This window comes from Prionailurus viverrinus, chromosome A1, assembly GCF_022837055.1.
Source record: "Prionailurus viverrinus isolate Anna chromosome A1, UM_Priviv_1.0, whole genome shotgun sequence".
NCBI lineage: Eukaryota > Metazoa > Chordata > Mammalia > Carnivora > Felidae > Prionailurus > Prionailurus viverrinus.
This window is the reverse complement of record NC_062561.1, coordinates 191,751,604-191,823,692: the sequence shown is the minus strand read 5'-3', so window position 1 is coordinate 191,823,692 and position 72,089 is coordinate 191,751,604. Positions and strand designations below refer to the sequence as shown.

General features: G+C 39.4%; 2 protein-coding genes across 10 annotated transcripts in view; both read right to left on the bottom strand.

Moving 5' to 3' along the window:
• TIMD4 (T cell immunoglobulin and mucin domain containing 4) overlaps positions 1-24,187 on the bottom strand; it is a 38,750-nt gene extending 14,563 nt beyond the window's left edge. For 2 of the 5 annotated variants that reach the window (XM_047868821.1, XM_047871960.1), the window contains exons 1-5: positions 16,329-16,432; positions 11,805-12,143; positions 9,240-9,467; positions 7,791-7,874; positions 6,382-6,465 (exon numbers count right to left, since the gene is read on the bottom strand). In XM_047868821.1, the coding sequence (XP_047724777.1) occupies positions 6,382-6,465; positions 7,791-7,874; positions 9,240-9,467; positions 11,805-12,143; positions 16,329-16,386 (793 nt within the window). In that variant the 5' untranslated portion in view covers positions 16,387-16,432. Of the gene's footprint in view, positions 1-6,381; positions 6,466-7,790; positions 7,875-9,239; positions 9,468-11,804; positions 12,144-16,328; positions 16,433-23,546; positions 23,641-24,004 lie in introns of those variants that run through there. The other 3 variants (XM_047869506.1, XM_047870344.1, XM_047871176.1) reach the window with 3 other exon arrangements.
• A 22,278-nt stretch (positions 24,188-46,465) lies between these two features.
• Positions 46,466-69,172, bottom strand: HAVCR1 (hepatitis A virus cellular receptor 1). Of its 5 annotated transcripts, XM_047871321.1 has the most exons (9): positions 68,945-69,172; positions 68,521-68,578; positions 65,008-65,346; positions 61,933-62,016; positions 58,784-58,888; positions 56,170-56,225; positions 52,569-52,680; positions 51,379-51,415; positions 46,466-49,162 (listed from the first exon to the last, which is right to left on the bottom strand). In XM_047871321.1, the coding sequence occupies exons 2-9, from the start codon at positions 68,564-68,566 to the stop codon at positions 49,048-49,050; spliced, it is 894 nt and encodes a 297-aa protein (XP_047727277.1). In that variant the 5' UTR covers positions 68,567-68,578; positions 68,945-69,172; the 3' UTR covers positions 46,466-49,047. The 5 variants fall into 5 exon arrangements, with proteins under 5 accessions (XP_047727277.1, XP_047727288.1, XP_047727269.1 ...); XM_047871332.1 differs by lacking the exon at positions 68,945-69,172 and having other exon boundaries at positions 58,784-58,870; positions 68,521-68,700; XM_047871313.1 differs by lacking the exon at positions 68,945-69,172 and having other exon boundaries at positions 68,521-68,698.
• Between the last annotated feature and the right edge of the window lie 2,917 nt (positions 69,173-72,089).

The following is a 72,089-nucleotide window of genomic DNA, read 5'->3' as shown; positions in this document are numbered from 1 at the left end:
CCTCTCTCATTTTTGACTGATCCCCTTCTGCTACACCAGGACCAACCTTGCTCCATTCACTATCTCCTCTAAATATCCATCCTCAAACTTCTTGGAAGAACACCGAATATTCACTCTCTAACAATTGCTTGTCTTGGACTTCAGAGCATCCACCCAGAGAGCTAACACTGTTCACCTAATGGTTCACAGCCACCTAAGGGCCTCATCCTTCTTGACCAGCATTCTGAATTTCCCAGTATTTGACTATACCCTCCATAACTTTTGTCAGCTCAGCCCTCTCTGCACTCATGCTCTGCTGGATCCCTTCCTACTTTTTCTATATTCATCCCTGCCTCCTCTTCCAATGTAGTTGTCCCTTTATGGGGTTGTACCTTTTCATTTCTCCCTCCATCTCACACAATATCTTTAGGTGATTTCACAGGAGCTTTCCATTATCCCTCTCCTAATGAGAAAATATAATAAAGTGCTTAAGAGCTGAGTTTCAAGAGCCAAGAGACCCAGGGTTCAAACTCTGGCAAATTTAACTTCTCCAAACCTCAGTTTCTTTTCCTTTATAATGGAAGTAATGATAGCATCTTTCTCACAGATGCAGACAATGCCTCACAATGAGACACTGTGCCCAAGCCTGGTATATAAAAAGCATTTGGTAAGTGTCATTTATTATCAGTGATTCCCCAAATCGTATCTAGAGCCCTGAACTGTCCCTTTTGAGATAATATGTATTAAATTATTGGTGTATTTTTAAGTCCCTGTTCAGCAATTGTAACCTGAATCATGGTAATTATTATTTGATCAGAGGTAGGTGCCAATCATCAAAGACACCCATTCTCACCCAGGCATCCGTAAGTCAACCCAGCCCCATATTCCCAACTGCCCATTAGACATTCCTCAGGGGCCCTCCAAACTCCAGCTCTCCCAAACAAATTCACCCTTTTTCCTGGGGTTCCTTACTAGTTAACCTGTCACATCAATCTAACCTCCCAAGTACAGAGAATGAGTCATCCTTCATTCTTACTCTGGTCACTGTCCTCCCAATCCTAACTCCTAAGTGGCTTTGACTCTGTCCCCTCTCTGTAGTTACTGCTGCCATTATTCTACTCTAGACATTCATCTCTGGTATGAATTAGTACAAAAGGCTCCTGGGTAGCCTCTCTGTCCCCAGGCTTGCTCCTTCTCATACATCTCCCACACTCTTACCAGAGCAATGTTTCCTAAAACAGAACTGGAAATATCATTCCCTACCCAGAAAACATGAATGGTTTCTCATGACCCTGGAATAAAATCTAAATTCTTCAGCCTATCAATCAAGTCCTTTAAGAACCTAGACCATTCCCAGCTTCTTGTCTCTATTAGATTAAACTAGACTATTAGACAAGCTCCAAAGATTTCATACTCTTATCAAGTTCCCTTCTTTTTGTTCATGCTCTTCTTCCTGCCTGTTCACCCTTCCCTGCACAATGAAATGTTCTCATCCTTGAAGAACCAATTCAAAGATTATTAAGTTAAATTATGCTGGTCATCCTTTCCAGGATAGAATCCATCTTTCCCTTCTTTGGGCCCCCAGGAAAACTTTCCATACTTCTATCCCAAAACTAAACCCACTGGATGATTGTTTGCTATACATAGCCTGTCTATCTTACTAAAGTGTGACCCCTTTTAGGACAGATGTCATGACTTATTTATTCCCATGCCATGTATAGAAAATCAATTCAATAAACCATGTTTAAGTAATGACGGATTTGAAACGCCTTTACCAAAAAATCATATTACCTATTTCCAAGTACCCAAAACAAATTCCAAGATAAAGAGAAAAGTCTCATCTCCAACCACTTTGTCCTCTGAGAATCCTTTGGCTCCTTGGAAAGGCCAGCTTGCTCTGGACCATGAAGCTTTGGATGACTTTGTCAAACAGAAAGACACGGTAATAGAGCAGCTGTTTCTAAAAGCATTCCCTCCCATTTTCTGGGCCCCAGTTTCTAATCTTCTCAGTTTCCCAGATTTCCATAGACAACACTCCTCCCTGGGAGTTAATGAACACAAGTTTAAACCCCCTGAAACCTGGGTGTGAGTCTCAGATCTCTCTCTGTCTAGCTGTGTGATCTCGGGCAAGTCACTTCACATCTCTGAGCTCCATTTCTAGGCAGCCTTAGAGTGGAGGCAAGGATTTGCCACCCTAGGTAGGCCTTTTCACATGATGTCTACAGCAAATGCCTTAAAAGTAGAGGGAGCACTGAAGCAGGAGATAACCTACTTGGAGTTGTCCTATGAAATGAATAACATGAATCTGGAAGTTCTTGCTTGGCACACTCAACCACAGCTCTTTTTCAGGCATGACTTGAATTCCACGCCTACATTGTAGAGTGGAGCCGCTACAGACTGAGCAGTATGAGAAGGACAAAACAATTCAGAGGCAGCAGGAGATGAAATGGGTCCATAAGCAGGAATAAAACCAATGATTAAGAATTCTGTAGAGCCACCTAAAAGGGAGTCAGTGAAGAGCTTTCAGAATCTCAGATTTACTCCAGTAACAAGTAGAGAATTACTACCGTGAGATTTTAAAAGCTCTTGTAACTTTCCCAGGTTTGTAATTTTGTCACTCATTGGCTGTTTCCCTGGTGCAATTAACAGATTTAAAAAAATCATAAAACCAAAAGTGTCTGTGTGTTTATAAGGAACAGCAAGTCAGTTGGGAGCTGGTGAAAGTGGCCTCTTGTTACCCTGCCAGAGAGACCTAAAAATGAAGGTGTGTGAGTAGGAATAATAGATGTGTGAAGAAGAAAGGAAATGGGGATAGGGCATAAGGACTATCGTTTACTAGCCAGTAATTAGGTACCAGGTATTTTTCTTATGCATTTCCTCACTTAACAGTCCTATGAAATAAGTACTAATATCATCATCACTGTACGTTTTGGGGAAACTGAGATTTAGAGAAGAACAGAACAAATAACTCACCTGAGGATCTAAAAGAAAACAGAAATACAAAAATGGCAGAGCTGGGTATAAGCCTGAGCCTTCAGACTCCCCAGTGAGCTTTTTCAACCCCCACCCAGAGCTACCCTGGAGGCTGTGAGGATAAAAGACTAGAAAGAAAGGATCTGAGATGTTACTGAGGCAGTAAAAAAACGGAAGGCATAATCAATGGCAGACTTAATCCCAGGCCATCGGATTATGACTTCAGAGTCCCTCCCCAGTAGAGGGAACAAATTGGAACAAATTTGAGGGAGGGAACAAATTTGTCTTGAGGGAACAAATTGGAACCATTTCACAAATTCCTGCTGCCATGCAAGAAATGAAATGAACCCTCAGGCTGGATGGAATGCTTTGAGTTCCTAGGTACCTGGAGGGGTCAGAGTTTGCATTCTTCAAACAGACTCTTTAGCTCCGGGGTGGGGGGAGGGGAGAAACCTATGCAAGTTTTTATTGTTGTTTGTTTGTTTGTGTTTGAATGATGGTTCCAAACCACTTGGAGCTTTGCAGAATTCTTGGAGAATCTAAAGATATGTCCTAGACTTTTCCCTCAGAAAAATGCATGTGCACATATGCACACATAATTATATATGTAATTTCAGGGGGTTCATACCACCCCCAGCCCGTACACAGACAACTCCACCCAGGAGACCACAGACATTTAAAATTTAAAATCTCCGAGGCCTGGTGTGAGTCCCAGCTCTCCCTCTGCCCAGCTCTATGATCTTGGGTAAGTCACTCCACATCTCTGAACTCCATTCTAGGGAGCCATGGAGTGGGGGCGAAGAACTATCACTCTGGGTAATGCTGACTTTAGGGAATAATAATTTTGACCAGATCTTCTTGAAGAATTGAAACCAGCTCTCATCCACGGAAGGCTTGCCATCCAAAATTACATGAAGAAATGAGGAAGGAAGCAGGGATATTTGGCCAGGGAAAGAAACCCCACAGAGTCACGTGAGCTCTCTGAAAGGAGTTGAAAGCACTTTCATGTGAATGAAGAAGTAGCACTTATCCTGACTTATTCTGTAAATGGCTCCAGACTGGGGAGTGAGGGGTGGGGAGAAGCAACACAGTATGACGTCAGAATGGCAGCAGAGTTGAACAGACATGGGTTAAACCCGTGTCATCATTTACCAGATAAGTTATATAACCTTCATGAACTCTAAAATGGAGGTGATAATGGTATCTATCTCATAGGATTTTGTGAGAAGCCAGATGAAATAATGCGCTTAACGTGATCACTATTGAAACAAAGAGAGACTTCAGTAGATGTCAGCTACTCTAATAAACTCTCTGAGCCTCCATTTCTTTATCTCTAAAATAGGTATAATATCTGTACCCGATCAGAAGGTCACTATGAGATTTAAATAAGAAAATACACATTAAATACCCTTAATACAGCACCTAACACATAATTAAGTCTTCGGCAATAGAAAGTGCAATTATTGTTACAAATGTTTCATTACAACCAGTGGGATGAGAGGACAGTAAATGGAAAGAACACCACCATTTATTTCAGACAGGAAGACAAAACAAAATAAAATAAAATAATATCTAAGAGCTTGGACTCAGAGCTAGACTTCCTGCATCAGGAACCTGAGAGCAGTGTGGCCTTGGGAAAGTTGCACAAAATAGGGGTATGAGCATCTGCTAAAAAGGAATTGAATGAAGTGGCCCATGAGAACAGCTTCGCACTGCACCACATATAATATGCATTCAATAAGTCCTGGTTTCTTCCATAATGAGTAAAGGTTACACAGAGATAGACCTTCTTACAGCAAGCTCCTTCTCAGCAATGCAGCCTCTAGATGTTGCTGCAAATATTCTCTCTCCTCCAGGATTTATCAAGGAGGAGTGAAATAACAATTATCTGGGGTATTACAGAAGAGGGTGAAACATCAAGATGACCTCTTGTTTCCTTGCAGTTGAATGTAAAATAGCCTGAGATTTAAATGGAATGAATGATAACATTTTGAGAACTCCTTGCCCACTCTCCATCATTTTTCTCGTTGCTACCTTCTCTTCTGCCAGGAAACAGCCCCCGCTTTTACCCCACGCCACAGACAAAGAAGGTTTGGATCTTTGGCATCTAGCTTCACCTAAGTTAACAACAACTAGTCCAAATTTCCCGTCTTCCCGCTGAATGAGGTAGCGCCAAAAAAAAAAAAAAAAAAAAAAAAAAAAAGCCAAAACTTTTCAACATTAGGTCACCCTTGCATTTCACCTTGATTTATAGTCTTCCTTCAAAATGTATCCTCTTTCCACTTACTCTTGCCCATCCTCTCCAATTCTCTTTGCTGAGCCTTTGTGAGTGATGTTACACTGCCTCCTTCACAGAGTTACGGGACCATTGTTTGGCTAATAAACATATGGAAAGACACTCAAATGCCTTGTTAATCAACAAAAAATGAGACAACAAAAAATCAACAACAAAAAAATGGGACAGAATTTTCTTCTCAGGAGATTGAAAAAAATTTAAATAAATGGTCATATCAAGTATAGGGGAGATGTAGGAAAGCAGACACTGTGGGTGGGAAAATAAATTGGCAAAGCCTTTCCAGAAGACAATTTTGTAATGGTTAGTAAACTTAAAGTGTACATTTCTTTCAGCCTAGGATTTCTCCTTCTTAGTCACCACCCTAGACCATTAGACATAGACACTTAAGGAAGCTCTCACATACAAGGATGCCCCTGCAAACTACTTATGGTAATGAAATATTAGGACACCTCAATGTCCCTTCGTGGGCATTGGATATTATAAGTATCCACAGTATAAAATTCTATACAGCAATTTAACATAATGATATATATCTACATGGACTGGAAAGGAAAGTAGTCCAGTATATAATGCTAGGTAAATAAACAAAATACAGAAGGCTGCATACAGTATAATAGAATTTTTTTTAATTCACACAAAAGAACAAAACTGCATATTTCTATACACACACATAAGGAAATAGAAAAAGATCTAGGAATGGTCCTCTTTAACTAATAGCAGTGATTATATCACAGGAAGGGCTGGGATTAAAGACAGGGAGTCAAAGAGATTTTTTTCCTACTTTTTATGTATCCCTAACAAAAATACATTAGTGTAATATTTGTGTAATTTACAATAAATTACTAATTTTTTTTAAATGAATGGATGATTTTCTGGCAATTCTAGCTTCAAGACAGAAACAACTAAGGAAGAAGGGGAATCCCAACACAGGGGTTTCAGAAAAGAGGCAGAAGAGGGAAGAAGCAAACATGGCTGCTATTAGCTGGTTTCACTTTCCCAGCTTGTGGGAAGATGTAGGATGTGACCACAGTGGAACCAAAATAGCCAAATCCCAAGACAAACAGGCAGATGGCAGATGACAGATTGTTCCCACGGTCAAAGACAAAATCACCCTCACGAGCACAGCCCCTTACCTCTTGGCTGAGGAAAAGTCACTGACTCACTCATTTCCCACATTGATGTCTGGGATGTTGACTGGAGACCCCAACCTTCAGATTCTGAAAAAAACAAAACAAAACAAAACAAAAGAAAAACAAAAACAAAACAAAAACAAAACAAAACAAAGGAAAAGAGAAAACAAACTTAGGTAAAAACTTGTCTTTTTTATTTTTGGTGCCCCACTGTCCCCTAAACTAACTTCTGTCATAAAAAAAATAAAAGTAGAATGGGGTGCCTGGGTGGCTCAGTTGGTTGAGCATCTGACACCTCAGAGCTTGGAGCCTGCTTCAGATTCTGTGTCTCCCTCTCTCTCTGCCCCTCCCCCACTCATGCTCTGTCTCTCTCTCTGTCAAAAATAAATAAACGTTAAAAAAATATCTTTTTTAAATAAAAAATAATAATAAAAGAAGAAGAAGAGCTAATGTTTACAGAGCATTCATTTCATGCTGTTCTAAGTGATCTACAAGTATCCTCTCATTTAATCTTCAGAAAGAGACACAGGATAGGTGTTATTATTATTCCCATTTTATCAATGAGGAAGCCAAGACCCAAAGAGGTTAAATAACTTTCCCAGAGTCATACAACAGTTAAGAAGTGGGTCTTGTACCCAGGCAGTGTAACACCAGAGCACACACCCTGTGCCATACTGCCTCCCTATATTGTACTAACACAAGAACAGATTCATTTATTTACCCCATAGATATCTGTTTTCTTCTACTTGACTATAAGCCCCATTAAGTAAAATCTGCCATTTGAGCACTTACTAACATGCCAGGCACTCACCTAAGGCCATTATATCCATGAAGTTATTCAACTCTCCAACTCACCTGGGAAATCAGCCGAGGCCAGAAACCCCTGGCAAAAAGGAATAAAACAGAGAGCCCAGCCTGGGCACTTCTCTCTAGCACCCCCCATGGATGTAAATCGTGCCTTATTTTAGGGTATTCCCTGCCCTTGGACCCCTATTAAATACCTAAAGAAGTCTTGATTGATGAAAGGTCACATGAATGAATTTCTCTCTCTACTATAGAAAGCCAATGATCAAGTGAGGACGTCCCTCAAGGAAGTCAACAAAGATCATTGTACTGGGAATTAGGATGAGATGGCTAAGCACTGCCTCACCTGGAATGGAAAGGCAAATATTCCAGAAATGTGCTACCATGAGGAATTGCTTAAACAAATCAAGGTCAGTCTCTCTCCCCACCCCCCTTTCTCTCTCAAAGCCACAAGAATGAATGAACCACAAATGTGGTCCAATTTGTCCTAGATAGGGTTCATGGCACACAGGACCCAAAATTCATCTTCAATTATCTCATTCAATAGCATTTTACTCTCCTCAACCTAAGAAATGAGGAAAAGAAAGAGAAAGAAAGTGTCCTCATACCTCTGGATGTAAGCAAGGCAATGTTTCCAGAGGTCACCTCGGTGCTTCTCTCAGAGTCACTGGAGAGAAAGAAACTTTCTGATTCTGGAATATAAAAAAAGTTTGATGAAAGAGAGCTGCAAAAATAAGTGTTTGTGCCAAGTGGTGGGATCCAGGGCTATTTTTATACTTGTCTTTGCGCCTTTTTATATATTTCAGGTTTTCTTCAAGGATTGCGAGTAATTTTTTAGGATCAAGAAAACTACAAATGTCATAGTTTAAGGTGATTATTTTAAACACCAAAAACAATTAAAAATACATACAAAAATTGGCTGGTTTATGGTTCATGAACTTTAGGTGACAACCCAGAGTATAACAGAATTAGCTGATTCAATATTATAAAGCTATTTAAATTATCCAGGCCTTACTGAGGCAGCTGAGACAGCTAAGAAAGCCTTCACACTATCTCTTAATGAGTTTCCAATAGCATTACCTTGGTATCAGAGGTTGAAACATGGTGGGCACTTTGATAAGCCCTATAAGTAATGAAGCTAGTAAGTCAGTGAGGGTCCAAGATGGAGGATCAAAAACGACTTGGGGGGGGAGGGGCAGGAAGGAAAGAAAAAGAAAAGAATGGAAGGGAGGGAGGAAGGGATTGAGAGAAGAAGGGAAGGAAAGAGGAAGGAAGAAACAAAGGTAGAACTAGTTCATCATCAAGGGATATTTTAAGGCATCTGGAGGCCTTTCCTCAACCAATCTCTAATGCCAAGGCAGAGACTTAACCCCTAGAAGAATAAAACTGGGGTCTGACCCCAGGTGACATATCCTAGCTGTTGCATAAATATCTCTAAGATTCCTGGAAGGTCAACTGGAGAACCAAAAAATCTGACTTTCAAAAAACAGAAAAAATAGGGGGCAAAAAAGGAAACCATAAAACAAAGAAAGGAACAGATTGATGAAACCACAACCTCACTCACACACACACACGCACATACATACAGTTATAAACTGAACTACATTCCCCAAAATTCATATGTTGAAATTCTAACCCCCAATACAGGAAATTGTGCCCTTATTTGGAGAAAGAAATAATTAAGTAAAATGAAGTTATATGGATGGACCCTAATTCAATATGACTGGTGTCCTTATGAGAAGATAAGATTAGGACAGAGACACAGAGGGAAGACCATGTGAAGACACAGAAAGAAGGTAGCCATTTATAAGCCAAGAAATCAGTCGTACTGACACCTTTGTCTCATACTTCTAGCCTCCAGAATTATGAGAAAATAAATTTCTGTTGTTTAAGCACCCTGCTCTGTGGCCTTTGTTATGACAACCCTAGCAAACCAGAATGCACACACACAAGGGCAAGTCTCTGAACTGCCCCATTCAGTAAAAGAACCCTGTTGCAAGGGACCCAAGATACATCTGACCAGCAGAAGGGAAAGAATGGCCAAATGTACCATGTACCTGTAGTGAAGGTGGGTGCTCCCATTGAAGGCTCAGTGGTCTCAAGAACTGGGGTTGCTTCAGGAAGAAAGGTTGATATTGTTGGGGGGCATGTGGTTGCCACAGCTGTGAGGGTAGTCTGAAGTGGTGTTCTGGTTGTGAGTTCAGGTGTAGTCACAGCTGTTGTTGGAAGCACAGCTATGGTTGTTGTCATGGCAGTAGTGGTTATTGGGCGCTTGGTTGTTGGAGCTGTAACCGATATAAGATACATTGTACAAATATATGTGAGATCTGTCCATTTCTCTGTTTCTGCTGCCCTCACCTGGTCCACTGGCCTGGACCACTGGAATGCCCATGAAAGTTGGGTTTCTTGCCCCTACTCTTGACCTTTCCAATATGCTTTTTACACATTGGCTAGAACAATCTTTTAAAATGACAAATAATTATGTTGGTCCCCTGCTTAAAAGATTTTACTGGGTCCTCCTTGCCCTTGAGATAAAGGACCCAACCCCAAAGTTGGCCCACAAAAATTCCACTTGATTTGGCTCTTTCTTTACAATCTCAGGTCTCCACTTTACTCCTCTCACTTGTCTCCAGCCCACTGGCTTTTCTTCACCTCTCTAAACAGTGACCTCACACTGGAGGGACTTTGTACCTGTTGCTTCTGAGCCTCTCTCTTCATTAGGCTGACTCCTACTGAACCCTCATGTCTCAGCTAAAAGGACACTGTTGTAAGGAGGTCACACATATTCTGCAATCAATTAGGTTTCTGGGTTTTGCACTCTATACTTTACCTTCACTTTTATTTTATGATTATGGTTTAACACCTGCTTCTCCCACCAGACTGTAAGCTCCATAAGGGAAAATCTGCTATTTATTTTGTTCTCTGCTACAAATCTAATACCTACCACAATGTTCGGCACATGGTAGATATTCCAAAAAGATTGCATAAGTGAGCAAATGAACAATTGCATCAAAAGTGAGCCCAAACATGAAATTTTAGTCAAGCAAGATGAAGAAGCTCAAGTTCTGTTGTACAACTCATACCTAAAGTTAACAATAATAAGTTGTATACTTGAAAATTTGTTAAGTGAGCAGAACTCACCATAGGTGCTCTTTCCACAATGAAATAAAATTAAAATCTGTAATAAAAATGAATCCAAGGTGTTCAACATGGGATGAGAATGTAGTCTCTTTCATATATTAATGACAAGTTCATGCCGACACCACTCACCCCCTAACATTTGAGTTTGGGTTCATCAGCCACAGTTATTCTACATATGCTACCATCTCTTAAATATGTCAAATTTTGATTAACTCTAACAGATTTCAGTGAGCTTGGAAATGACCCATAGATATTGAGTTCAACAAGTATTTTATAAAATAATAGCTGGTTATATCAGGCTTGAAAATAGAAGACTTGGATTAGCCTCATTTAACTTTAATAAAACTTCAGTAAATCAGAAAAATACCTTTTCTATCACAAAGTCGCTTTTAAAGAAAAATATACTAAAGTATATGAAAGTTCTGAAATAAGAAGCATCCACATAAGTCGTTCCCAAATTTTAGAGTGCATTGGTGTCACCTGAGAATTCTGTTAAACATGTGGCTATAAGCATATGATCCTGCCTTCCAAGATGCCTACCCAGTCAGGAACAAAGCACAAGAATCCCCCATCTTTTTTTTTTTAAGTTTATTTATTTATTTTGAGAGAGACGGAGAGAGCGTGAGTGGGGGAGGGGCAGAGAGAGAGAGAGAGAGAGAGAGAGAGAGAGAGAATCCCAAGCAGGCTCCATCCTGGAAGTGCAGAGCTGATGTAGGGTTTGAACTCACAAAACCATGAGATCATGACCTGAGCCAAAACCAAGAGTTGGACGCTCAGCTGACTGAGCCACTGAGGTGCCCCGATAACCCTCCATCTTTGATGCAGTTTGAACATAGAGCTTACTCTGAGAGACACCATTCCCAACAAGCAGGAAAGGTGATTACTGTTAGCATAATTCAACCAGAGGCTGCCTTCTATGCAGCTCAAATCTTTAAGAATCCCACCATATTCCAGTTTCATCAAAAGCAACTGACAGTAACAGACGGAAAGGCCACCTGAAAACTGCTATGATTGTCTCCAAGTCTCATGCCCTTTCCCCTTTGCTGGAAGTTGCAAACTTTGGCTTATGGGCTGAAGCTCACCCATGGACACATTTTATTTAATTTATATGGTATTTTTTAAAAAATCTTTGCCAACATATAAAAATCAATGTCATACACGTAAAAATTGCGAAATCTGAAAACACTGTGCACAAAGCAACAATCTCATAATAAGAAGCAGATGTCTTTTGCAGACTGACCCTCCAATTCACTGGTTCCCTTCCCATGCACCCCCCCACCCATTCATTGCTGTGGTCTTCTTGGCCCCCATGGGTATTTGCTCCATACTGTGCCTCCTCTAGTCATAGCAACACATCTTAAAATTAATCTGCCCCCTCGTGCTTAAGCACCTACAGCCTCCCCAACACCACCCAGTACATCCATTCCCCATTAACTGTTGAATCTATCCTTCCACAGACACAAGCCCCTTCATGTACACACCTCTCCTCAGCTGCAGGCGAATGTTCTTTTTCACGTCATTGAACCAGCCAGGGACCTCTATGCGGCAGCAGTATACACTGTTGTCACCTTCGTTGGTGTTCAAGATGGTCAAGGAGACATCGCCTTGTCGGATATTGCCCTGAAGTTCATATTTTGATGACTTCCTGGACAACACCGTCATCCCATCAGTGTGGAGAAGCTCATTGTTGCACTTGGATTTGGGACACGGGCCCTTGCCCCAGCACATGCTGTTGCTGTTTTCAGACCAGGATGAGTACTTACAGGGCAAGGTCACCGACTGACCCAAAAACCCTCTCACAGTCTCTGGTGCAGCTGGAACTGTGAGGAAAGATGAGAAAAATTAAGGCTGTGCAGTACTAAAATCTCTCAAATATACTGCATGATGTTTGTGCAGCTAGATGCTTCCAGAAAGATGAGAAGAGTCATTATATATATTTTTTAGCCTAAATTCTGATGTGCCCTTAGCCACTGCTGAGTCCCTAACTCCACACCCTTTTGTCTCCCAGTTACAGATAGCTGACCCACCTCATGGTCTGAACTCATCTCCAAAACAAGCCCTTTTTGCTGATTTAAAAACTCTGTTCTTGAGTACCATTTCAATAAGCCAAAAACTTTTCCAATGAAAAATCCAACTCTTTAATTCCACTAACTCATGTAAACACATCCAGAACTAGCACTCGACCCAGTGTATCCTCAATAAACAGTGGCCATGTACTGCTGACCTGACTGCTTGGGACTCCCTCCATTTTCAAACCCAGAGAATGCTGTGGCAGTAAGATAGGCTGTTGAACTACGTTCCATTGTCCTTCTCTCCTTTCAGTACTGGATCTAGAAATTGATTGCTCTGGACCATTTATTTGTTGCTAGAGAACATGAAGTTAGGTAGAGTTTGAATACTTTTTTAATGTTAAAACTGGAAAGAACCACAAGAATTAGAAAGAATGGCACCTATGCATAGAAAAATGCCAAGGGTTAGTTTTACTATATTAGTTGTGTGAGATGGAAGGTATCGCTATTTCTGAAATGAAGCAGTCCTATTTCCCAGCTTTGCCTGCTCATCAGCATGACCTGGGGAAGGTGTTGAAAGTGCAAATTTTATTGCCCAACCCTGAATCAGAATGTTTGAAGCCAAGGCCCATGGAAATTCTCCAGGTCATTCTGATATCACTTGCTAGTCACCCAGGATTTGAGAACCAGTGGACAAGCTCTTCTAAGATTACTTCCATCGCTAAGAATCTGTGAAACATTTTCACTACTGCAAATGTTAAGCCCACTGGGTTAATTGAGCATCAACAATTGTTCTAACGATTGCTGGTTCTAACCCTCCACTCCCAAAAAATGCTACTGAAGACAGGCTGAAGCTCCAGATCATCAGGACTCCACCTGCTTTCTCTAGGGTACGTAGGTCCTGCTTTGTTTTCTCCAAGGTACCTTCCTGTGAGATTCTACATTCACTGACTTTGTTGGCCCATTGGGCTAAGTTGTATAGCACATGCCCAAAAGTACCAGGTTCTTCTCTGACCCAGGTATCAGGAATGTCCCCATAACCCTCTCTAAAATAAGGTAAGCACAAACCAAATTCAGACACACCCTGAAATTTCAGACCCTGAAATCACAGTTTATTCATTTCATTGTAGTAGGAATGTTTCAGTGACCATAAATGCTCTAGAAGCATTGAAACCATGAAACAAGGAAAAATAAATACATAAGAAATTCATTGTCATCACCTTCAGCTCTATTACCAACAGAACATATGCACCTAAAACTAGCAACTTTCTCAATATGAGCTTATTCCTATGAATGTTTGGAAAATTAATTAAAAATATATGCAGGAATTATTTCTGCTGGAGATTAAACAGTTTGTTTTTCCAGTATCATACTATAGAAAGAGGCATCCTACTACTCAGTAAGAAAACACCCAATATAAACATTGACAGAAGACATAACAGGCATAGATAAAGAAATACAAGAAGCCAGTAAATTTTATCTGTAATACTGGCAAAAATTTAGAATGCCAATAATATCAAAGTTGGCCAGACAGGGACTCAGGAAATGACATAGACTATTGGAGTACACTGGAATGAAATGGGAGTTTAATTGGTATAGCCACACTGTGAGGCAATTTAGCAGTTTCCATTAATATTGAGTATGCGTGTATCCTAGCTAAGCCTTAGCAATTCCGTGCTTTGTTATCTACCCTACAAAAAGACATGTGCACAGGGAAATCTGTTTGCAAAAGTTTGCTGCAGCTTTCATATATATGTGAATGAAGTGAACAATGTATGTGGGGAACAGCAAAACTATGGCATATGCATTCCCTGGAAACATAATGAATTATTCATTCCATGCAATCATTCCAAGGTTATTAGAAGTAAATCTTTATCAGTTGACATGAAAACTCCAAGCCTTATTAATGTATGAAAAGGACAAATTCAAAACAACACATAAAATACAAAACCATCTTATAAAACAAATAAAACAGTTTGCATTTTTTTTTTGTCTGTGGGCACAGACATATGAAGGTATATGCATAGAAAAGTGTCTGGTGGGATATACACCCAACTCACTGTTCCAGTCACCTTTGCCATCAGAGGAAAGGAACTGGAGAAGGAGGGAGTAGTCAAAGGGATTTTAGCTTTATGATGCTGTTATTTTTTTCACCTGGGGTGTTTCTGTATTACTGACTGGATTAAAAATTAATATTTAAAAAAAGGAAGCAGGCACTTTGGTGTGGCAGAAAAACACCCATTAGGCTACAGCGTAAACTTCATTCTGCTAGTTACTGCTTTTGTGTTCTTGGGGGAAAGCCACAATAATCCTGACCTCATTATCATTGAAAGCAAGGGGGATATGTAATACTTGCTTCAGAAGTATTTTGGAGGTTTATATGCAATGAAGTATCAAATGCCACATGAAATTAATAAAGTATTAGTACAAGTAACCAAGCATTTCAGAATTTAGAAATAGGACAAGAAGCTCTTCCCTGCTGGTACAAAAGTATCTTGGAACAGAAGAATCACTGATAATCAAATTCCCTTTTTGGGAATTACCTAGGACGGTAGGTACAACCTAGGTTCTGTTGCCAGCTTTGTTCCTTCTCCAGGTGGTGACCTCAGGAAAGGCCCCTTCCCCAGTCAGGGTCCCATTTTCACTATTTACTGAGGAAAGGGTTTCATTCTGCATCTTTTAAGAGCATATCCAGTCCTGATTGATCCTTGCTGATTCTGAGCAATCACTCTCTTCTAAATTGGTCATTTTAGAAAAAGTACAAATGAAAAATGAACAAAAGACAGTTCTCTAGGTGCTGCTTCCTTCACATAGGATTGGAGAAGCCTACCCCATCAGTGTCCAGCCAGGAGCCGGAACATAGACTCCAGCAACCTTCAACACAAGGTAAACCTCCACACCTCAACTACTCAGAACAAGATAAAGACCACTGAAAACACTGATAAAGAAAGTGACAGGGATTGCCTTCATTCCATTAATTCCTACAGAGTATCTAGGAAGAGAGGCAGTTAAATGATCAATTACTACAGGGTGACAAGTTCTCTGATGGATGACTTCATGGAAGATAGGAATTCATAGCAGAAACACCTCACCCCGTCCAGAGGCTCAGAGTGCTCAGGAAAAGCCTGACTTGGGTGGAGACCTGATAATGCATGTAGTTACTGAGAAAAGAAAGGCAGGATGAAAAACAGCATGGCAAAGGTTTGAAGGGTAGAGAGAACACATTTGTTTTCCTTGGAATGGAAGTGCTTTTGCGGGCAGCACACTTGAGAGATCATTTGCAAATAGCTACTAACTTTGAAAACTGCTAGGGATATTAGATACTGTCTAGTTCTAGAATCATGGATTGTTCAAACTGGTCTTATCTGGCTCCCTCATTTCATACATAGAAGAGCCAGAGCAATTTAGACATGTTTCCATTGTTAATGACTAGTGACTGAGACCACTGCAGCTCAGTGAGGAGCATTTTGCCCAAGGCTGCCAGGACACAGAAGTCTAAACTGGCCCAGAATGAGTGTGTACACTTGCATCACCCAAAACTTGGACACAACAAACCTCACCTTCTGGTGAGGGATGAAGCGTCATACCCAGCAAAAGAAGACAAACAAAAAGCAAACCAAAACCACTGAAAATAAAGAGAAAAATACAAATTATAATAAGAGCTCTGCAGAAGAATTCCCGTGGCTCCAACTATGCTAATAACACCTGCAGAGGAAATTTCTTTTCCCCATTTCATCTGACCCTTTATTTTGTGTTTCTTCTTAAGTTGTCATTTCTGATTTGAATACAAATTAGCCCACTGTAAAACTCTAAAACCAGTCTCAGGATAAAACCCTATATAACTAGAAAGGCAGAGACCCTCCAAAGAAGAAAATCTGGAAGGAATCAAGAATGAAGCAGGCTTCTGCTCTACTGAGGCCTGATCGGCTGTGAAAATCTATCACAGGATGCCAAGCTCTCCAGGGACTCCTGCATGGAAGGATTCAGAACACTTACTCAGAGAAAGCCGCCCAAGTTCAATCAGCAGCCAGAGAATAAGAGGCCCTTTGGACATTTTGACTGTTGGCAGGCCCCAGGAGTCAGTCTGTCTGTCCAAAGTCCATTTCTTATACTCTGGTTAGTGCTGACAGGGCAGGACCTTTTAGTTTCATTTCTCTTTCTGCCTCATAACCTTCCCTTTCCTCCCTCCTGAATAGTCTCCCTCAAGAGATGTATGATAAAATGTGCTGAGCTCTTTCTCCTGACCACCAGTGTATGTGGAAATGTGTGGACTGATAGTGAGGTTGCACCTGTATTCCTTTGTCCATACGTATCAAAGGATTTCCTACCCTGTGTGTTAGCATCCATGCATGTGCTTGTGTGTATGTGCATGTGTAAGCTGTGAATGAGCTACAGTCCTTCGCACTCCTGTGCAGCTTGTAGTAAAATGCAATGAACTCACCTCATTGGCTGCTATTTAAACATGGACTCCTCATAGGGGCCAAAGGAAAGTTAGACTGGAAATGGGCTCTGCTCCCTTTACCTGGTTCACCTGGTTCTCCATCACCTGGAACTTTGGCCCCTTTACTCTGATAACTGACAAACAAAAGCAATCAACCATCACATAAGACAAAATCACCATTAGAATTTACTAGACAAGGAAAGAAGAGTTCAATAGAGGAAGCATACTGTGGCCATTACAGGACATGCTCAGGTAACAAACAAGCCCAAGGTCAAGACCCAATTCTACCAGTTTTTAGTGAAGTCTTCATCACCTAATGATGAAGAGCATAAAAAATAGCTCATGAACCAGACTATAAGGCTTGGGTGAGATGATAGCCCTCTGGATTCTATAGCTTCAGTGATCTATCCAAGACCACAGAACCAGTTAGAGGAGGAATCAAATCAAACAGATATGTTTTCTAACATAGATTTAGGTCATCGTCATTGGTTACTGAATGTTTAGTTATATTCCAGGCACTCTACTACATGATACAGATGTATTATTTAATTCTCACAACACTAAGAAATAGGTATTTTTTCCCATTTAACAGACGAGGGAATGGAGGCTTAAGGGGGCTACATAAATGACATTGACAGTCAAGAAGGTGAAAACATGACTCAAGCCCAAGTGTCCCTGATCCCAAAATCCATGCTCTTGATCATGACACCCTCCTTCAACCTGTGGTCCTTAGGGAACCACAGCTATGAGACACACCATACCAGTGGCCGGCCAAATTACACCCAGCTCCAGAGAGGGAATTTAAGGATGCACAAATGCTCTAGATTTAAGAAAAAAATCCTCATTTGATTGTAACCAGCCAAATGAGTCTCAGACCTTCAACATTGCTCATAGTAAAAGTATTGGTGAAAATACAATACTGAATAAGTCTCTGCACTCAGAGAATCTAGTAAAACAGGGGGAAGGGATGAAAATAGAAGGATTCAGAGAAAATGTTCCCACTGACTACCGACTGAACTGTGGGATCCTCTTCCTAGGAAGCTGGGAGAGTTAGTTTCCAGACAAATTGGATAGCCCTAATAAAACACTTACAGATATTGATTATTTAGGTGCTCCCCGTTAATACCAACACAATTCCCTTTCAATAAAGCTACCAGTTCATGAGCCTCAGTCATGTATGCAGCATTCCTAATTAGTTTTTAGTGTGTCTTTTAAATATGAATAGGCAACTAAGGATCAGAGACATTTGGGGAAAATATTCAATATGAAAAAGATACAAAGACAACACCCAAGATGACTTTGTACTCACATGTCTAGGAAATTGATGGGATGACTAGAAGACCTAGTGGCTGGACAGGTACCCCTGTGCCTCCACATGGCCTTTCCACAAGACATCTTGGGCTTCCTTCAGTATAGCAGTCTCAAAGTAAATGAGTTTCTTACCTAGTATATGGTTTTCTCAAAAGTGAGCATTCCTCAGGGCTCCTGGGTGGCTCAGTCAGTTGAGTGTTTGACTTCAGCTCAGGTCATGATCTCACACTCCGTGAGTTCGAGCCCCATGTCAGGCTCTGTGCTGACAGCTCAGAGCCTGGAGCTTGCTTCAGATTCTGTGTCTCCCTCTCTCTGACCCTCCCCCATTCATGCTCTGTCTCTCTCTGTCTCAAAAATAAATAAAAACATTAAAAAAAAAAAGTGAGCATTCCGACAGACTCAGGAAGAACGGGCAAAGGTTATTACCTAAACTGACATGTGATTCAGTATTATTTCCACTGCATTCTATTGGTCAAGAAGAAGGCCATCCCAGGGGCGCCTGGGTGGCTTGGTTGGTTAAGCATCCAACTCTTGATTTCAGCTCAGGTCATGATGTGAGATTGAGCCCTGCGTAGGGCCCTGTGCTGAAAGTTCAGAATCTGGTTGGGATTCTCTCTCTCTATCCCTACCCCTCCCCTGCTCCTCCACTCACATGAACTCTCTATCAAATAAATAAACATTTAAAAAAAATAGAAGGCTATCCTGGATTCAAGTAGAAGGAACAATACAAGGGTGCGAATAGCAGGAAGTTCACTGGAGGTGAAGGGGAAGCATCTTTGCAGACTTGTTACCACAACAAGCAAACCAGGCTGGAGCAGAAGGACAGAGGAGTAAGGCTGGCGGTGGTAGTGGTGAGTGTAACTGATAGATCATCTCATGCATTTAGGTATTTTGAAAATAGATCAAGTCAGTCTTTGATAGAAAGGGCTTGAATCATTTAAGATGAATTTTGATAAACACTTGGGAAATTAAGAAAAGGAAAACAGTAGACAATTATTACAATCAGGAAACACTAAATATTGTACATGAAAGAATATGAAATTACAGTACATTTGCTCAATTGGAAAGATAGTTGTACAGTCATGATAATGTAAACTCTAGCTACTAGTTTAACACAAAATTGTGATAGGAGTACATTGGGAAGATGGGCAGAGAGGAAGGGGAATGGGGGTACTCACCCTTCAGGAGGTCAATAGACGGTAATCAAAATGGTCAATCAAACAGTAACAGTAAAAGCACATTATTAGTAATATGGAAGGAAAAAAAACAGAAGAAAAAAACTCAAAAGAATTTACATTTTATGGGAAGGAATAGGAAAGGTATTGGCTGTTTTTTTAGTTATAAGCCTTTTATAATAATTTTACTTTAAAAAATGTGTATATTGAGCACATCTCACATCCAGATCTTAGTTTCTAAATACCACTCACCAATAAAAGGAACCAGGTTCCTTGGAGAAATGTCTGGCTCTAGGACTGGGGCAGGAAATACTTAAAATGAGTCTGGAGCATCTTGTGCTAGAAAGTCTGAAAGTGCTCAAAAAGTAAATAAAAAGTAAAATCCACAATGATGTGATTGTTAAATGGACACAGGAGGCAACCAAAAAGCTACCCATGACCAAAGCAGGAACAACCCAAGTAACAATATAAACTAGAACTGGATTATAGCCCAAAGTATAAAATAAATGTTGATACTAATACAGTGATCAAATCAATAAATAAGCGAGAAAGGAGAGACAAATCTGTCCAAAAACATTCCAAATAATTTATGTAGTTACTTCCTCCTCAAAGGAAAGGTAGAACATAACTCCTATCCTTAATTGTAGGCTGAACACAGTGACTTCCTTCCCAAACTTCCAGTAAAGACAGTAAGAACAACAACTAACTTTACAGTGGAGAGATCTGGCAAACACTACCTCTTGCAGGTGATCAAGGCCAGCATCAACAGAGACAAGTCATGTTGATGGTTTGCACCCTTGACATGATGTGGTATAAATGGTACTTTACCCGTGTGGTAAATTCTTCTTCCCAAGAAACATCATCCCAGTACAATTATGAGAAAACCATCAAACACAGCCAAACTGAGGCAGGTTCTACAAAATATTTGACAAATACTTGTCAAAATGTCCAATGTCAGGGGCTCCTGGGTGGCTCAGTCATTTAAGCATCCAACTCTTGATTTCAGCTCATATCATGATCTCACGGTTTGTGAGATTGAGCCACGTGTTGGGCTCTGAGTTGATAGCACAGAGCCTGCTTGGGATTCTGTTACTCCCCCTCTCTCTCCATCCCTTCCCTACTCTTTCCTGTTCACGTTCTCACTCTTTCTCTCTCTTTCTCTTTCAAAATAAATTTTAAAAATCTTAAAAAACCGGCCAAGGTCATTAAAAAAACAAGGGAAAATCTGAAAAAATGTTACAGCGAAGAGGAACCTCAGGAGACATGACAACTAAATGTAATGTGGTATCCTAAATAGGCTCCTGGAAGAGAAAAAGGCCTTTAGGTGAAAATTAAGAAAATTTTAGACTTTGGTCAATAGTATTAATAGTATTAATATTGGCTTATTAACTGTTACAAGTATACCATTACCATAATGTAAGATGTTAATAATAGGGGAAACTAAGTGTGGGGTGTATGGGAACTATCTGTACAATCTTCATCATTTTTCTGTAAACCTAAGGCTATTCTAAAGTAAAGCATTTTTAATGCACATATGCTTTTATTTTAGAAATGCAAATTTTAATAATAATTTAGTATCTGTAAGGGGTCACACACTGGAACGAGAGGCTAAGCTTGGCTATCCCCTCTTCCTAAGTTAGGGTCCCTAGACGGTCTTCATCCTAATATTGGATGCTCAATTTGTATTACTGTATTAAAGTATATTATTCTTCAGAGAGGGCCATAACAGTTTTAGGTAATTCATGTCTTTACCACCTTCCTCTACATATGGAGGTTTGCACCTGGAGAGCCGGTCCTCCCTCATTTTTAGTCAGTGCAGTTTAGATGGTATTGATTTCATTCATAGCCATGGTGTTTGGATCAAGGATGAACAATTGATCCGAATAAAGCCAAGGATACACAACCTTGACACATTTACTAGAATTTTTGAGTTCTAGTTCCCTATTTTCCACTGATTTTTCAGCTATAAGGATATGGGCCTGAATCCAAAGTTATCCATTATGCCACTAATGGGTGAAGCCTGCCTGATGAGAGAACCAATTAGGTGAAGGCAAGTGGAGAAATAGAGAATCCTAGGTCCTTGACAAGGTTTGAACCTCTGAAACAAGACACGTCAATGTGCCAACAAATGTCCTTTTGAAATAAAGCCGGTTTGTGTGGGGTCTTCAGTCATTTGGAATCAAAAGACCTATGTTCTTAAATCTAGAAGAACTTCTATATCATGGTAATTCAGATGGATGGCTAAGGTTTTTCCAATCATAAGAGTTTTCCAATCATAAGAGTTTACTCTCAACTATGTGCTTCACCAAATACCTGCTTTCACCCTGACATTTCAATCATTCAGCAAGTGGCTTGTCAATCTATTTACTTTTGGCATGTGGAATTCTGCTAGGTTCTGGGGATAAAGACAAATAAGGCATAGATCCTACTCTTAAGAATATGACAGTTTCAAATTTTAAGCAGAGGAGGTATTATTTAAATTACTACTTAAAGATAAGGCTGTTGGAAGCCAAAAGATAAAAGACTGTTAAGTGATATGAAGAAAACAGAATCCATGTTTTCTAATAAAGAGTTCTTTGTGGTAAACAATACTTCCTTTATGGTAAATGAAGTTAAATGTAATCCCACTCATTCATTTTTATTTGTTCATTTCTTCATTAGTTATAGAAGAGGTCAGCAAACTATTGCCCATTGACCAGATCCCACCCACCACCCATCTTTGTAAATAAAGTTATCTTGCAACACTGCCATGCCCATATGTTTACATATTGTTTATGGCTGCTTTCACGCTACAATGGCAGAGTTGAGTAAATGCAACAGATACTGTATTGCCCACAAAGCTAAAAATATTTACCATCTGGTCTTAACAGAAAGAGTTCACCAACCTTTGGACTATATATGGAATTCATGCTATGTGCCATGTACTGTGCTAAACACTGAGACAGCAGTATGAGACCAGCCACTCTTATCCTCAATAAGTTCACAAGCTGGTGTCTCCTACTGGCAGACAAGCAAGTTAATAGACAATATAGCACGGTGTGATAAGGAAAGGACAGAATAGTAAGGGAGTGTTGAAAAAAGATCCCTAGCCCAGTCTTGAAGATGGAAAAAGAGTCAAGAACACTTTTTAAATATAGACCTCAAGGATATTGGAGAGGATTGGGGCAGCATAGAAAAGAATTTCCAGCAGGACAAAGAACATGTAAAAGCTCAGTGACTATAACAGCGAGGCATTTTAGACTAACTGAAGAATTTAAGCTTCACAGGTCTTTATCATAGTATTCAAAAGTAAATGTAAAACTTAAATGCTCTGACCAAAAAAAAAAAAAAAAAAAAAAAGTAAATGAACAGATGAAATAAAACAGGGCTATGTGTAGACTAACACTGAGACAATGTAGTGATCTGAGGATTATGATTGGTGTGTGTGTGTAAATTTCTCTATGGCTGGACCTCAAATCAGGAGGGAAAAAGTGCAAATGAGGGGATGGGGACACAGGCCAAGGGCAGATCATAAAAGACCTGATAAGCCACATGAAGGAGGGCACTGTCTGAGGGCCAAGAGGAATCCATCTTTTGTGGATGATTACTGAGCCTGTTAGTAAAACCTATAAAAGAAAGAATTCCACAAACGGGAGCATTTTCATTAAAATGTGCCTAGAACTAAGTTGTCACATCTCTAAATCTCCTCCAGCTTTGACAGTTTATGACTACATATTCTGTTAGGTCAGGAAATGACTTCAACCTGGGAAAGGATATTTTCTGAGTTCTTTTATTGAGGTAGAAGGACAGCCTCTCTTGCTCATTGTCAACCATGGGAGCCTATTTAGCAAGCTTCCTCTCACTCTATGACCCCTGCATCAACTTCTTTATTTTCTATGGGATGGGAAATCGCACTGCCTGGGTTCCATCTTGACCACATACTAGCTGTATGGCTATGAACAATTTACTCAATGTCTCTGTGCTCAATTAACCTTCTATAAAATAGAGATGGTAGTACCTATAGCTTGGATTGCTATGAACACTAAATGAGATGGCCTATGGAAAGCATTTAGCAGAGTACCATGCAGATAGTGAACCCCCCAAAATATTAGTTATTATTCAAGTAGTTATTATTCAGGTAGAGTTAGAAGAACACAAAAGACAGAATGACCTATTGTAGTGGATATATCTTGTTCAACATCCCTTCCTTTGTGGAACCAACCCTTTTTTAATCTATATGGATCCAGTCTGGCATATGATTAGGGTGGGCATATGCCTTAGGTATAGCCATTCATTTTAACCCATTACCTTGTGGGGACTGATATAAGGCAAATAAAATAGACTGGTTTGCTTGTCAAAGCTGATTCAGTCAGAGACATGCAGATCCATGGAACCTTGAAATCTTGGGAGAAAAAAAAAGGCAAGTAAAGAAAGGATCGCTAATTTATTCATCAATCTAAAGCTTGATATGTGTGGTCACACCTCAGCTTTCATACTTCCTTCCAAGTAGTCAGTTCTACTTCTGTACAGCCCTAGTTGTTAGGGAAATAAAAAGGAATTAATATTCACTAAATTGTGGCTATGTGCTAAGCACTGTGCTGGGTGTTGTTCACACATAATCCCAACAAATATAAAAAATATATCTTTTGAACTACAAGGAAAAAGGGATTAAAATACAGCTCTTCTTGCCTAGTATGTTAGTTAGAACTTATTTGAGGACAAGAACAGAGGTTCACTAATATTGCCCCAAGGAAGAAGTAACTCACGACAAGAGCACACATGGTCTGGAATCAATACCCCATTAGGAATCTCCAAGGCATCACTTTCTCTGCTCTTCTTTTATGTATCTCTGCCTCTCTCTGAAACTCTCCCCATGACCAACTTCCTCATGATTTCAGCTTGCTCATGGTATGTATTATACAACCCAGCCCCAAATCCTTTCAGCTCAACTCTCAACTCAGCTCTCTGAGCTCACTGACTTATTATCTCAATTCTAAATTCCAAATTCCAAATTCTTGAAAGAGAACTCCAGTCCCTTAAGTTCTCATTTTCTATGGTAGGCCCAGGCTATAGTTCAAAGGCAGATTGGTAGTTGGCTATCCTAGGATCAGCCTTGTCCATGAGGAGAAAGGGTCCACTGTGCAGAACTCAGTCATTCCATTTGTAATTTAGGAAATTGGAGCTATGGATGGGGTACAGTCCCTCAGAAGTGGCTGGGGTAGACAGGCAAAGACTAAGAACTCTAATACAAATAAGAATTTGTGTATTAGTTGGTCACCAAAATAGTCCATTGAATCACCTGGGAATCCATTCAACTGTGCATAACAGAAATTCCAATCAACAGAAGCCTGAATATTTAAGGTGTTTGTTTTTCCTCTCATAACAAGAAGTCTGGATGTAGGCAACGCAAGAATTCAAAAATATCTCAAGGACTTAGGCCCATGTTGTTTGTCCCAACAAGGTCATGGACGGGTTAATATACTTCCAAACATCGAATTCATCTTTGGGAAAGGGAAAGGAGAGTCATAGTGGCTTTCAAATCATCATTCCTTGACTTTTATTTGGAAAGGAATGCTCTTCTAAGCAAATTCCCCTTATAACTTATTATCCAGAACGAGACCACCAGTCAACACTCAAATCTATCCTATTACATATTTATGACTGGTTTCAACCAATTAGGGCCATCTGCTGAGCTTCTGGTAGGGACCTAAGGTCTCTGAAATCAAGAAATTGAATATACTAGTTTCCTGCGAAAAAAATTAAAGAAGGAAATTAAAAGAAGGAAAGGCTGTTGGTTGAACAGCAGATAGCATCTTCTTCAACAGAGCACTCCTCTAGGACAAGGGACTATGTATATACACCCCCTGCAACTGGCCCCATGCCAGGCTTCCAGTAGATAACTAGTTCTTGTTGAGTGAATGAATGAATATTTTGACTTATTAAAGGGCTAAACTGATGACAAAGTAGAAAAAAGACGAGAGAGGCTGTCAGGAGACGAAAATATTTCAGAAATCTCCATGAGACCTTGTCTCACCTCTCTGAACCTCAATTCCTTCATCTTTAAAATAGGATTGAATAATCTCTTCACCACAGAGTTGGTTTAGGGATTAAATGAGACTACTTATGGGCAAGTTCTTTGAAATCATGAAGAATTAGGAATATACTGTTTTGATTTATAAGCTATGGAAACAAAGATAGGAGGAAGCTGGCATGAGTCAATTGGCTTTATAAAGTCATCCTCACAAATAGAAAAGGAGAAATGATGCCTGGGTGGATACATGTTCTGACTGGTTCAAAAAGTCATTGTTACATGGATTTTATACTCTAAAGATGAAAGTTTCCATCTGAATAATATGGAAAGTGCTGAAATCTTGGAAACCCAACTCTTGTTTTTTCTGGTAAGGCCAAAACACAGGTTAAGAAATTGAAAGTGGAAGAATTAGATGTAAGAATGAAAAAAGTACATCATTCAACTTCGCTGGGGATATCCTAGTTGGCTCAAATATAAAGAAATAACTATTTCCAGGTCACATTATATTGTAGAAGCTCAGATAAATATAACTGGCTGCCTTTGGCAGTTGAGTTCAATTTAATTTCATATAGCTTAGTGATATTTTTATAGATATTCCAGTTATCTTCCAGGCATATGGTGAAGTAGCACACCCACCCCCATGATGTTAGATACGGCCACAGGACTTGATTTGGCCAGTGCCTGTGGGCAGGAGTGTTGTGGGTCACTTATAGGTGGAAGTCTCTATGAGTTGGCACACAATTCACTATTTTCCCTTCCCCTGACAGAGAAACTGGCTCCAAATAGTGAAAGCTCCACAAGTGGGGGTCCCTGAGTGAGAATGACATCAAGCAGGAACCCCTTCCCCAAGGACACCCAATAAAAGCAAGCAAAAAACAAAAACAAAATTTCATTGTTCTAATCCACTAAATTGTTTATTTGCTTAATCATAGCATAATGCACCATATCCTAATATCACCTCAGTCCTGTGGAAACAGCAATGAGAAGTGGGTAAGAACATTCAGGTGAGGCGATCCACAATAGGAGGCTCTGACGCTTACTAGCCATATAGCTACAATTTACCCCTCTTTGCTCTTGTTCCTGTAGCAGTCTAGATCTGTGGCACTCAGATCTGGCTGCATCTTAAAATCAAAAGAGAAACTTCTAAATAATATGCCCAGGTTCTACTCCCAGACATTTTGATTTCATTGGTCTTGGGTGGGACTGAGGCATTAATATTGAAGATCAAATGTGCAGCTGGGATTGAGAACCACTTGTCTTTAATTTTACTTACCTCATTCATCTCTCAACACTCAGACTGAATAGTCTATAAAAAATCTTCCTGAATTCAAAGGTCCCACTTGAGTTTCAGTAGTAAGCTGGGCACATCTTATCTCTGTAATTAGAACATCATAGTAAGATTATCCATGTCCATATTTACTTTCTAATTGGGTGTTAAATCTCCTAGAACACAGGGACTGTACTAGAATCTTCTTATGCCACTACCTCCTATCATACTATATATCAAAGTATATACCCAATAAATGCTTATTTATTTAAACAAAAAAACAAGACCACTTGATTAAAACTAAGAAACCATTGGTAATCTTTGAGAAATCATCTGTAAGAGAAGGATAGAATAAATTGTAATAATTCTACACTGTGAAGTGAAGGTAAATTTGGTTATCCATTTGAGAAAACAAAACTGGAGGTATCATGATCCCAGATTTCAAGCTATACTACAAAGCGATAGTCCTCAAGACAGTATGATTCTGGCACAAAAACAGACACATAGATCAATGGAGCAGAATGGAAAACCCAGAAATTGACCCACAGCTATATGGTCAACTCATCTTCAACAAAGCAGGAAAGAATATCCAATGGAAAAAAAGTCTTCGACAAATGATGTTGGGAAAACCAGACAACGAAATGTAGAAGAATGAAACTGGGCCTTTTCTTACACCATACACAAAAATAAATTCAAAATGGATGAAAGACCTAAGTGTGAGACAGACAAAATCCTAGAGGAGAACACAGGCAGCAACCTCTTTGACCTCAGCTGGAGCAACTTCTTACTAGACACATTACCAAAGACAAGGACAACAAAAGAAAACATGAACTACTGGGACTTCATCAAGATAAAAAGCTTCTGCACAGTGAAGGAAACAACCAAGAAAACTCAAAGGGAGCCTGCAGAATGGGAGAAGATATTAGCAAACGATATATCTGATAAACAGTTGGTATCCAAAATTTATAAAGAATTTATCAGATTCGGGGCGCCTGGGTGGCGCAGTCGGTTAAGCGTCCGACTTCAGCCAGGTCACGATCTCACGGTCCGGGAGTTCGAGCCCCGCGTCAGGCTCTGGGCTGATGGCTCAGATCCTGGAGCCTGTTTCCGATTCTGTGTCTCCCTCTCTCTCTGCCCCTCCCCCGTTCATGCTCTGTCTCTCTCTGTCCCAAAAATAAATAAACGTTGAAAAAAAAAAAATTAAAAAAAAAAAAAAAAAGAATTTATCAGATTCAACACCCAAAAACCAAATAACCCAGTTAAGAAATAGGCAGAAGATGGGGAGCCTGGGTGGTTCAGATGGTTGAGCATCCAACTCTTGGTTTCAGCTCAGATCATGATCTCACAGTTCATGAGTTTGAGCCCTGCCTCAGGTTCTGTGCTGACAGCTTAGAACCTGCTTTGGATTTCTCTCCCTCTCTGCCTCTACCCTGTTTGCACTCTCTCTCTCTCAGAAAATAAAATAAATAAATGGGCAGAAGACACGAATAAACAATTTTCAAAAGACATCCAGATGCGTGAAAAGATGCTCAACATCACTTATCATCAGGGAAATACAAATAAAAACCACAATAAAATACCACCTCACGCCTGTCAGAATGGCTAAAATTAACAACACAAGAAACAACAGGTGTTAGTGAGGATGTGGAGAAAGGGGAACCCTCTTGCACTGTTGGTAGGAATGCCATTCTGGAGAACAGTATGGAGGTTCCTCAGAAAACTGAATATAAAACTACCCCATGATCCAGCAATTGCACTATTAGGTATTTGCCTAAAGGATACAAAAATACAGATTTAAAAGGGTACATGCACCCCAATGTTTATAGCAGCAGCATTATCAACAATAGGCAGACTATGGAGAGAGCCTAAATGTCCATTGACTGATGAATGGATAAAGAATATGTGGCATATACGTATAATCAAATGAAACAAAATTAAAAAAGGAAAAATACATACATATGTAACATACATACATACATACCAAAAAAAAAAAAAGTTTGGTTATCTATTTGAAGATGTTGTCTTGACACAAGAAATAGAAAGACAAGATGATGATGCTCAAGAGAACGGGTTATTTTTAGGATGGCCAAAAAGCAGTTTTTGTAGCATTTGTAGCATTGTACAAAAGCAGTTTTGTAGAATGGGTTATTTTTAGGATGGCCAAAAAGCAGTTTTGTAGCATCATTCAAAAGGGGAAATGTGTTTCTGCAGAAAAGTTTAATTTTTGTGAGTCAAAGATTCAGAAATAGAAGAAGGGGGTGGGGAAAAGCACTGGTGTACAGAATGTTGAGTGGCTCTTCTAAATGCTGTGATCCGGGTGATGTTTTCTTTCCCTTCTAGCACGTGCTCAATAAGTATTTGTTCAATGAATAAATTTTCTTTGTGTGAGTAAACATGTGCACTTTTTCACAGGTGCAGAGTTAAGTCCACCATACAGCTTAACATCAACATGGTCTGTTACACATCCTCCTATTTTCTCTGTTATCTACATACCTATCCTAACTTTTTCTCTAATGTATTGAGTATATATAAGTATCCTAGATACGTAAGTATCCTTGAAAGATGCATAGTATTGATTTGAATGTTATTTTTTTAATTTATAAAACATTTTGCTATAGATTTCATTCTGCTTCTATTTTCATTTAACCCCATGTTCTTAAGATCTGTATTACTGTATGTACATTTATCTTATAGCTTCTAATTGCTGACTATACCATTGTAGGTATATCCCTTATTACACCCATACAGTCTGTTAACGATGAATATCTGTTTGCCTCCAACTTCTCACTAACAAAAACAAATATTTCAATGAACAATCTCACACCTATCTCTACATGGACCTGAGAAAGGGTTTCTTAGGGATAGGTACCCAGGAAAAGAATTGTTAAATCATAGGCTAGTCACACACTTAATTTTTGTAAGTGCTTCCAAGTCTTTCTCCCAATCAACTGACCAGTTTTGCTCTTACCAGCTCTGCATAAGAATTCTGTTCCCCACATCCTTCCTAATGATATCCACCCCCCTTTTTTTCAAGCAGATTACAAATCCATACTAGGGAATCATTTGTTAATGATCCAACCAGAAGAAACCAAATGGAAATCTGGAGAAAAACGAAGGTACCACCAACAAAGGGAGCCCTTTTCTCCTCCAGTAAATAAACAACTTCTGAATCTCTTATAACCTGGACCAAAGAACCAAAATTTGCAAATCAGAATAAATATCTGGGCGGCTCTGGGCTCTGCTCAGGAACAGCTAGCTTCAGGGAAGGGTGAGTAACTATATCCTTCTTTATAATTTTTGCCAAGCTGATGAATGTAATGTTTTACTTTGTTCCCTTTAGATTTCTTTTACTACTATGAGCTTAGTCTCCTCTTCACATCTGGTTAACTGTTAACGTTTCTTCTCCTTCAGTGAATGGACTTCTCTTATCTTTGCCCATTTTTCTATTTTGTGTCTGTGTGTGTTTATGTGTATGTTCAGTATCATCTCTAAACATTACAGGTAATGTCTTCTGCTCCATCAACCCTCTACCAACTTTGTCCATCGAATACTTCACTGAACTGAAAGTCTTAATAATGATTTATTAAAACGTATCAAGCTTTATCACTGTGACGTCTACTTGGGAGGGTCTTGTTTAAGAGGTTTTCCTTTTTGCCACTCCAAGATCACTATGATATTTGTCTATAGTTTTTTTCACTAGCTTTATAGTTTGGTTTTGCAATTGGTCCCTAATCTCTCTGGAGGTCACTATTATTTATGGTATGAGATAGAAACCTAACTTTATTTTTTCTATATAATAAGCTAGTTTTCTCATTACTTTCCCCTAAAAATCCATCCTTTCTTCATTGGTTGGTGATGCCATCTCTATTGTATGTTATATAGAATATTAGGCAGGTAGATAAAGGTATGTGGATGTGTGTGTGTTCTGTGTTATTTATTCTGTTTCACTGGGCTTTTTGTTGGTGCTCTTGTCCTTGTGCTCTTATTACATTATTTAATATGATGGCTGGGCAGCAGGCTCTACTATTAAGAAGAATGGTTCTGAACATCCCACTACCTTTGGCTTTTATTTTATTTATTAAATTTGCTAGTTTATATTTTATACTTCCATGAAAACTCTAGAGTCAATTGTTGAGTGCTTAAATAGAGTCCATAAGGAGGATGGGGGGAGCGGTGAAATAGGTGAAGGTAGTCAGAAGGTGCAAACTTACAGTTATAAGATAAATAAGTTCTGGGATGTAATTACAACATGGCCACTAAAGCTAATAATGCTATATTGTATGTTTGAAAATTGCTAAAAGGGTAAATCCTAAAACTTCTTATCACAAGAAAGAGATTTATAACTGTGAGGTGATGGATGTTGACAAAACTTATTATGGTAATAATTTTGAAATATACACACATACTAAGGTATGTTGTACACCTAAAATTAATACAATCTGACATTGCAATTATATCTCAATAAAATCAGGAAAAAATATCGTGTTGGATTTTTGTTGCAACTGGCCTAAATGACCTGATTTATTAAAAAAGAATGGATATATTTACAAATGTTAAATCATTCCATTCATTAGCTCGGCACATCAGGTTGTCCTGTGTTCCTTAATAGAGTTTCAATTTTTTTTTCATAAAGGTTTCATGCATTTTTTATTAACTACTACATACTTTCTTGCTAATGTGATTTATACCTTACTTTTATATTTTGCAGACAATTTTTGCTGAAATAGAGACTACTTTCTATTTTGTATTCAGTTAACATGGATTACCTTTCAAAAAAAAACTTTATGAAACAAAGGGGGTAACAGACTACATGTGAAAGCTTTTTTCTTTGTAGGAACAAGACTATTTCTTTCTCTAAAACAGGAAAGAAAGAAACAAGAAGGGTTAAAGAGAGAGAAAAGGGGAGCGGATTGAGGGAAGGAAGTTGAACAGGTCATTTCTTGAATGGAACTAGTCCTGAGAGGTTTATACTGTGCTCCATAAAGACAGAAAATACTTTTCTCCTAGAAAAACCAGTCCAGTCAAGGAAATCAAGGAGTGAGTAGGGAAACAACTCTTTTCAAAAAGCATTACAGAAGCCCAGAACTGAAGAACTCGATCTTTAGAGGAAAAGAAAACAAAGATCAAAGTGAAATCTAAACATTATATTCTCCACCTACTTCCTCATCTATAAAATGAGGAGACCGAACTCAATGATACCAAACTTCCTTCTACCTCAGGTCTCTGAAAATACTTTTTTTAGAAAATGAAGCAACAGAAGTGGAAAATAATTTTAAGTGTGAATTAATCTCTCTGTTGCCTTTTTTATTCTACTGTTTTCTCTGGCAAAGAGGATTTGAGAAGAGTAATTCTTTATGGGAACTCAAGGGGAATAAGTTTAGTTCATATAACTGCACAGAGACCATTTGGGAATGGACACTTATAGAGAGGAACTGGATTATTTTTACCACTGTCATTTTGGCCGGTTACTGAATTGGCTCTTTGTCTGACATCAGCTCTGTCCCCACTCTAATATTGAAGCTCTTTTCAACTGGCTCCATGCATTTTAAGAGTTTTCCCTCTTGGGCAGAGAAGAGGAAGAGACAGAAGTGAAACTTCTGGAGTTGCATTGCTAAAGGCAGCTTGTTCCTTGCAGACTCTTTGCTGCCAAATTTTTACTCCATGTTCCTCTTTTGGGAGGTAGGAGGGATTTTTTTTTCATATCAAAAAAATATTTGAGACAAAGTACAAAACTCACCACCTAAGCGTCTTACATAACAGACCTATTTCTTCACTCAGATGAGTTCCATTTCTCATTTCCACAACAAGACCAATCCCCTCACCCACATCTCTAGGGTATACTTGGAAAGAAATCAAAGTTACACTTTTAAAGAACAGCAAATCTAAAATCAAATGATTCATCTCAAAATGCATAGGTATGCTTTACAAATAGGTGGAGATACAAATAAGTTCTTAAAACTGAATATCAGATTATTGCTAATAATAGCACAAAATCTAAAATAACCAACTGTCATGCGCCATCAATATAAAAATTCATACTGACTCATAAATACAAAGATTCAGCAACCTCTTAAAAGGATGTTGTAGTTGTGTATTTATTAATGTGAAAAGATCTTCAGGATAGAAGTGGGGAGAATGATCTTCATGACTGAATGTGGCAATCAGGACACAAAGATTACACACAATCTTAACTGTCTTTGCAGGAAGAAACACACACACACACACACACACACACACACACACACACAGACACGAGCCTGCAATGATCCAAAAAGCATTAACCATGGTCCTCTCTGAGTGGAGGAAACAGGCAATTGTTGGCTCCTTTTTCTTTACATATCTACATTTTTAAATTTTGTGTACAATTAACTTACATTCTCACATTAAAACAAAAGATCTAAAGAGAAAGAAAACAAAAAATGAAAAGGCAAGTGAATAGTAGGTGTCTATGTCCTAATCTCAGCATTTCCAAAGTTTCACAGCAGAAGTTTGAGTAAAGCACAAAACTTTCCTCGTGCCTTAGTTTCCTTATCTGTAAAGTAGGAAGAGCTGCCTTCTACTGGTCTAGAGTTTTTGTGATGAGTCAAAACATCCTCCCATAAACAATTAGGAGTAAGTTAAATGGATACTTGCCATAGACGCAGCAATTTCACTCCTAGATATTTACCCAAGAGAAATAAAACTATGTCAATACAAGTACATCAATGTCTGTAACATTATTCCCAGTAGTCAAAAACTGGAATGTTCACGCACCAAAATGCTAGTCATCAATAAAAAGGAACAAACTATCGATATGTGCAACAACACTGATGCATCTCAAAAACATTAGGCCAGGTGAAAAATCTAGACACAAAAGATTGCATACTCTACCGTGTCATCCAAAGGAAATTCTAAAACAAGGCAAAACTGTAGAGATAAGGAAACAGATCAGTAGTTGCTGGAGGCTGGGGGGGGGAAGGAAAGGCACTGCTTGAGAAGAGACACATGGGAACTTGCTGGAGTGATAGAAATGTCTGCATCTTGAATGTGGTGGTGCTTAGATAATTGTACTCATTTGCCAATACGATGTACACTTAAAATGAGTGAATTTTATTATAGGTAAAATGTACCTCAATATAGCTGCTTTTAAAAGTGCTAGGGGAGAAAATTACACAAAGTATGTACAAACACATTGTAAAATGTAAAGCTCTATAGAAATGTAAGGAATTTTTCTTAAGCACTTGTAAAACTAAGCCCAGGACAAAGAAACAACCTTGGAACAGATTCAGCTAACAAAGATTTCCCTTTGATAAATGGGGGAGTGGGTGTAAGCAAAGAGAAAAAAGAGTAATTGTTATCTGCTCCTTTTTTTTTTTTTTAGCTGTGTTAAATTTTACATAACAATTCAGGGAAAAAATACCTATCCTTTAAGTTATTTTAATTCTTTTCCCTGCTAAATACTTAGTTGGAAAGAAGAGAGGAGAAAGTAGAGAAAAAAGTTCCTGAGCTTCAACCCCAAAACATGCCATTAGGAACCTAACAAAACAACCATCAGATGTTAAATATTTGGAAACCCTTCAAGCTCACATGCTGTGTTTCTAAGGACACTGTAAAGAAACTGACTTGTAAATTACTTGCTTGAGGATTCAGGTTAGCAAGAGGTAGAGCCAGACTCTTCCAGGGGATTAGAGCCTGAACACCAGGGCACCACCCCACCCTGCCTCACAGAGATGCTTCCTGCAAAATAAATACACAGTAAGAACCAATGTGGGTGTGGTGATGGGGTCCCGGAGGAGGACCTCTTTGGCACTAGGAAGTGAGAAAGGTGGGGACGGCATACAAGAAGGACCCCAGAGAGGGAACGGTGAGGCCTCAGAAGTCAGGCCTTCCTTTCACAGCTGTGGCCTGGCTGGACTCTAGTGCCCCTTACCACGGGCATGAGGGAGGGCTGTCCACATGACATGGCCTGGACTGTGCCTAGAGTGACTGCCCAGTGTGTGTCAGTCATAGGGTGGGACATTCACGTGCTGAGGGCTCACTAAATCTCCCGGTTGAGAAGGAGCAGCTACCAGCCCTACTTATTAAACTGGGGGATGTTTCCATTTTGTTTCTTTTGTTAAAGTTTCTTTATTTATTTTGAGAGAGAGAGAGAGAGAGAGAGAGAGAGAGAGAAAGAGAGGGGGAGAGAGAACCCCAAGCAGGCTCCGTGTTAGTAGCGCAGAACCTGATGTGGGGCTTTAACCCCCAAAGAGACAATGACCTGAGCCAAAACCAAGTCAGATGCTTAACAGACTGAGCCACCCATGCACCTTACATTTCGTTTCTCATGTGTCTTGTCTGCCTCCTTTCCCACGTTCTAGGCTTCAAGTGTAAGTGACTCCTAAAGCCGGTCATGTGCTGCTTTGCTTCACTCTGCATTCCCTCTTTAAAGAAGGTAGTTTAAAGGCATTGAGGAACCTACAGGAAACCGCAGAGGTTCACATCCTCTTTACACCGTCTTATTTCTGGGGTGTACATTTAAGCTATTTATTTACATTTTTAAATTTTTTTTTAATTTTTTTCAACGTTCTTTATTTATTTTTGGGACAGAGAGAGACAGAGCATGAACGGGGGAGGGGCAGAGAGAGAGGGAGACACAGAATCGGAAACAGGCTCCAGGCTCTGAGCCATCAGCCCAGAGCCTGACGCGGGGCTCGAACTCCCGGACCGTGAGATCGTGACCTGGCTGAAGTCGGACGCTTAACTGACTGCGCCACCCAGGCGCCCCTACATTTTTAAATTTTTTAAATTTTATTATTTTTATTATTTTTTGATTATCTACTGGAAGATGACTTCCATTGCTTTTATGTTAGTGTTATTACAAAATAATGAAAGACCGTTACAGATCTTTCTTTTCTTTATTTCCTACAAAGGAAAAACAGGACAAATAGCTTACTGACCCCAGCACTAATCAACAGGGTTGTGATGTAGATCCTACCACCCATATTCACGCAGGGCGTATCTTAGCTTTGGCGACCAGCTTTTCTCATTTACCACAATATGAACATGGGTCACATTCTCAAATTTGTATTCAAGCACTCTTCTTACTGAATATTTCTTCATGTCTTCAGTATTGGTTGCACATTATGGATATGTCATTATTTATTAATTATTGTTTTTTTTTTTAATTTTAGAGATGGAGAGCACAAGCAGGGAAGAAGGGCAGAGAGAAAGAGAGAATCTTAAGCAGGCTCCACACTCAGCTCAGAGCCCAACATGGGGCTCACTCCAATGACCCTGAGATCATGACCCCTGCCTAAATCAAGAGTGGGATGCTCGACCAACTAAGTCACCCAGGTGCCCCTGTCATAATTTATTTAAGTAAGTCCCCTTTACTAGATAGTTAGGTTCTATACCTCAATTTTTTACTACTAGAAATAGCACTTTAATAACACCTCTCATGAAGTATTTTTCAAAAAAATATTGAAATCGGACCTAATCAAGCATTTATCTTAAAATTCCAGTTTATAGGGAATGAAACAATCTGAAAAGCCCACAAGGTGGGACATTTTAAAGAATTACTATCTAGTATTTCAACAAGTCAATGGCATGGAAAAAAGTGAGGAGTCACTATTCTAGATGAGAAGAAAGTTAAAAGACAAAGCAACAAAATGCAGTCTATAGGTCTTGTATGGATACTAATTTGGATGAATCAATTATAAACAGACATTTGGGGGAAATCAGTGAAATTCAAATTTAGACTAGTAATAAAGAATTATCACTGGTTTGGGGGGCCTGGGTGGCTCAGTCAGTTAAGCATCTGACTCTTGATTTTGGCGCAGGTCATGATCCCAGGGTGGTGGGATCGAGCCCCACACCAGCCTCTGCACTGACAGCGTAGAACTGGCTTGGAATTCTCTTTCTCCCTCTCTCTCTCTGTCCCTCCTTCTGCTCATGCTCTCTTTCCCTCTCTCTCTCTCAAGATAAATAAACTTTAAAAACAAAAAGAATTATCATTGGTTTTATAGGTGTAATAATGGTGATTACATACAAATTTTATTTCACAATTTAAAGATGTATAGTGAAATACTTAGAGAAAAAGTATGCTTGTTCCTAAAAATGTCTAGGACTGTGAACAAAGAAATAAAAGTTACAAAGATGAACCAAACTGCAATCATGGAATTGAAAAATACTATAAATAAAATAACTGAAATAAGAGCTTGACAGATATGTTCAATACTATAATAGAGATAATGGAGGAGAGATACAGAGAGTTTGAGAACATTAACAAATTTACCCAATCTGAGTGACGGAGAGAAACAACAACAACAACAACAGCAACAAACAAACAAATCCGGAGTCTTAGCAACCTGAACAACTAAAACAAAAGAGTTAACATTCATATCACTGGAGTTCCAGAAGGAGAGGATGGAAAGAGTGGAATTGAAACAATGGTAGTAAATAATGGCTAGAAAATTTTCAGCTGGGGAAGAAAGACACTTATAGATGCAAGGAGCTGAGAAGACCTCAAACAAGAGAAATCAGAAAATAATTACACATATATACACACACACATACACACACACGCACACACACACAAGTCAAATTTCTGAAGTTAAAGACAAAGAAAAAAATCTTAAAAGCAGCAAGAGGGAATGACTCATTGTTTTGGGGGGAAACACTCATTTGAGTAACAGCAGATTTCTCATCTGACACCATGGAGGTCAAAGGAAGTGACACATTTTCAAGTGATAAAGACACGAACTATCAAACATGAATTCTATAACTGGCAAAAAGACGTTCAAGACGTTCTCAGATGAAGAAAGTTCTTAATTAATGTAGAGGAAATATTTAACACAATTATAAGTGGGAGGAGGTAAAGGGAGATTAAGTTTCTATACTTCATCCAAACTGATAAAATATTGACACTAGTAGACTGTGGCAAGTTATGCATGTATTATATAATAAGTAGAGAAACCACCAAAAATCTATAGAAAGAGACACGCTCAAAAACATGACAGATAAATCAAAGTGGAATCCTAAAAAACAGCCAAGTAACCCACAAGAAGGCAAGAAAAAGAAAAAGAAAAAAAAAGCTAAAAATATATATAAATGGGAAACCTAGGTCTTAATGTATCAAGAGTTATATTAAATGAAAATGGTCTAAATACCTCAGTTAAAAAGGAGAGATTAGAAGAGTGGATTAAAAGGCATTGTCAGTTTATATGATATTTATTCTTCAAATACACACGGATCAGCAAGTTGAAAATAAAAGGATAGAAAAATATATTGCTATGGGCTGAATTGTATTGCCCCCAAATTCATGTTGAAGCCCTAACTTCCAGCACTGCAGACTGTAACAGTATTTCGTCCTTTAAAAGGGTAATTACGTTTAAAGTAGGGGTTGACCCTAATGCAATATGACTAGTGTCCCTATAAGAAGAGGGAACAGGACACAAAAATACTTAAAGGGATTACAAAGTGAAGACATAATGAGACTTAGCAGCCATCTGCAAGCCAAAGATACATCAGAGAAAACCAAGCCTGCTGACACCTTGATCTCAGATTCCTCCCTCTAGAATTGTGAGAGAATACACACACACACACACACACACACACATACACACACACACACACACACACACACACACACACATATATATTTAAGCCACACAATCTGTAGTATTTTGTCATGGCAGTTCTGGCAAACCACAAGGACTAGTACGTAGAATATGTGAAAAATTCTCAAACCTTAACAGTAAACAAAATAAAAAATTCCAATCACAAAATGAGCAAAAGACATGAATGAAAATTTCACTTAAGAGAATATACAGGTTGGGGCATCTGGGTGGCTCAGTCTTTTGAACTTTGACTTTGGCTCAGGTCATGATCTCACAGTTAGTGAGTTCAAGCCCTGGATCCAGCTGGCTGCTGTCAGTCCAGATCCCACTTCAGATCCTTTGTTCCTCTCTCTCTTTCCCTCCCTCATTCATGCTCTTTCTCTCTCTCTCAAAAATAAATAAACATTCTTTTAAAAAGAGGATATACAGGTGGCAAATAAGCCATGAAAAGATGTTCAACGTCATTAGTCAATAGTGAAATGCAAATTAAAACCATAATGAGATACCACCATAACCTATAAGAATTTAAATGGCATATCTGCTCTGGAAAATAGTTTGGAAGTTTCTTAAAAGTCTGATGTGGAAGTAGGTTCAAGATCTATTGCTAGGTAACAAAGCAAGTTACAGAACAATAAGTATAATTTGATCTCATTTTAAAAAAATAACATAAAACAAAATGTGTATTATATGGGTGTTTTTATATGAATTTGTTTAGAGAAAGTTGTGGAAGGTTACACAGGTAACTGTGAATAATGATTACCCCGTCATTGCAGAATGAGAAAGGAGACTGAGGAAAATACTTTTCCAGATGTGATTAGAGGAAGTCTCTAGAGCAGCAATATTCAATAGAACATTCAGTGATGATGAAAATGTTTTATACCGTGCTTTCCAGTAGGGAAGCCACTAGCCATGTGTGGCAATTGAGCAATTGAAATGTGGCTAGTGGGACTAAGAAACTGAATTTTTTTAAGTAGGCTCTACACCCATTGTGGGGCTTGAACTCATGACCCCAAGATCAAGAGTCACATATTCTACCAACTGAGCCAGCCAGGTGCCCCAAGAAGCTGAATTTTCAATTTAATTTTAATTAATGTAAATTTAAAACAACCATATATGGTTAGTAGCTAACTTAACGGCACAACTCTAGAATCAAAATGGATGGAATCACATCTGTTTCTAGAGCTTTCCAATTGTCAGTCTCTGAACTCAATTTCTTCATCTATGGAATGGGATTTTCTACTACTAAATTGTGTGTAATCTGCTCAACACTACACTTCAATAAACATTGATAATGTAACTATCACAACTCTGTCTGAAGCTAAAGAGAGAGATCTGACTATAATAGAAACTTGGGGATCTCCAGTAAAAGCGGAGAAGATGTCAAAAAAGAAGCAAGTGGTAGATGGAGTCCTGGGACACATTAACACTCAAGGAGAGAGAGAAAGAGGATCCAGCCACAGATTCTAAGAACAAACAAGCAGAATAGGGAGAAAATCAGGATAAACTGCACCACTCCCTGAGAGCAAAAGGAAGACAAAGTTTGTAAAAAGTATGGTTTAGTTAGTGGAGTCAAATGCTACAAAAAGGTCAAGTATGATAAAGATTAAGAAGTAGTCACTGCATTTGCATCGAACTATTATTGCTTAATGGCTTTATTGGAGGAGTGGAGCTGGAAACCAGATTGCATTAGTTTAAGGAGTAAATAAGAGTCAGGGAAATGGATATTTGGAACAGAGAAGTTTGGCTCAGAAGTTAAGGAAAGAGAAAGGAGAGCAGCCAGAGTTTAAAGGGTCAAGGGAAAGTTGTTACTGGCTTTTGTTTGTCATACTCACAGGCAGAGGGGAAGATTCCAGTAGAAAGCAGAAGATTGAAGATATAGATGAGTTTGGAATGAACATATACCAAGACATCTTTAAAAGGTCTCATGATCCTGGTCCTTGTTCAAAGCCCAAACAAGATGCTTTTCCACTAAGATCAGGAACAAAAAAGGTATGCCCTTTCAACATGATACTGGAAGTCCTAGCCAATGCAAAAGACAAGAAAAAGAAATAAAAGATATATCGATGGGGAAGGAAGAAATAAAACTCTTTTGTTCACATGTGACAAGATTGTCTACATTGGAAATCCAAAAGAATTGACTAAAAAAAAAATCCTAGAATAATCCATTACAGCAAGGTTGCAAGATACAAGGTTAATATCCAAAGTCTATTGCTTTTCTATGTAAAACCATCTATATTAGTACTCAAAACTGAAATACTTAGGTATAAATATAACAAAATTTGTGTAAGATATATATGAGGAAAGCTACAAAATCAATGAAAAAAAATCAAAGAATTAAATAAATGAACAGATATTTCATGTTCATGGATCTGAAGACTCAATATTGTTAAAATATCAGTTCCTCCCAACCTGATCCATAGGCTCAATGCAATCCCAATCAAAATCCCAGAAAGTTATTGTGTGGAGATTGACAAACTGATTCTAAAGTGTCTAGAGAGAGGCAAAAGATCCAGAATAGTCAACATAATACTGAAGAACAAAGTCAGAGGATTGACACCACCCAATCTCAAGTTTTATTATAAAGCTACAGTAATCAAGACAGTGTTCTATTAACCAGAGGATAGAAAAATAAATAAATGGGCAAAATAGAGAGCCAAGAAAGGGAACAACACTGATATAGTCACCAGCTCTTTGACAAAGGAGCAAAGGCAATTCAATGGAGGCAGAATTGTTTTTTCAACATATGGTGCTAGAACAACTAGATATCCACATGCAAAAATCCAAACCTAGATTCAGACCTTATGCCCTTCACAAAAATTAACTCAAAATTGATCATACCCCAAAACCTAAAGTGCCAAACTATAAAACTCCTAGAAGATAACATAGGAAAAAATCTGGCTGACCTTAGGTATGGCAACGAACTTTTTAGAAACAAGACCAAAGACATGATCCATGAAAGAAAAACCATGATGAGCTGGACTTCATTAAAATTGTTTCTGCTCTGCAAAAGATACTGCCAAGAGAATGAGAAGACAAGCCATAGATTGTGAAAAAAACATTTGCAAAAGACATATCTGATGAAAGACCAAAATGCAAAATATGCAAATAACTCTTAAAACTCAACCGTAAGAAAATGAACAACCTGATTTAAAAATGGCCAAAATATCTGAATAGATACTTCACCAAAGAAGCTATCTAGATAGCAAATAAACATAAAAACATGTTCAACAGCATATGTTATTAGAGAATGCTGATGAAAACAACAACGGCATACACACCTACTAGAATGGCTGAAGTTCAACACCCACTGCTGGAAAGGGTGTGGAACAACAGGAACTCTCATTCATCGCTGATGGGAATACAAAATGCTATAGCCACTTTGGGAGACAGTTTAACAGTTTCTTACAAAATTAAACCTACTCTTTACCAAGCAAACATTGTCCTTAACCTGCCCTTGGGTATTTATAGCAGCTTTATTCATAATTGCCCAAACTTGGAAGCAACCAAGATGTCCTTCAATTGGTCAATGAGTAAACAAACTGTAGTGCATCAAAACAGTGAACTATCATTCCACAAAAAGAAATAGAGGGACCCTAAACTCATACTGCTTAGTGAAAGAAGTCAATCTGAAAAGGCCACATACTATATAATTCCGATCAGATAACATACTGGAAAAGGTGAGACTATGGAGACAATAAAAAGGATAGTGGTTATCCCAGGTCTGGGGGGAGTGAGGGAAGAATAAAGTGGAGCATAAGGGATTTTTAGGGCAGTAAAACTATTCTGTATGATACTATAATGGTGGATACACATCCTTATACATTTTCCCAAATCCTTAGGATTCACGATGCAAAGTATGAACCCTAATGTAAACTATGGACTTCAGTTGATAGTGATATGTCAATGGTGGTTCACCAGTGACACCAAATGTACCACATTTGGGACAGCTGTTAATGGTGGAGGAGAATGCATTGTTTAGGAGAGAGGAGGGTGATTATATGGGAACTCTCCATACTTTCCGCTCAGCTTTTCTGTAAGCCTAAAACTGCTCTAAAAAAAAAATAAAGTCTATTGAGAAATGTATGAATCAGTCCTCATCCAAGTATTTTTTAGGTTCAAGCAGGTGCAGGAACTGCCAGATAGAGTAAACCCCATCTCAGCAATCCACAGTACAAAAACTGAGAAGTTTACCTTAGAGCATTTCCTCACAGGCCAAAGGGGATTTTCTTCTTTGCTTATTCTTACAACTTGTAGAAGAAAACATTTAGTTCTTAGGAGGCCCAGGGACAGTCAGCTAGACAGCCATGGGCCAACTTCCTGAGAAGCTTTACAAAACTGAAGCAACGTCCAGACTTCTTGTCCCCAGGGCTGCCAATATAATGCTGTTGTCATAGAAGCCAGATGTAGGACAGATCTGCTATTACCCAGCAGCATGCCCTTTCCTACTTGGTTGGTCACCTGCCCCAGCCCATTGTTGATATTTTCTTGTTTTAGTTTGTACTGTTTTATGTTTTCCAGAGCACTTGTCACACAGAACAAGAAAACATGCTGTAATTTTCCCTCCCCCTCTCTCTAGGTCAGTGGTTTGCAGTCTCAGCTATACATTGAAATCACCTGCAGAGACTGAAAAGCTGCACTATCTGGGCCCCACTTACTGAGATTCTGATTCAATTGGTCTGAGTAGAGGTAGGTTGGCCAAGCTTCCCAGGTGATTATAATTTACAGCCAAAGTTACAAATCACTGGCCTCAGAGAGTCCTTGGGAGTCACACAGACTCCTACACTCCGGCCAGTCATACGAACAGAGTTGTTTCTATCTCCTAAAAGAGTTTTAAAGACATTCTTCGCTTCCCCACCCCGTTGTAGCACATACACAAAGTTTCTAGGAAATGTTCTTTCAGACAATTTACTCTCATTTTCACAGCTATGTATTAAGTAACTCATATGAATGCTAGGTGCTAAGACACTAGATACTTCCCTCAAAGATCTCAGTATAAAAAGCATCAACTGAAATTCCTTTAATACAAAGAACTAAGTTATTAGGTCACTATTTATGGTTGTAGTACTTTGTACAGATTCACTTGGACAAGTCTCGGCCCTGGCTCAGTGCTGTGTCAGCCAGAAGGAAGAGGGGGCCTGCTTGTAATTCACGCAAAGATGACACACATGCCCTGGCCTCATGTAGAATGAGCTGAGCTAGGCATTAGCACCACGCTTGTATGCCGAGGGGAGGCACTCCATTACATTCACCCAGTGACTAGAAAGGGTTGCACAGAAGTATTCGTAAGACGGGATTAATTCTGTCTAGGTAGATGAGGTCCAGAAAGGCTGAAGAAGAAACATTTTGAGCTGAACCTTGAGGAATGACATACCCAGTGGAGAGGTAGGAGACAAGCATTCCTGGAAGGTGAGTTGACCTGCAGAGCAGAGAGTGGGTATCTGAGGCATCTCCATCCACTGGAGTATGGCAGAGAGGGGCTGCATGAAGCAGACAAGGAAGATGCTCTGACGGGCTTATTATAAACTTTTACCCACCAGAGAGCAGTGGGAGCTTTTCAGTTCACACTTTACACAATCAGATCTTGGTTCTTTAGATTATCCCGATGGCCGTGTGGGGGAAGGGACGGAAGGAGTAGGAAGACACAATTGGTAACCGATGATTACAAGTCAGAGTTGGAAGGACCCTTGACAATCCCCAAGGGAACCTTGCAATTAGATTCCTGGGGGTCCTAATTATTAGACTCTCCCACAGCCCTACAGACACCATGCTCATGTTCCACATCAAAGCTGCTTATTTGTGCTACCTGTCATCGCCTTTGCAGTGGGGTGAGGAATGCCCTTCTGTTATATTTCCTCAGATAATCTGATGTCATCAAGAGTCAAAGAAGAAACCAAGTCTTGGGAGGACGTGTACCCAAAGTGGTCCACAACCAACTGATAAAGAAACTTGATCAGAGGAAGAACAAATGATCAATTGCTATTTCTTTCCTTCTAGAGAGCACTTTTGAACCCAGAAGAAACAATTCTGCACAAACCAGGCTATGAAATGCAGAGGATAAATGCATCTTCCCTACATCGGGGGACTCTGAGAAATTTTGTTTGTCTTCAAAACTGGCATGAAAATACCCACCCACTCTAAATATAAGGTTTCCAGCTTCATTTCCCGAGTTTCACTTTAGAAATAAGTAGAAATGGGGTGCCTGGGTGGTGCAGTCAGTTAAGCATCCGTCTCTTCATCTCAGCTCAGGTCAAGATCTCACAGTTTGTGAGTTCAAGCCCCACACTGGGTTCTGCACTGATGGTGTGGGCCTGCTTGGGATTCTGTCTCTCCTTCTCTCTGACCCTCCCTTGTTTGTGCTCCCTCTCTCTCTCTATCTCTCTCTCTCAAATTAAATAAACTTTAAAAAAGGAAAGAAAGAAGTAGAAATGAAGGAAGATTACCTGCTCTTATTTCTACATACTCTTTCAGGAAATCTGAATATTTTGGTTGAAATGTAAAATAATCTGTAGTAGCTTGTCTTCTGTAATTTAAACAAACAAAAAATAAACTCTTAGGTCCCACCCGTCTTACAAAACATAATCTCTAGGAGGGGGGCCCAGGAGTCTGTATTTGAACTACCTCCCAGCTGATCTAACCTGTTGCTTCCCTGACTTCATGCGTCTGCATGACCTTTGCTAAACTCACACTGGTGTCTGGCTCTTGTTCACTCAAGTTGTTTTAGATTAATTAACTTTAAAATTTTAGTCATCCTAAACAATATCCATTAAGTCATGGTTCTAATGCACTGTTGCCTAAAAGTGCACATCAAAACTAGTTTAAAAATCCACTGTGGGCCAACCAAAGGCATCCCTGCACCACCTGCTACTGAACGCTGCAATGATACCCTAGCCCTGTTCTTCCAGGACTTCTCTTGCTGGGCCTGGGTGCCCTCACACAGCCCTGTGGAAAGCCCCTCACTGCTAGGATGTACCCCCCCTTCCCTCTGCTTCCCCTTGTTTTGTTACCCCAATCAAACTGGCTTTTTAATTTTTTTTAGTGTTTATTTACTTATTTTGAGAGAGAAAGAGAGAGAGAGAAGGGGAGTGGAGGGGCAGAGAGAGAGAGAGGGAGACAGAGAATCCCAAGCAGGCTCAGGGCTTGAACCCACAAACCGTGAGATCACATGTCCTGAGCCAAAACCAAGAGTCAGATGCTTAACCGACCGAGCCACCCAGGTGCCCCCAAACTTTTTAGATCTGATCTAAGAACAATGTCACTGGAGCACATTAATGCACGTTAGAATATAATTTGGAGGGGTACCTGGGTGGCTCAGTCAGTTAAGCGGCCAACTCTTGGTTTTGGCTCAGGTCATGATCTCATGGTTCGTGGGTTCTAACCCTGTGTCAGGCTCCGAGCTCACAGCATGGAGCCTGCTTGGGATCCTGTCTCCCTCTCTCTCTGCCTTTCCCCTGCTCTCTCTCTTTCAATATAAATAAATAAACATTTGAAAAATATATATATATATAATTCAGTGATGGATAGCAGGTCTAATCCTTAATGTGCACAAGTGCTTTGTTTTCTAAGAAAAGGACTCTTCTCCAACAGATGTGTTCCTAAAGCCCTTTTCACCTAGCATCTTGCCAGTTACCAGGCCATTTCTCCAGCATCAGTTCTTTCTACTCCCCCTTGTTCACTGCTGCAGCCATAATGTTGTTTTGTGTTTTGTGTGTGTGTGTGTGTTTTTTTTTTCTAGTCCTCAGAACATACCCTACTTTCTCTTAATACACAGGCTTCTTCCTGATTCAGGCCTTTGCATTTGGTAGACTCCCTGAAGAGGCTGCTGCCCACACATTCATTTGGTTTCGACTTAAATGTCACCTCTTACCCAGAGGTAGCTTGTAACCAACCGAGCAACACCATTCCCCACACCAGCCACTTCCTTCAGGTATCTGTCTAACGTTGGCTTTCAACCAGAGGTGGTATTGTAATTGTCACAACTCGTGGGGCCCAGCTGTCTCCTCCAGTGCATAGAGGACAGAGATGCTGCTAAATATCCTACAATGCACAGGACGGCCTCCACAATAAAGGGTTATCTGGCCCCGAATGTCACAACTGAGGAGCCTAGCTACCATTATGCTCTTTTTCCTCTGCAATAGAATTCGATGGTTTGGGGCATTCTTCCCTACTAAATTGGAGCTTCTCAGGAACTGGATTTCAGGGTTGTTCTCTGCTCTACCCCCAGTATTTAGAGGAGCACTGGGCACACTTGACTCTCAAACCTTGCCCTGCTTTCCCTTATCCTGGGAGCCCACAGCAAGTTGAACATGCCTGGCTCATGTTCAACAGATGAGCTTGAGAAAGCAACAAGTCATTTTCAAAATGAAAACAAAAATCTGTTTTATTAATGAGTGTACATACAAATTAAACTAGTCCCAAAGAGTCCCTCATACTTTCATGTACTCCCAGAATTATCTTCACGGCCATTAGTGAAAAATTGGTTCTGCTACCTCTTAAAGATGTGCAAAATTTCCCAAGTTTAGATATCTTACTTACACCAGTGTCCTAACATCACAAGACAGTTTGTAGAAAATGGAACCTCAATCATCTCAAAGGATTGAAAACAAATCAATACATTCTATAAGATAGATATATTCACAGAAAAGAGTTTAATATTAACTGAACACCTCCCTTTCCTCCCCACTCACCTGTTTGTCCTTTCAGTTATTGATAGTTTTTACTCCAGTATAAAATTAGCCCAATTACCCTATATCAGCTTTCCAAAAAGTAAATTATTCCCTCCAGCAAAGTACCATATAGCAAAATACATATGAATGCAACACCATTGAAATTATTTACTGAGCACTAAATCTACATCTGCTATTACTATAAAATCAACCAAAAAATAAAAACAAATTAAAAAAAAACACTTTTTGCATTTCTGTAGTGTTTTCCGCTTTTCAAAGACCTGTCACAAGTAACATAGCATTGGAATTACCACTATACACTGACATAATTATAGGAATAATTATGCCTGATAGATTAAAAAATGTAGGCAGCAAGAAAGATTTGCCCTAATGGCATCCAGTGTTTCTGTTAAGAGTTAAGAATAGAACTCAGGTCCTAGTCCTGATTCTGTGTACCACCTTCTTTCCCACACATCCTCACATTCTGTTTCACAGAATGAGACTGGATATGGCCGTAGTCCTTGTGTTCAAGCAAGTTTTGGAAGTGCTGGATTAACAAAGTTAACCAGATTCCCAGAACTTTGAATGTGCCATCATAAATCTGCAGGAAGGGTAGAGAGAGCAGAGCTGTTATAAATTCAAATTCCCAGTCACAAAGCAGGTGACAAATGTGTGTCTGTGCAGGAAAGTTGAGCACTAGGAGCTGAGAGGATGTAGCACCATTTAATGGGGCCCTGACTACCTAGGAATGCAGTCCAATGTTGCAAGGTCTTTCCAGAAAAGCTACAAATTCAGGCTTTCATCTGAATTCACCATGTTTATGCATGTTGTCTTGAATTTGAAAGAAAAACACTGTAGTTTAAAAACAAAAACAAAAAAATTTCTTAGGCCAGATCAGATCTTGGCCACACTTGGAAAACCCAAGATAGCATGTTTAACAATATTATTGGCCCATATAACTTTTATTCAGAGGTCCTGTTAACTTCCTAGAACCCTGCAGAAGAATGTCAAGCATGTTGCCCTCAGAAATGAACATCCTGCCTTCCTCAACTGCTATAGTGTATCTCTGAACCCCAAGCAGGAGTTGTTTCAGGGTTTACTCAGATTGAAATTAATACCCAACCTTGTTAACTGTTCATGTAGAAATGCCTGTGTTGACTAAAAAATCCTTACCTTTAGCCTTTGTTTAACTCTCTTGGAAAAGCCAAAAATTTCACTGAATTGTGAGGAAAAAAAAAAAAGAATAGCATTGGAATTGTTTTGATATTTAAAAAAAAAAAAACCTTCATCCTTCCAAAACAATTTTAAAAATTGCAGTGGTTTAGTGACAATTTTGACTGAAACTTAGTAACACTCTCAAACAACATTATTATATTTGCAAAGTAACTTTTCTAAAGCAGAAAGCCTTTTAGCCTTCTCCCTTTTTTTTTTTCTTCTATTTATTTATGCCCTGCCTCATTCTAAAAATTAGTTCAGAGAGCATGACAATTATCTACACAAATGCTTGGGACTATGGAACAGATGTAGCAGAAATAGCATGTAATAAATCAACTGATTTTCTTTCCTGGAGAATCTTCTTGGTTCACTCATTACCCTAGTTTCTTCTAACTGCTAAAATACCCACCCTGGTTCTAAGGAAAGGCTTAATACCATGTATTTCCAGAGCCATGAGAAATTGGATTTACCCACAATGGCAAAAGCACATTCACTTCTATTTCCCTATGGGGGAAATAAAAGCCTGTGTACCCCTGTGATTTGAAAGCCTTGGGGAACCTAAGAAATGTAACATTTGGAGTTATTACAAGGTAAAACACAAGAGATAATTGTGAAATGATTCCAAGTGAAGACTTTAAGTCCCAAATTGGATTTGCTGACTTTAACTCCTACTCCACTCTTCTTGACAGCTTTGGTGACCAAGGTAGTAGTTCCTCTCCTGTCTCACCAGCGAGAATTCTTGATGGATATAGGGTTCATAGGGTCCAAAGAGAATACACAATTCTAAAGTGCTCACTTCGTGTTTGAGAGAAATCTCTGAAATGACCAGAAATACTGAACCAGTTGTAGTATAAAAAATTAGGACTACATGACCAATGAGGTTGACTGTACACAGATGAACCAAAGTCAGCCTACCCATCATAACTGACATAGTGGAATATCATTTGAAATTGACAGAAAAATCATTCTAGAGCTTAAAAGAACTCTGACATGGTGATATCTTGTCACTGTCTTCTGCAGTCAAGGGTATAAATCCTTAGAGTGCCGCTGGGTCTTAATCCATGACGTAAAGATTGTCCTCGATAATGTAGATATTGTCTTCCGCTCGCACACCCACTTCAGATGCACTTTGCAAAGCTCCAGTCTGGGGGTCACTCAACGAAACCAAGCTACAGAAAGAATAACATGAGTAAAGGAAAAGCAGACCACTTCTAAAGTATGGTGAGCACATTTGTTTACACGCAGGCAAGACTGGGTATTTGCCAGTCCCAGAGCCCCATTCACAGTCTATGAAATGAAAAGGAGATCGAGGGTTGTGAATATTAAGTTGAAGGAGAGTCTGTTTAAGAAGTATGTAGAAAACCTAAGTATTCTCCTTCAGGAGACTCATGTAATAGAATGCAAAAATTGAAAATCTAAGACTGGTATCGCACATCAAATTGAAGTCCTAAATCAAGCATATTCTCAAGGGTAGTAGCTAAGAAATGGTTTGGCTGCTGTTTTTCTGACTGTGGGTTGTACTTTTCCAGAGAGCGCTATTAAATCTATTTAGTGGTCTAAATCCTGCATTTAGGATAAACACAGAATACAAAATATATCAGAATATATTGGACATAGTAAAAGAGTATTGCTTCATATAAACATGTGCTAGATCATGGTGCAGAAATCTTACTGTGTTTTAATGATCCGAATTTGAAAGCCATGGGTTAGACAACTTTCATAACACATACACTCCTACAGTAAGTGTACAGAAAGTTCATGTTTGCAGTTTTGATACAGCTGCTGTTTCATAATTTGTAGAGAGTGCCTATTTTTATTACCTAAGCCTGCTGAGAAATGATAGGGAACATACTGAGGATTCATTCAGCTCTGATCTTTAAGTGACCACCCATACATTGTGAGAACAAGTGTCAATGACTTAAAATGAGTCAGTGTGATGAGAACTGTGAAAACCAAGAAAAAGAAAAAGAAGAAGAAAAGAAAAGAAAAAAAGTCATGAAGAAATGCTTGGGGTTTTGTTGTTTTAATTTTCTTATATTTTATAAGATTTTCTACAACCAATATTTTCTATTATGATTAGGTGATAAAAAGTCAGCCCTTAGAAAAAAGTTAATAGTGAAAGAACAAAGATCAACTAATAGGATGTTGTGTTCCATGCTTTTCTGCCTATTAGGAGTGATTTCCTCTTCCATTCTTAGAAGCGCACAGTCAAAAACTTCTATAAGTATGGGTTTGGGATTCTAAAAGACCTAAGATTGAGCCTTTTACCTGCTGTGTGGTGTGACTTTGGATGTCACTTCACACTTCTAAACCTGTATTCTAGTTTGTAAGCTGAGAATAATAGTGCCTATCTCATGGGTAGATTTACCATGACAGGCATAACAGCAATTACAAAAGCCAATGTTTATGGAGCACTTACAATGTGTTGGGCATTGTTCAAGGTGCATTCTTTGGATTAGCTCATGCAATTAACTCAGACCTAAGAAAGGCTATGTGCAAACATCCAGTGAAGGAGAACTAGGAATAATGTATGGTGATCTAAGAGAAATGGATTTTAAATAAACACCTTGCTTAATGAAGCTCAAGCTCTATCAAACAAAGCAAGCTACTTGGATTTGGCTTCCTACTATTACAGCTATTCCAGTAGATGACCCCAAGTTTTGGATGCAGGTAAAGGGGATTTAAGTTTTAATTGGGCAGTAGGATAGATTTTCAAAAACTGTAAATGCCAATGTTTATGAGGCCAGATAACCCATGTAAATGAGCACACCTGGCTGGGAATGGAACAGCAGGAGAAGGCAGGACCTGTGTAGAGCTGGAGGTACCTGCCTCACCACAGTGCCTTTGCACTTCTTCAGCCTGGAGCTGTCTTTTTCCACATCTCTGCAGAGCTGTCATCTGTTCCTTCAGGGCTCACTCAACCCATTACCTTTTTCCGTACCCCCAATGATATTTGTCTAGAAGCACTGCAAGGTCCCTGTTTATTTGCTGATGTGTTTCTGTCCGCTTTGTTCATCTCTTTGAAATATTAGACATTCAATAAACATCCAATAAACAAAGCACTGAATGAAATCAAAGAACAAATCAAATAACTTACTCAAACATTCTATCAAACATTTGTGATTTAGTTCTCTTTCTCTAAGAGGTAAGATTGGGGTGCTCCTTCTGTAGCAGTTCTGGCACAATTCCAGAGAAATGTAGAAAGTGAAAAATATCACTAGAAGTTGTGGATAACAACAGTTGTATTCATGAAACTAGATTTTTCAGGATGTAGGGTATAAAATGAAGAGTTTAGGGGAAAAAGAGGAGAAGGACAGAGACAAATTTTTCTTTACTTTTAGCAGAGTAGAAACACCAAAAGGTATTGACACACTTTCAAACTTACTTTAGTTGTTCCAGCTTGTTTCTTACGCATAAATATTCTAAATTGGGGAAGAGCCAAAGAGAAAATTACACACATTGGTCAAATAGTTTACAAGATCTTTTTTTCAAACAAGTATATTATTTCTGTTATTGCTTTACTATAAACAAAACCTGGACAGAGCTAGAGCCTGAAAAAATAAATTTAGAAGAAAGAATGTTTAAAAAAAAGAAAAAAAAAACAGACTTGGTGCTTTCCTAGATACTCAAGTAACTCCTTTTGAATCGATAAGACCCAAACAAACTTCTCATAAAAGTATTTCATTTTCATAATGGCTTAGTGTATTCACCCACATGCCCTGGCTTACTTTAATGCAATTATTAATAAATAAATTTCATTAAAAATAAATGACTGTGGCTCTTTCATAGAAGGAAGGCTACACACACACACACACACACACATACCCTGTACACAACAGCTGGATGACTGCCTTTTGAAATTCTTTCTTCTAGCCCTGAAATCAGTTTCCCTCCCAATGTTTCATTTGCCTTTCCTGTTAAATGGGTGTTGTAAAATTCAACAATATCATCACTCATGAGGACAAAAACTGATTCCTGGGGGGAATGGAAAAGGAGTGAACAAGTTGTATATATTACAATGGTTTGTTGCTTTCCAAACTCCAAGCCTGCCCCAAAAATTCTCATTTCTTAAGATTTAATTTCAACTTTGGAGAATTTAATTTGCATCTTTATAGGCCAATATTATTTTTTAAAGAACAGTTAAGAAAACAGACATTTAGGGGCATATGGGTGGCTCAGTGGGTTGAGTGTCTGACTCTTGATTTCAGCTCAGGTCATGATCCCAAGCTCATGGGATTGAGTCCTGTGAAGCCTGCACATGGGGCTCCGCACGGAGCATTGAGCCTGCTTAAGATTCTCTCTGTCTCCCTCTGTCCCTCTTCCCCCACTCACATCCTCTCTCTCTCTCCCTCTCTAAGAAAGAAAGAAAGAAAGAAAGGAAGAAAGAAAGAAAGAAAGAAAGAAAAGAAAAGAAAAAAGAAAAGAGAAGAAAAGAAGAGAAACGAAATGAAACAGAAATTTATGTCAAAATGTGAAATCACAATCACGCAGTGTGTAGAGCTACTCGAACTCAGGCAGTTTGGCTCTAGAACCCTTGCACTACGTTCCCTTAGGCATAATTCTGAAATGACTTACTTTTGGTAATCACGACAACCAACACAGTGAGCAATACCACAGTAGTAATGCAGATTCCAATGTAGAGTCCCTTACTGGTGGTCATCCATGAATTTTGTGCCAGCGACACATGCTAAGGAGACATCAGTGGATCAGAAAAGCATCTTGTTAGAGTTACGAGTAGAAGACATTCCCTAAAATAATGTACTTGGACCCATTTTTCTTTTTCTTTTTCTTTTTTTAATATGAAATTTATTGTCAAATCGGTTTCCATACAACACCCAGTGCTCATCCCAACAGATGCCCTCCTCAATGCCCACCACCCACTTTCCCCTCCCTCCCACCCCCCATCAACCCTCAGTTTATTCTCAGTTTTTAAGAGTCTCTTATGCTTTGGCTCTCTCCCACTCTAATCACTCTTTTTTTTTTCCCTTCCCCTCCTCCATGGGTTTCTGTTAAGTTTCTCAGGATCCACATAAGACTGAAAACATATGGTATCTGTCTTTCTCTGTATGGCTTATTTCACTTAGCATAACACTCTCCAGTTCCATCCACGTTGCTACAAAGGGCCATATTTCGTTCTTTCTCATTGCCATGTAGTACTCCATTGTGTATATAAACCACAATTTCTTTATCCATCCATCAGTTGATGGACATTTAGGCTTTTTCCATAATTTGGCTATTGTTGAGAGTGCTGCTATAAACATTGGGGTACAAGTGGCCCTATGCATCAGTACTCCTGTATCCCTTGGGTAAATTCCTAGCAGTGCTATTGCTGGGTCATAGGCTAGATTTACTTTTAATTTTTTTTTGACCCATTTTCTTTATTGGCCCTTGGCTATTTCTGGCTCATGAGGGATAAGACCAAGTGATCTGAGGTTGTAACCATATGGTGAAATTCAAAGACCATTTAAAATTCAAAATGTATTTAGGGATGGCAGAAATGTTTTATACCTTGCATGGGGTGGTATTTACATAGGGGTATGCATTTGTCAAAACTCAAACTGTATGTTTCAAAGGGGTGTACTTTATTATATGTACATTATGCATATTTTTAAAAACCAATAAACTATTTCCATAAATATATCCTCCATGATATTAAAAAAGAAAAAGCAATTTTTGTTCGTGTATAAGTTGGCTTGGTGATGTTATCTGCATATGCTCGGTGACTGAATTTGGCCCTTGATTACAGTCTTTATTTTTATTTTTTTAGCTATAACTCAAGAGTCTGTGAAAGTCTACCTAAATGGACTTGAAAGTAGGTGCTCACAGACATGGCCCTCATTAACAACCAACATGAAGTGCTGTGCAATTGGGTAGAGAAGCAGAAATTTGTTTAAACACCCTAGTGCGTGTTTGTAAAGGATCACCACCTCCTGGAATAAGCCCGAAATATGCCAGGCATTGTGCTCAGCAACTTTTTATAGCTTAGCTCAAATCCTAAAGAGATCCCAGAGGGTAAGTATTTTAACAGAAAAGAAGATAAGAGAGAAGGATCAAGTGTCTTCTTGTGTAAAAGTTTAATGTCTGGAGTCAGGATCCCAGCTCTTCAACTTCATTGCTGTGTGGCCCTGAATAAGTTATTTAGCCTCTCTGAGCCTCTGTGTCTGTGTCTGTCAACTACAGATTAAGTAGGGTTCTTGGGAAAGGTACTTTTAGGTACTTTCTGATAAATACTATGAGGAAGATAGGAAAAGATACTTAGTGTTTGAGCCATCCTTACTTAAAGGCGAAATGGCCAGTGTCTGGGAGGGAAGAGCTGTGTTATTAGCTTTCCAACGGGGAGTAAAGTAGTTAGATGTAAATGGGGCTGCAGGAGGCAGGCTTTGCTTTCATTTTCAAAAATATTACATAAAAACTGCATGTTCATTTTAGAATGTGCGGCGAAGCATGAAAAAAGAAAACTGAAACCAACCATAATCCTAACATCCAAAAACAACCACTATTACCATTTTTCATTATCTGCTCTTCTAGAATTTTATCCTCTTAGTGTTTTTCTTGACAGAAACAATTACTATATTCAATATATGCTACTACATTTCCACATGTGTGCATGCTGTTTTAACAGTTGTTTTTTTCACTTAACAATAAACAGTCACTGTCTTCCCATGTCAGCAAATGCACTGCAGTGACTACATTCTTAATGGCAATATGTGGTCATGCTTAACTGACTAAGTAATTAATCCCTTATTGTTGAACACTTAAGTTGTTTATACTATTTTCATGACTATAAATAGCAGCAATGAACATCTTTTCTCATACATCTTCATGCATTTGTTCAATTTCTCCTACAATAGAGTCCAGGAAGCTGGCCCACTGGGTCAAAATACATGCTGCATGTTTTCAAGATACCTGAGATACCTCTTAACATCCTCAGAGTCAAGACACAAAAAGCCCATGGTTTCACTACTGCCTGTTGTGACTTGCTTCTAAATCGCTTCCATTTGCTGCTAAACATACCTGTCCTACAGATAACTGAGGTCGAGAACAATATCACCATTCAGAATGTTTTATTTACTTTTTTTTCTAATCCAGCATAGGCCTGGCTATATACCAATAGAAGAATCATTCACATAGTTGCCGTTCTGACATTTAGCATGTATATACAAATTCAACCCACATCCATCAGGTCAATCAGTACCCATGCTACATAAGTGGTTAAAAATGTTAATATCACTCCTATGTAATGGTCTCATTGTCACTGACGTATACAACATAAAGCCATTTGACCCCACACTAAATAATCCCACCGTGCCTGAGCTTGAGTTTTTCTTACCATGGCCTGTGTTGTCATTTCTCAGTACTTGGGACCAGAAGGACTATTCTCATACCTCAAACTCTTTTTGTTTGCTGTTTCTGAGAGTTATTTGCACATACTAAAAGAAAACTTATTTCTCTCAGAGGAACCAAAAGAAAAGGTCCTATTGATAAATTTGTCTAACTTGTTTACAAAGATGAGACTTTGACAAGCATCAGGAGTATTTAGGGCCCCTTAGAGTTTTCCCAAGCTCACTGTGGAAAAGTGTAAGAAAATCACAAATGTGTATAAGATATTAATACCTTAAAAATTCATCATATGGGGAGGTTTATATATGAAAAACTCAATAGTGGCCTCAATATTTCTATAAAGAATGGCAATTGGGTTTGAAAAGAATATGAAGGAGGATACGCTTAAGCAAGCACACTTTCACGGATATATTTTTGTCTGGGGTGGCCTCCACTCCATTGATTCAAAGCATGTTATTTCCCTAATGATAATTAAAGTCTTCCTTGGTCTATTATGTTAAGTCACTCTCCTTAAATTAGACCATTCTTTCTTCTTAATGTTTGGCCAGGAGAAAGTCTGTGGTGGGCGTTTGTATGTATATGTATGCGTACACAGAATGTAATATCATTTAGCAGGCAAATTCTAACAAACTGGTCCACCACCCGTATGAACTTTCCAAATTAATTAAAGTATCCCTATTTAAGAGTCAAATTCTTTTCTTCCTTTTTTTAAAAATTTCAACCAGAAAGAATCAATCTGTGGGCCAACCTTACAGAAATAATCTCTAAATGCAACTTGCTTCCAGGGGGGCACACAAGTGAAACTGGCTAATGAAGTAGGAAGAAATATGCTTACAGTTTGATTGCTATGCCAAAGGCCATCTGAAGACTGTGTCACAGTGCCATTCCCATCTGCTCAACAAGAAAGAAAATTAATTATAATTACAAAAAATATTGAATTTTCACTGCAGACACTAAATATATTCACGTTGCCTTCTGGTAGTGAATGAAAAGTTGAATAATAATATGGCCAAATGCTGCAGACATTGCAAAAGTCATACCAAGTTACTAACATGTATTAATTTATCGTGGAAGATTGTGTGCCTTAACCATTTTGTCATGGACCCTTCAAAAATGGACACTTTTTGTCTTCTTTATGGAAAAAAAAAATGCATGTATACACAAAGGTTCACCTACAGTTTTAGGGGAATCACAGAGGCCAATTCTTGGAAGCAAGTTAAGAATGCCACTTAATGGTAGGAAATCAATATTTTTTATGCCAGCTAAGAACTGGCATAAAGGCCATGAGTACCCAAAGGCCATATGCACATCCAAAGATCAGAACCACTCTATTCTGAATGGACATTACATTGGTTTTATTCAGAATGTGAGTAAAACATACTAAGATACCTAAAACAAGGGGCATATAACTCCTACATTATATGCCAATGTGCCCATACTTTGATCCAGAAGTATTTTATAAAAAATCTGTTATATCAGCTATAAAACTAATGTATCTTATACTACCTGAAATCCTATATAAAAGGATTTTATTTGTATTATTCCCTAAAGTTCTGAGCATTCAAATCTTAATAGAGTTTTGAAATATCTATTTTGTAATATAGATAGAACTACAAGCTATAGCAGCACCCATCTCATAAAGTTGCTAAATTAGATGATGCATGTAAAGGACTTAACACCATATTAGATAAATATTAGCTGTGATGAATTAAATATGTTACAATAGAAGGAGCAGTGGGGAGAGAGTCACTGTGCAGTATGCTTTCCAAACATCATGTCTTTCGATCATCATTAACATCCAGTGAGGAATGCAACATCTTGCCCATAGGTCTGAAGCTAATAACTGGCCGTTGAATTGGAAGCTGTCTCTAAAGGAGAATTATAGGGCCTCCCTAATCTAGCAATGGCAATAAATAAGGCCTGCCTTAAAAGAATTAAGTGAGATAATATACAACAGTTTCCTGGCACATATATCCATCTAAGGTGGGTGGTGGGCCATATGAGCACCAAAATCCTTCCAAACCTAACATTCTTTGCTTCTGTGAGACTTCGGCCCACTGCAGGCTGACTCGGGCACAATGAGGATTTGGCTCAAGAACCTCAGGTACACTGCCAACATGGCAACAATCACATGACTCATAGGGGACACAGCAGCTCTGATGTCTGTTTCACTCTGGAAAGCTCTACCTGGACCAGGTTGTAGTGACATGATTTTTAGAAAATGATTTCCTACTCCTATGTTCTTCCTACTCAACCACTAAAGGCGTGGGGTGGCGCCACTCCTACTGCTGCCACCTTGTGTTTCTATATATTTTCACTTTGTTTTTGCGCCCGGAAACAGTTCACACTAAGGATTCCACTTTCAAAACCAAATGTCACCATTATCTAATCCCAGTTGAATAGGTCCTTCTGTAAATCTCACTGTAGCTCCATTTTAAATTAACCAGCTTCCAGGAATTATTGGCAAAAGGTAAGCCAAAAGGAGGGGGGGCGGGGGGGCAGGGAGGCAGCTACGGATTATTAACTCCTAAGCACAATGAGTCATACACATAAGGGAGGAGTCTTGCAAGGCTTGACCTTGTTTGGATTCAGCACATACACAAGCACACATAAGCCAGTTCTGCATTACAAAGGGGTTCAGCGTGTGGCACTCTCCAGAATTACCACCATGGGTAACAGAATTAACTGGGGAAAATGAAAGGATTCAAATCACCTTTCTCTACCACAGGGAAGACAGGAGAATCTTACATTTCAAAAAAGCAGAGATTGTATGAGACCTGCCCAGGATAGGGACAGTAGGGAAAAATTGGGGAAGTAAACAGACAGTCTCAGCAGGATATGACTCTTGGTGCTGGTGCTGATGTCCTCAGCTAATCTCAAAGTGTCCATTTACAAGCTCCACAGGGCGACAGGGGAGCTTCCTAGATACACTTAGGGTCTGGGTCTTAGATAAAGCAGAAACGTGGTTGACCAGTTTGGTTTGGATACCAGGGAGCTGGATTTAATTGTTTTAAGGCTCTGGCCCAAGGGAGCAAGCCCACTAATAAGTTTGGAGTCAAGACTGATTGATTTGATTAAGACAAAGAGTGATATGCACGTCAATGCTTCCCAACTCACACAAGCCACCTCTGCCAGTCAGGTATAGGGATTCTGGACATTCTAAGTAAGAGTCAGAGTTGCTATTATATCTATTACTTACCACTTTTTAACTATGTCTGAGGTTCTTCACCAGCATTCTACAAGAGAATTGGTATTCCATCCAGTTCACAAACGATAAAAATAGATTCTAAGTAGGTAAGACATTTGTTCAAACCACATAGCTGATTAGAGTGGCCAGCATCAGCATTCAGGTCAGGTCTCTCTTACTCCGAAATATATGCTTTTAACGATGTGCCAGTGATTATCAAAATTTGGATACTCTCAGGTGTTCAGGAAAAAAATGAAGCTACCTTTTGGGCAAGAGTACAATGGTGAACTGGTGGGCTGTGGTGTCCTTGTCTCCTGTGGTTCTGTAGGCTGGGTTTCTGCTGCCTGCACTGGAGAAGATGAAGTAGCTATTGGAATGAAAAGAATAGAACTATGCTCCATCTGTAGAGGAAAATTCCCACCCCCAACAAAAATGAAAAACACAACTAAAATCAGGAATCACGATCAACTTCCCACAGCACCTTCACGCAGCCTTTCCCTGAAGCAGCCAGTCCCTGAAGGCATGCCTCTCACCCACTCACTTCCAGTCCTTTCAACCCCCTCTTAGAAATTTAATCACAGATGGCACCACTATCTAGGCATACAATTATCATGAACAAACCTGATCTAGATAATCATCTGGATAGTTCATCAATATATAGGGTTATTCCACACTTGTTCTACTCCTAGGATCCCCCTAAATGTCCAAAGTCTACAACAGCACCTTATGTAGGACATCCAATTAGCTTTTATTCATACAAATGACATTTCACTTTCATGGGAACAGGGCGTGGGGGTTTGTGCTTATTTGCCCTTTCCCCTTCACAACAACGCCATCTAGATTTCCTGACCTTATTCAAGTTCCCAGTATCCATCCACATATCAGCACAGAATACATACTCAAAATATTTAATTCTTTGAGGTCTCTTCAAGGTGACAATATTGTCCAATGTCTGAACCTTGATGATGATTAACAACTCTAAAAGCAACATTCTTGGTAGACCTTGACCCGGCTCCTTCTGCGGTTGCATTGTGGTCACTCCTTTCTTAAGACTGATTTCCTCTTATCTGACTCATCTTACGTTTCACACCAAAAGTTTCACTAAGAGTTTTCCAGTACAGGGATAGGTTTCCCTTTCATTTCTAAAATCAATCCTTTCTTTTCTATCAGATATTTCACCTTATATGCAGCATTGATCACTTCCCTCTTTGTGCATTTTATTAAATATTTTAAATATTTTATTTTTATATACCTTCCTCTTAGAGCACCACAAATTTTGGAGCAAGTTATTAGTGCTGGCTGGACAAGAATTCACAAACCTGGGCTTTTCTTGCCTTTTGTTGGTCTTTCTGTTTTCCCTTCCCCACAGTGATCTCCACATTTCAACTTTACCCTTTCTCATGTTCTGAACTATCTTCCTGCCTCTCTCTAATGTTCAAATCTAAAATAGCATGTAGCTCTGTTGAAGAACTAATAACAGGACAATATAAGAAAGTTGGGTGATCAGAATCTTTATTCAACTTGGATCTGTGCAAAAGACCTCTTGGGCTTAACTTTTTTTCCAAGTTTCTGTCTTAGCAGGCATCTTTCTCCCCCCACCCCCACCTCCATTTCTACAACCTTACAGCCAACCATTCCATGAATTTTTTAGGCAAGTTGTATATACAAGAAACATTGAGCACAGGAAGAGAGTGGATGTAAAGATAAATATCCCCATGTTGGATCTGCTCCAATGTGCACCTCCTTCCTGTTCAACTCAACTCAAACTCTTAAGAAAAGCATCAAGACAAGGATAAGGCTCAATTAATACTATCCCTGAGGAGGTCACATGGACATATGAACCAACACTTTTCTTCTCAATCTTTGCTTTAAACATGCATGTTCACCAAACCAAGTCCACTAATTCATCCACATTTGCAGGCACAAACTAAATATTATGAAGCTAAATCAATATTGAGAAAGTCAACAGATTCTCTAGTATGTTCAGCTGCTTCAAACAGAGCTGTTTTTCTTACAAACTTTTATGGCTCTAAAATCCCAGTTTTAACCTAAAGCCCTCTCTTCCAAATTCAGCTTACAGCCCAATCCTTCAGATCCCTCCTGATTAAATATACATATGGTTCAATAGGAGTCAAGGGAAATCAATATGTTCCATCAGGTTTTTCTGGCTAAGAGGTTGTGACATCTCTGTTACTCCTCAGATTCCAGTGCTACCCCAAGGGGTCAAAGAGTTTTGGAGGCTCTAAGAATCTCCACTGAAAGTTATCTTTTTAATCCTAGAGATAGAAGGTTTGAACCTAAACTTGTACTCAGAATGGCAAGCTATTTCTCTACCTTTAAATCAAATTATTCTTCATTTGTGTTAAATCTAAACTCTTATTTATCAGAAGTTTGAAGTGTTAACCTTGTGGCCTGAATGAGGAAAAAAAAGTGTAAGTTCTAAATCCCTGAAGTCTTTAAATCCGATGTTTACTTTTTCATCGGTATAAATAGTATCTTTTGCCATTTCCATGCTACATAAATAAATTAAAAGATGCTGGAAGCAAAACTGTGTGAGTAGATTGAATGCCTAGAGAAGACAGGGTAATCGTATAAAGGATTTTTCAGTGAGGGATGTCAGATCAGGACAAATTCATCCAAACATAAACTCAATACTCATGGTAGAAGGAACAATCCAGTAGTTAAAAGCACAAACCCAAAATTCAAATTAATGGAGAATGAATCCTGATTCAAGTACTTTCTATCCATATAACTTTCTGCAATGAACTGAGACTGCCTAAGTTCTCACAACTATTAAATGGGATTGAATCACACCTACAGTGCAGAGAGATTGTCGTAAGTATTATATTAAACAATATAATACTTGTAAAGCAGTTAGCATGGTTCCTATCACTTAGAAAACAGAGTAAATGTTAACTTTACTGAAATCTTATCCTCAAGTGGAGGTCCAGCTTCAGAATGTACTAAATGATCTCTATTCAGAGCTCCTTGTAAGGACAGAATCTCATTAACCTGGCCCCTGTTCCCTGGCATTCCCTATTTTTTCCTTACAAACCTGTGCTCAACTGGGCCAAATCCACTCCACCCTCAATAGTTGTCTAAGATCAAAGGTCTGGCTTTGGGTGGTGGGGGGTTGGGGGGGGAGGCGGGGGGTGGTGGCCGGGTGGGTGCTAATAATGAATGCATTGGATAATCTGACCAAAAGCTATGAGTCTCCTTTCTCTAAAAATGATTACATGTTAAAAGGTGCATACAATTTGGGACAGGTATTCACAGACCCTGTGAAGCCCATGTTTGGAACCCAGGTAAGAACACTCAGCCTAGATTGTACTTTTGCTTTAACATAATGCCCTGGATGGTCTACATCCTCTCATTAGAAGACCTCAGGGCTCAAGGAACATATTTGTTTACCTGGCTTGAGGTTCTGCGTGGGTGCTGGCATTGAAGAAGTAGAGGTAAAGGCCCTAGGTGACGTTGGAACACTGGTGACCACAGCTGGAGTTAAAAATCAATATGAAAGCAAGGATTAGTCAAGCAGCAGGAAACAAGAGCCTTGGGTTGGGCCCATGTACCAATGCAACCAATGAGAAACTGTCCCCAGGCAGAATTAGGCACCAATTTTCCCTGAACTCAGAGTTCTTGTCATTGGTCAACTAGAATCTATGACACAGGAGGGCTTGAAGACATACTTGTGAAAAGGAAACAGCTGCATTAAAAGATATATATTTGGGGAGGTTCCGAGGTGAAAAATGACACCTGGGATTTGCACTGAAGCACTTTGAGACCAGTCATGCATATCAGATTTATGTATCTTCATAAACACCTGTGAGTTAAGGAAAATGTCTAGAGCCTGGAGCTGTCTTCATCATCTCAGTGGTGAATGACTAAGACTTCAACAGGATTTCCCAGGCCCAGAATGCTTACCAAATAAATAGCATTCAGTTCCATCAGTCCTGAGGGTACCGTGTCAAAAGAGGGACGTGCAACCTAAATGAGGGCTAACTCACATCCATTAGTGTATTAGCTAGATAAATCACACAGATGATTTATATATTTGGTTAGAAGGTAAACTAGATGTTTTACGGTTCCTTTCTACCTAAGAGATAATAACAATAGCTAATAACATAGACTCTTTCTGGAGTCAGAAGTGGGGTAGGATTCCAAACCACTTAATGAAGGTCACAGAAGTACCCAGAGAGAACTGAAACCGGAATTAAGCCCCAACAAGGACTGAATGAAGAATGTAAACTTTTGATCTCACTAGGCACCCTTTTTCTCCACGAGAAGTTCCCTTCAATTTCAACTTGACTAACTGCAAAGGAAAACCCATTTCACTTATATAGGGGACAATTGGTTTGAAAACTCTTCTGAAAGATCTAACTTAATTTAGAATCTGAAGAGGAAAAACTTTTTTCAACAAATATTTGTGAGTGTCTATTAAATGCGAATCATTAGTCTAAAGTAGAGGTCAGCAAACTTTCTGGGAAGGGTCAGATAGTAAATGCCTCAGTCTTTGGACACCCTATAGTCCCAGGCACAGTTGCTCAACTCTGTCAGTGAAAGGCAGCCATAGACAATATATATATATATATATCAAATGTGTATGGCTGTTCTAATAAAAATTTATAAAACAATGACCCTGTTTTGTTATCTGATCTAGTTCTGGAACTATAGTTTACTGACCCTGATCTAAGGTGTAGTCAGAGGCTTCCGAAAAGAATACAGTCCAGTCCCCTCCTTCCAGCTAAAACCAAGTATGCTGAGTATGCAAAAAATCTAAGCAAAGGAGAATAAGGGACACAATAAAGAGGAGGTAACCTGATGGAATTGTCTAATGAACTTGACTTCAGTGGTAAATATTTTTCCCAGGCAGAATCTAGGAAACTATAACTATAGATGCTGGTGTGGGAAAAAAAGCCCTAACAGAAGCTTGAAGAGTAAGCTCAGCCTATGAAAAATGTAAGACAACTTTAGCAAAGAGTTAATTATTGGAGGCAGAGTCACTTTGGCTCAGTTATGAACCTTCTTCCCACTTGACAGAGCATTGCCCTTGTAAATGCCCACCTATTAAAGAATTTTGAAGCACTTTATCAGCTTCAAACCATACAACCAAACCATAAAAAATTCAACCAAACCATAAAAAATTTCACAAATACAAAAAAGTTACAATCATCATCTCTTCTGGACATGCTGCTTCCTCACTTCTGTCTAGAGCACACTACAGTCACCAGCATTCTTGGACTTCCCTAAATTGCTTCCCAGATGTAGTTTCCCCAGAGTCAGCTATTTTCTCCATCAGAATTGACCTTATCCCACTTGCCTTCACAAAAGGAACAGGCCAAGTCCAAAAGTTGGTAGATTGCAAGACCAAGTTCCTCTTAATTTAAGACAGATAGAGAGAGAGAGAGTTTATTAAGGCCACAGGTATTGGGTTCTATTGTCAATATAAGAGTTTAGTGGAAGGAACTTCATTAGGAAAGAACACCAGAAACCAGGGAATCCTGAGGAATCCACTCTGTTCATCCAGTGGTAAAGAAAATGAGGATGTTCACATCAAGACAGATTTTTGGATTTCATGAAATTCTTTTTTTTCTTATTTTTTTAACCTTTATTTATGTTTAACAGACAGAGCATGAGCATGAGCAGGGGAGGGGCAGAGAGAGAGGGAGACACAGAAACTGAAGCAGGCTCTAGGGTCCAAGCTGTCAGCACAGAGCCCAACGCGGGGCTCGAACTCACAAACTATGAGATCACGACCTGAGCTGAAGCCGGACACTTAACCAAATGAGTCACCCAGGGGCCCCTGGATTTCATGAAATTCTTAAAAGCAACTGGTGTATCGTTATTGGAATATAAGTGCTTTCATATTGCAATAAGGTCATTTTTGTTTTTAAAGAAGCAGTTTTGCAATATGATGTGAAATATGCTACAAAAATTCCCAGGCAGGGCTGAAGGAAGGAACTATATATTCCTTAATAACAAGATATGCAACAAGATTGAGTTGACAATTGTTATAGTTGGGTGCTACAATTATAAGACCTTATACCATATTACCTACTTTATATGTTTGAAATGCTCCGAAATAGTTTTAAAAATGCTAAGAACATTTAAAAATTCCTCTAAAACATAATCTCAGAGAACAAGGGCAGTTCTTTAAGTTGAATAAATTCAGCTTAATAAAAATGTTTACTATATTTCACAGTGGAACAGTGAATGCTTTTTCATGAACCAACTAGCATTTTTGAAGCACTGCTTTAGGGAACAGTTTGCTGACTGGGAAGATCCTCTAGCTTACCATCTTGAATCAAGATTGGTCTAAGACTTCATTTTATACAAATAAAAGTCATTCTATTTTCCAACAGTTGCTGAAAAACAAGACTGTAGGAACCTCCTCTTGCGCTCTTAAAGGAGAAAAACACTACCAAAGAGTCAACATCTCAGCCAACCCACATGAAGCGATCAAAGGAAGAAGGAAAACAAGCTCACCTGGCTTTATCTCTAATGACAGGGTGAGTTTCATGTCATTGAACCACCCGCTGTGTTCAACACGACAACAGTATAGGCCACTGTCAGTCTGAGCCACGTTCTCTATGGTCAAAGACACATTCCCTTCTAAAAGGTTTCCCTTTAGCTTATAACGTGGGTGCTTCCGAAAAGTGACGTGGGATCCATTAGTCCAGATGATTACATCTGAGCACTGGGACACAGGACATGCCCCTCTGCCCCAGCACATGGTGGTGACTCCCTTAGCTGTCGAGTAAGCGCAGGACAGCGTGGCAGGAAGACCTACCACTCCATTCACTTGTTTGTGAGACACTACAGCATCTGTAAGTAAAGAGAAAGAAGAGTATAAGGCCTCAATATTTCGGTTTTATATTTATTTTCACTGTTTTCTTTTCAATGTAGTTTATTTCATTTGCAATCATATGGATTTGTATCTTCAATTAAAAAAAATTCGGGGCGCCTGGGTGGCGCAGTCGGTTAAGCATCCGACTTCAGCCAGGTCACGATCTTGCGGTCCGTGAGTTCGAGCCCCGCGTCGGGCTCTGGGCTGATGGCTCAGAGCCTGGACCCTGTTTCCGATTCTGTGTCTCCCTCTCTCTCTGCCCCTCCCCCGTTCATGCTCTGTCTCTCTCTGTCCCAAAAATAAATAAACATTGAAAAAAAAATTTTTTTAAATAAAAAAAAAAAAAATTCATTGTAAGCATTTTTATGTTAACATACTCCTTTTTTATGTTAACATATTCTTGGGGCGCCTGGGTGGCTCAGGCAGTTAAGTGTCTGACTTCGGATCAGGTCAGGATCTCAGTTTGTGGGTTTGTGAGTTCAAGCCCCCTGCATCGGGCTCTGTGCTGACAGCTCAGAGCCTGGAGCCTGCTTTGGATTCTGTGTCTCCCTCTGTCTCTGACCCTCCCCTGTTCATGCTCTGTCTCTCTCTGTCTCAAAAATAAACATTAAAAAATTTTTTTTTATGTTAACATTTTCTTAAAAGCATTATTTATATGATATTTGTAGATAAGATATAATTAAAGTTTTTTTTCTGTATTAAGGATTATTTTCTAACAGGACAGATGTCAAAGAGAGAAATTACCAGGAATACTTTCACTCTCTTGATGAACAAATTTCTTTCCAAAAGGTTCAAACCAAATGACACTCCAGTAATACATGAGTATGTATTTCATCCTGTGTTTGACATACATGTGGCTTTTCCACTTCCCCAGATTCATTTGCTGTCTCAATTGAAATATGTTTGAAAAATTCTATTGCATTTAAAGTTTTAATTTTTATTGCAGCTTTTTAAACTTCTATTGCAAGTGATGTCCCCTCACAGCACCTCTCTTATAAGAAAAGCAGAGCTTGGGGCACCTACCTACCTCAGTGGGTTAAGTGTCTGACTCTTGATTTCGGGTCAGGTCATTATCTCACAGTTTGTGAGTTTCAGCCCCGTGTCAGGCTCTGCTCTGATAGCGTGGAGCCTGCTTGGGATTCTCTCTCTCCCTCTCTCTCTGCCCCTGCTCCCTCCCCCCACTCTCTCTATCTCAAAATAAATAAACGCTAAAAAAAAATAAATAAAAGCAGAACTAATGTTTTGTTTAAAGTATTATTGACTGGGGTGCCTGGGTGGCTCAGTCAGTTACGCGTCTGACTCTTGATTTCTGCTCGGGTCATGATCTCAAAGTTTGTGAGTTTGAGCCCCACATGGGGTTCCACACAGCATGGAGTCTGCTTGGGATTTTCTCTCTATCCCTCTTTCTCCACCCCTCCTCCATGATCTCTCTCTCTCTCTCTCTCTCTCTCTCTCTCTGAAAATAAATAAAAATTTTAAAAAAATTTAGGAAATGGGTTTCTAATACTTCTAGGAGGAGCTGAGGTTTATCGTGGGCTTTAAGATCAGTCTAAAAAAATCCAATAGGGACCCCTTCTCATATGTTGTTAGCAGCCCCACAACTGAGCGAGGCCCACTTCCCCTGTGAAAACAGACAGTTGGAAAACACTCAACCAAGTACTAAATTATGACACTTAAAAAACAAAAACAAGAAGTCTCTCCTGGGGCAGTGGCATAAAAGCCCTATCGTGCCAAATTCAGACAAGGTGGCCATGAAAAGAAATCTGAAATTCACCAACCAATCACATTTACAATTTTGGCTATGACTTTGGGAAATGCTCTGGGAATAAAATGTTCATGGTTATATAAAATAAGAAAAAGGCACTGAATTCTTAGAATATTTAGTTTTGCCTAGTATCATTTTTAGATTATAAATATAATACATGCTAATTATAAAAATCAAGTTATATAAGTTATAATAAATGAACTTTCCTTCATAATCTGACTTCTGGAGATTATTGTTTTTAAAATGTATGCATTATGTCTATTCCTAACTTTGCTATCTCATGGAGTGTTTTGAAATAAAATATTTTTTATATTTTTTATTTTTTTATTTTTTATTTTTTAAAAATGTTTATTTATTTCATTTTGAGAGAGAGTGCACATGCGTGCATGCAGAGAGATGGAGAAAGAGAATCCCAAGCAGACTCTGGGAATCTGACATGGTGCTCAATCCCACGAACCCTGAGATCATGACCTGTGCAGAAATCAAGAGTCGGCCACTCAACCCACTGAGCCACCAGAGCGCCCCTATACATTGAGTTGACATTCAGTTATATCACTAAATTCTCTTATCACTTATAAACATGCTTATTCCAATTCTGATTTAAAAGGAATACTCTATTTCATGACTAAGTATAATCATGTCCTCAAACCCTATAAAGCATTTTATTTATTTATTTGTTTATTTTATTTATTTATTTTTAACTTTTGAAGGATGCTTTTATTCTGTTGTGGTTTTTTTAATATAATTTATTTTTAGGTTGGTTAACATACAGTGTATATAGTGTCCTCTTGATTTGGGGGGGTAGATTCCCGTGATTCATCACTTACATACAACACCCAGTGCTCATCCCAACACGTGCCCTCCTCAGTGCCCATCACCCATTTTCTCCTGTCCTCCACTCCCCCCATCAACCCTCAGTTTGTTCTCTGTATTTAAGAGTCTTTTAAAAGAAAGAGTTGCACAGCATTTTTTAAAAATCAAATGACACAGGATGGTTCAATAGAGGACTGGTTCTCTTTCCATCTAATCCCAGCTTCTTCTCCCCATCCCCTCCTGCTCATGGCAACACTGTTACTATATCCTACATACACTTGAGTAGTCCATGCTGACACTGCTGTCCACTCGTCCCTTTTATTGTTTAAACACAAATGACAAGATATGATACACAGTTCTGCATTGGGTCTGGCTCACTCACCCATGGATTTTGTAAGTCATAGCATTTAAGCAATTTCTTTTGTGTAAGATTTAGCCTGGTTCTTTGGCCACTAACTGACCCATTACCTTTCACCAAAGCCCAAGCACATCCATCTTCCTACACCACACTCACACGTCTCCTACGTGTCCCAATCTTCAGGGCTTCCAGACCCCGGCCCACCTGTTCGCTTACCTGTCAGAAGTAGTATGGGGCTGAAGATGGCTACCCAAGGCTGCATGATGGTATTGGCCTGAAGGAAAGAGAAAGCAGACTGGTAGGTGTGCCCCTCACCAGATGGTCTCGGAACAAGTCTTAATTCTCAGACTGCAACTTCTCCTTTCACCCTGACTGGGTGGATCACATGAGCCTGCCCCGTCAGTGAGGAGAGACCATGCACAACAGCTTCACATATCAGTTATCTCTAGTGTGACCATCCTGCACCTTCCAATAGACAGGCAAAGCTGTCCTCAGGTCAGCCCCTTGTTTCCCAGATCCTTCCCCACAGAGTCCAAACTGACTCCTGATGCTGACACAGGGGATACAGGGGCAAACAGAAAGGAAACCAGAGTCAGCCTCAGTGAGGGGACCATCACAACCAAGACTGGTCTTCACTTACCCTTGGCCTAGGAGATGAGTCAACTGGCCCTTTAATGAGTGCAGAGAACTCCCTGCTCTGTGGCTACAATGATCAGTCCCCAGCCTTAGTTATACTGTCAAGTTTACCAGTGGCAAGAATTAATCAAAAATGTAAATCACCGTGCCTGACCATGTTACAGGAAGCAATGACTCAGACCACATCTCACTGAGTGATGTCAGGAAGTATTTCAGGAAGTAGATTCTGGACCAGACTTGGGTTTAGATCCCAGCTCTGTCACTTGCAAAGCTGGGTATCTCCATGAGTTACTGAGCTCTTCCAAGCCTTGACTTCCTCATTTGTAACATAGCACTAAATGTACTTGCTGTGTCTCCCTCAAAGAATTATTAGCAAAAGCGATATGGGAGACCTTTGAAAATGAAGTGTAAATATGCATTAATGCTAACCAAGGTTTTCAGAAAACTTACTGTGTGGCGGGCTCTATGCCAAACACACACATCCACTTAGTCCTCAAAGACCTCCTTCGGCAGGTCCTGCTATTAACCTCATTTCATAGAAGAGGAAACTGAGGCTTGTAGATGTTAAGTGAGCCAAGGTTCCAGACAAGCTCTTCCGACTTTTGCACTTAATCATTAAGCCATACAAGTATGTGTCAGCCTGCCTAGTACTTCATTAACTGTCCTCTGATCTAAAGATTCAGTAACTTCCTCCCAGGAGGGTACTGATGCTCCATTTCTAGGCTACTTGCAGCCCATCACAGGCTTCACGGAGACATGAAAACAGCGGCAACAGGTCCTGTGCTGCTCGGGAATGTGAACTCCTGACTCCAGCAGTCTCTGCGCTTGGAAAAAAGACCTAAAGCCTAATACTACAAACTGGTGGCCTAAAGACTATATTTGGCCCACAGAAGTGCTTTGTACCACGGTGTTCAAAAATTCTTTTCTTGGGGGCACCTGGCTGGCTCAGTTGGTAGAGCATGCAACTCTTGATCTTGGGGTGGTGAGTTTCAAACCCCACGTAGGCGTAGAGATTACGTTAAAAACTAATCCTTAAAAAAATTCATTTTTAATTAATGGCCACCATTTAGAAATCTAGAGAGCCCGCATGAGAACTCAGTTTTTCTGCTTTGTTATGAAATACAATTAGATGGCCAGCAATGGCCTGTAGCACCCAGTCCCCTTAGAGTGTGCCCTCTCCAGCCTGCTCCTGTGCCAGCCTTGTTGGGGGTGTGGGGTGCTTCTGTGTCTGGAGGGGGCCCCTGTCTTAGACTCTACTCCACCTTCATGAATACAAGCTCTTTCCTGTCACTGGGCCTTCACACTGGCTGTCCCCCTGGCCTATTTGCTGAAACTCACCTCTTCCATCCAACAATTGGATTATATGACCTTTATTAGTCCTCCTAGCTTTACGATGCCACACACTTGAATTCAATTGGGTAACAAGATGAGTTCTCACAAGGGAAAATCTCCTTTCTGGATTCCCATCCTCCTCTTATTCTCCACTTAAAGGGAACACTATTGACCCCACGTTGACCACCAGCAAAAGTGGGGGAACACATTCTGAAATACCTCACAAATTTAAGGTCGTGCCTTATATTTATTTGGGAGGCAAAATATTTTATGACTAGTTTTGTTATACTCCGAGACTTAGTCAAAGCCCAGAAGGTCAATGATAAGGATTTTTCTAATTTAATTCAATCATACCACATTTGCTATCAATATATTGAGGCTAATGCCGCATGACTTAATATACTAAGAATGAAAAAACCCAGGGTTGTGCAATCAGGTGGAGAGACAGGTAAGTAAGCAACTAATAAAATCAGGCAGAATGATGTAATTGGTAAATATATAATCAGATTGTGTCACTCTTCCCCTTACGATGTTCCCCCGGCTCTCTCAGAAAACAACAAAAAGCAAGAAAACACCCTAACGTCTTACCCAGATTTACAAAATCCCCCCCAGTTATCTGGCTCCTGCCTACCTCTCAAATTTCTTCTATGTCTCTCTCCCCTGCCACAGGGCTCCAGCCATTTGGGGTTCTTTCAAATGTATCCCCATATTAGGACTTTTTCCCTAGTGGTACCCTCTGCCTAGATCTCCATTCCTTTACCCCACCAGTTTCAGATTTCTCTTTGTCTTTTGGGCCCTTGTTTAACTGTCACCTTCTCAGACATTCTGGTCCCTCTGTCTAAAGTAGCCAACCCATCACTCTATTACACTATTTCAGTTCTCTGTGCAGCGTTTCTTACCTTGTTGCCCTTGATTGTGTGTGCGTTGTCCATCCTTCCTTTCCCTTGTACTGTTCATTAGAACTTTCCATGATGACGGAGTTATTATAGCATATGGATGTTGTGCAATATAGTAGATGTTAGCCACATCTGACTACTGAGCACTTGAAATGCAACTAGTACAACTTAGAAGTTAAAAATAATTAACTTAATTTTATTTAATTAACTTAAATTTAAATAGCCACACATGGCTATGGTCTTGAAAAGTACTCAATTCTAGACCATAAACTCCTCTAAGACAGAGCTCCTCCATTTTTTTCTCTGTTATACTCCTGAAACATTGTAAGGGAGCCAATTAGCATTGATTAAATAAAGTAATGGAAGCATGAAGGTGTGGAGGGAGATCATTCATTGACAGGGGAGGGTGGGGAGGTGATGCAGGGAGTGGCAGGAAAATCCCTTAAAAAAGTGACATGTGAGATTCATCATTGGAAAATGGGGGAAGGAGCAGAGGGTGTTTTAAATGGAATAAATAATGAGCAAGAGCCAGAACAGGGACATAAAACCAAGGCTCTGAGATGTTGATTAAGTATAATTTTGTAGGACTGAATTTTCTAGCAAGTCCATCTCCTATGACAGCCTCTATTGTGTCCTAAAGGCTCCCAAACAGCATAGTGGTTTGTTTGTTTGTTTGTTTGTTTAATTTGACCTGCATAACCTCCATGAATCACTACTCTTTAGTGCCAAATTTGTGACCCCTTGAAAGATACATCTCAAGTTGAGGGTTAAGGTTCAATGGGCAACAATGTTCAGGGACCAGACATGAATTCCCAGCTGTTTACTCTACCCGAGAAGGAGCACCACTGCAGGTGCATAGAAGTGACAAGACAAGGCTTACCTTTGATAAGGACTCTGTAGCTGCTGGGTTGAAAGCATGAA

Bases quoted from the DNA above. Each gene is read 5' to 3' on its own strand.
- HAVCR1 (XM_047871321.1), bottom strand. From the start codon at position 68,566: ATGCAGCCTTGGGTAGCCATCTTCAGCCCCATACTACTTCTGACAG. The intron at 65,347-68,520 runs GTAAGCGAACAG...CTTTACTTACAG, and splicing joins CCCCATACTACTTCTGACAG to ATGCTGTAGTGTCTCACAAA. The intron at 51,416-52,568 runs GTAAGTCATTTC...TCCCCAATTTAG, and splicing joins GGTTGTCGTGATTACCAAAA to AATATTTATGCGTAAGAAAC.